The following is a 72,089-nucleotide window of genomic DNA, read 5'->3' as shown; positions in this document are numbered from 1 at the left end:
ATTATCATGCTTTCCATACTGTGCATATAAACCTGAAAACAGAGATTTCTAGAACAATGTATTTTCATTGGCTTTTAATCTTCTGTTCTCTTCACATGGTGATAATGAGAATGACAATTGACATGATTTCTGATTCCAGTCAAGTTACTTTAAGCAAGTTTTTTCTACATCTCAAATGGCTGTCAAGTCAAGATTCAGAATTCCTTTCAGGAATGAAGCACTTACCATCACCTGACATACAACTTTAGCTCAGTTCAGTCGCTCTGTTGTATCCAACTCTTTGAGACCCCATAGACTGTACCACACCAGGATTCCCCGTCCATCACCAACTCCCTGAGCTTGCCTGAAGGACATACAACTTATCTGTTTCTATTATCTGTTTTCCCGCCATGAAATATAAGTCTTGTGAAAGCAGTTTTATTCCATGCCATGTTCCCAGCCACAAAAACACTGACTGGCACATAGTAAAAGATTAAGAGATGTTTTCTAAATGACTGTTGAATTATTTTCTTGTTCCACGCATATTGTCTGCAGTCTATCTTTGTACATCACACCAGCTTAGGCATATTATGATCATTTCACCTCTCATATTGAATGTTGTAATGTTAATCTGTTTATTAGTATGGCTTCCCTTCTAGACTGTGATCTTCTTGAGGATAGACACTGCACTTTATTTTTCTTTTGGGGGGGGCTTACCTGGTGGCTCACCTGCAAAGCAGGAGACCTGGGTTTCATCCCTGGGTTAAGAAGATCTCCTGGAAAAGGGAATGAGCCCTTCAAGTTTTCTTGCTTGCAGAATCCCATGGATAGAGGAGCCTGGTGGGCTAGAGTCCATGGGGTTGCAAAGAATCAGACATGATTGAGTGACTAACACATAGCTTTCACTTTCTTAATTTTTCTTTTATCCCCAGAATGGGGATATCTAGTGCACAGGGAGTTCTGAGTAAATATTTCTTGAACAGAAATATAGATAAATATTTTTCATTTTCAGAGTGTTCAACTTTAATGAATTATCACAATGAAAGTTAATGTAGAAATATAAATTACACCCCATTCAATGTTTAGATTTTGGAAACTCTAAAAATAATGTTTGTGCCTTAATAATTTTATGTCAATATCTACTTTGTAAATGGTAGATTAAAGATCACAGCAGTCATCTACCACAACCAAAACCTCTTTTAACTTTTATACTTATTTTGAGGAAAGAACAGGAAAAAAAAAATAGAAAGAATAGAATAGAAAAAATATGATGATCTCATTTAGAATTTAAATAAAAATAATATGCATATATTTTTATGGACTGTTTCTTACAAAAACATATTTCTTGTCTATGGGAGTGTAGCTTAAGCCAGTGAATTTCAAATTTAGATGTAGTTGTCTTTTATAAGAAAAAAGTTCCTATACCTTTACATTAAGTGTCATGTAAAAATAATATAAGGAATCTTTCAATCATGATCAGACAGGATTAATATATACATATATTTTCACCAAATCTGAGTGGTTAGAGGCAAGTTCTTTATTTAGTTTCCTGGATCACACATTTATGTATTCTTAGCCTGCTTTATCATCAAAGTGAAGGGATTATAACATGGTGCTTGAATATTTTTAGCCCCAAGTGGTATGCTTTACAGTGCCTTTTTAACAGAAGTATATTCATTTCAAAGTACTACTTACACTTTGTATTTAATATTTTCCTTAATGAAAGAGAAGACATATTATTTTGGTTTTACATTTTTCTAAATAAAAGCAGAGATTTCTATTCAGAAAATCTATTAAATATACTTCTGATTTTTTTAGCAATGAGAGCTTTTAAAATTTACTCTATTAGCACTTTCAAATGTACAATACAGTATTGTTAACTATAGTCACCATGCTCTACATTGCATCTCAGATGTTACTCATCCTATAACAAAAAGTTTGTTCCTTTTGGTCAAAAAAAAAAAATCCACAAAACTAACTATATGAGGGAATGGATGTGTTAACTAACCTACTTGTGGTAATTATTTTACACATAAAATAATCATTTTACATATATATGTGTATACACACACACACAAGTATATAGAATCATGCATATTCATTGGAAGGACTGATGCTGAAGCTGAAGGTCCAATACTTTGGCCACCTGTTGTGAAGAAAAGACATTGATGCTGGGAAAGATTGAAGTCAGGAGAAGGGGACTACAGAGGATGAGATGGTTGAATGGCATCACTGACTCAGTGGACATGAGTTTGAGAAAGCTCTGGCAGATGGTGAAGGACAGGGAAGTCTGATGTGCTGCACTCTCCGGGGTCACAAAGAGTCGAACATGACTGAGATTTTGAACAACAATAAAATCACTACCTTGTATACCTTAAACTTACCAGTGTTATATGTTAATTATTTTTTAATACATTAGGAAGAAAAATAAATGTATTCATACACACATATTTGGAAATTTAAATAAAAAGCTCTATATTTACTTATTTTAAATGTGACATTGGTCTCCTTGCTCTTCCTCAAGAATTAGCAACACTTTCCTTCCTTTTGTCTTTTACGCCTTCTCTTTTCTTTGCCTGTAATAATCTTCCTTCAGATGTCTGCATAACTTGCTTTCATTCTTTCTTTAGGTCTCTACTCCATTAGTGGGACTTCCCTACTGACCACCTATGAAACCCTCATCTTTTGTCTCGATATTTATACATCAATGACATAATCTCCATCTCTTTGGTTATTAGTTGTTTTCTCTCTCCATTAGAATGTTAAGTTCTATAAGCTTGTCTCCTTTACTAGGCCTCCCCACTGGCCAGAGGAACATCATAATTACTATTGAGTAAATAAATGAAATCTTCTCTCTTTTCCTTACTATTTAGGTTAACCTAATAAATCTTCAGAGAGAACACTATGAAATAAATAAACAAAAGAGAAAAAAATGAAACAAGAGAAATAATAGATAGATGCCTTTTTTCCCTCTCATTATGGGTTCTAACATAGAAGAGAGAAGTGGTACTAGATATTTAAAAATGACATTTTGATAATTAAAAACATGGACTCAATAAACACAACTGACTACACATCATTGTACTCCTCATTGGAGGATGGGAGGAAAGATGGGCAAGTTTTTAAAATGTCCATAGAGTTTATTTACTGATCTGTACAGCTTATCAGATTTAGCAGAATACTGGTGGATGTTCAGTACCTACTGTTAGAGAAGGTCATTGAGAGGGTGTGAGTGACCTCAATTCACCCTGAGGCCTGCAACCTGGCAATCAGAGGCTCCTCACTCCCGTCTATATCACTGGAATGTATATTCTGTATATTCCTTTCCTTTCCTCATGCCAGAAGCTGCCTCAAGGACATAGCCTTGACATAGTAATGTGATGTTGAGATCACCTGGACAGTATAAGTGACTGAAACTGGTTAAGGTCTCTCTCTAAGATTTTAAGATTTGGCAGGCTGGTGTAAAGATCTATTCATCTTGCAGCCTCCTAAGACAAGTCTCCTAAATAAGTTCCCTTGTTATTAACTGTCTACCTACCAACCTGGTCTGCCTCTTTCTTCAGTCTCTCCTTGCCCTGTATGTATGGGGGATGGTTTATGAGCCAACAGTTGGTGAGCCAGTCAGGAAGACAAAGGAATAGGCCAAGGGGAGGAAACATCCTTGGAGAAAATCCCGAGTTGTCCATAGATCTCTGTATAGGGAGGGGTAGCCTATATGTCAGATGCTTGAAGACTGCTTTGTAAGTATAGGGTGCCCCCCACCCAAATGCTGGTTGCTTGATGCACTTATTTGAAGAACTGTATATAGCTCATTGTGGGAAAGAATAGAGATGAATGGTTGCTATAGTGAGCTGGCCTCTACAGTGGGCAGCTCAGCTGGATATCATGCCCAACTAGAGGCTCAAACTCAAGACAGAAAGCTGGAAAAACAGCTGATAGTATCGAAGGACATGCTGTTGTATTCCACTCTGTTAGCTTTGGGGCAAGTAGAAAAAATGAGAGAGCAGAGTAATAAGCTGGAGACCTTAGAGTGCCGTTTGTAAAGGAAAGAGGGCACAAGCTACCTTGAATAAGTTTTCCAGTGCTTGTGACAAAACCAGTTAAGACTGATTAAGATGATTAGAGATGGCATCCCTGGGATGTGATGAAAATGAAGAGGAGGATGTTGTAGTGATTGGCTAGGAAATGGACAGAGTGGCCATACCTTTCAACCCCTATTACAAAGAGAAAATTTAAATAGCAATCACCTTAGACCTCTAAGCATATAGAAATATATCGCAGAAACTCCTAGGAGAAGACTTGCATTATTACTCTGTCTCTTGAAGTTATAAATATTTTCATATATTTGAAATGGAAACACCCCAGGAAATAACCAAAACACTGTACATGGAGACTTAAAAAAAGCTAAGCAAAACAAAACCAGGAAAAAAGACACCTTTAAAAATACAGACCGACATAAAAACTCTCCTGCCCTAAACCATAGACTCTGTAAGATTACTGATCACGGGCAAATACAAATTTTATAAGTCCTCTCCATAAATATTAGTAAAGAGATTTAGCTATGTGAATGGGTATCCTAACTTGTTCCATCTACCAGAAACAATTTGGTTTCAACTGTTCTTTATAAACTAATGGAGTTTTCTATTGATATGCTTGATTCATGGCTAAATTTTTAGAATAAAAGCTATGGGGTCCCTGCTTGTTTCTGTAAATTTATATATATATCTATGTACATATGTTCTGTATATTTGATGTTTTTCTATCCATGGAGGATATTGTCAAACAAATTTATAAAGCAGCTCTATTTAATTGAACTGAAGAAAGATAATATTAAATATCAAAATGTACTTAAATAAAACCAAAATTTAGCTTCTTTTATATGCTAAAAAGATAAAGTTTTATTGGACTGTTCTTATGGAAGTATGAAAGGATTTTCTTTACCTTTTAAGTAATCTGCCTAGAAGGAGTCTGTTTTATCAAAATAATTTTCTATGCTAAGTGTTATTTTTATCAAATCTTTGATTACTTAAGAAAACTGAGTCTTCTTTATTAAAAGAGCTAAGTTTTTATGAGTATGTAGCTTTCTGTATTTGCCTTTGAAGTCTTGGACTGTCACTTGGTTAAATGCATAACTAAGTTTCTTGAACAGTAGCTTTTTTCAATTGTTTTAAACCTTTTTGATATTTTTGACAAGATTTCTAAAAATCAAATCCTAAATATAATCTTTTTGACCTTGACAGTTACTTGAGACTTTCCAGAGTGACTCTGGAAAATCTCAAAAGATGTATTTCTCCTCATGAAAGGAAGGTGTTTGAACTAATTTGGCTTATTTTGACATGTTAAATTTTATGGGTGGCATTGTGATCCTAAATTTTCATTAGGATATATTTATATGAAATTCCTATATTTTTAAAATGTCCTGATACACTGTCTACAATCATAACTTCAGTTTTAAATTATGGAGCATATACTGGCATTTGTTTCTTATCAATATGCATTGAGATCATTTAGTGATTATATCATATCCAAAGCAGTAAGCATTTCAAAACCATATTCTTATAATTATTGAATAGATACTGGATTGTCAACATCAGAGAAGAGAGTTTGTCAAAAACTCTTTGTTAAAAATTTTCACTCCCAGAAGGTTGTGGGGCAGAATATGTGAAATCACATTATTCTAAGTTGAACACTAAAATAATCAATTACAGAGCAATCTAAAAGAAGTTGCATTGTCAAAATGTTTTAGTTTGTATGAATATGATGGCTTATTTACAACAAGCAACTGAACACTTTAGAAAAAACTAAAATTTACAGTGGAAAAATCAGTTTTGTTCCATGTAAACTTGGAATATGCTTTTCTAATTGGGATTTGTCAAACAGAAACAAAGTACTGTAACATGAAAATAATAAAGCAAAGAGAAATTTAGAGATAAATTGTGGATCAAATAATTTAAAGAAATAAGATACTTCATAAAAACAACTTTTTATACTGTTGCCATGTTTCTTTGAAAAAGCATCTTACATAAAATATGGCTTCAGTTCAGTTCAGTTCAGTCACTCAGTCATGTCCAACTCTTCGCAACCCCATGACTCATAGCTCGCCAGGCCTCCCTGTCCATCACCAACTCCTGGAGTTCACCCAAACTCATGTGCATTGAGTCGGTGATGCCATCCAGCCATCTCATCCTCTGTCGCCCTCTTCTCTTCCTGCCCCCAATCCCTCCCAGCATCAGGGTCTTTTCCAATGAGTCAAATCTTCATATGAGGTGGCCAAAGTATGGCTTAGGAGGCTAGAAGTCTAAGTTGTTGCCAGTTCTAGTGAGGCCTTTTCCCTTGGCTTGAAGATGACTGCATTCTTGCTGTGCCTTCTCATGGTCTTTCCTTTTTGGGCATGCATGTCACTGTCCTAATCTCAGCTTCTTATATGGAATTAAGGCCCACCATGAAAATCGCATTTTCATTTTATCACTTCTTTATTTATTTTTTATTTTTTTTAATTTTATTTTATTTTTAAACTTTACATTATTGTATTAGTTTTGCCAAATATCAAAATGAATCCGCTTTATCACTTCTTTAATGTTCTCATCTCCAAATACAGTTAACATGCTGAGGTACCAGAAGTTGGTACTTCAACATACAAATTTTGGTTGGTAACACAATTCAGCCTATAACATGAACTTTAAATGTAGCTATTAGAAAAAAAAAGGCCTCACAATTAATTCATAAGTATTTTTAGCTGAGAACATAGGTAATCCAATACTTTTTTACCCTTTCTTTCTTGGTAATATAATTTCTGATTTTAACTTGGTATATGACCTTCAGAATAAAGACTAGATTTTAAAGACCAAAAATCTTTGTTTGACCACCTCAGGTATACATTTATGACTTTATTTTTAGCATTGAGGTTCAAATTTTTGTGCAAAAACTTGGAAGTGTCCTTCATTTTTTCTACTGTCTTCCTTATTATCTGTAGCAGATATTATTATCTGTAGCACTGATTACATAGCTAGAGTGTTAGCATTTGTTTTGGATGATGGAGTGATTTGGAGAAGAGAGTCTATGGATATTGAAGATACAACATAATACTTCAGGTTCACCTTGCCCTAAAAAAGATCACCTCTAGTAATTTTTTTAAAAAACTATTTTTCCAGCTTTATTGAGATATAATTATCACATATCATTGCATAAATTTAAGATTTAAAATGTGATGATTTAATGTATACTATTGTGAAATGACTACATTTCACAATAAGGTTAGTTATCATACCTATCAGCTGATATATTTACACTTTTTTGTGTATGTTAAGAACTTTTAAGATCTACTCTCTTAGCAATTGTAACTATAGTGATTATATGGTAGATTATAATCCCAGAACTCATTCATTTTATAGTTGGAATTTTGTATTCCTTTGACCTCCTTCATTCATTTTTTCCCCACCCTAGCCTCCACTCTTGGCAATTACCAATCTACTCTCTGTTTCTATAATATCAACTTTTTAATATTCCATATATAAACGAAATCATACAGTATTTCTCTTTCTCTGACTTACTTCACTTAGCATAATGCCCTCAGGGAAATGCCAAGTGGACGTGTTGTCACAAGATGCAGGATGCTTTTCTTTACAGCTGAATAATATTTCATTTCTCACACCTTTTGTTTTCTGCAGGTTATCATTTGAAAATGCCTTTACCCACTCTTTCTAAGGCTCACAAGAGAAACTTCCCCCTCACTATTTAAGATCAGAGAATCCATACACTGAGATAATATAAGTAGTTAGGGAAGAAAGTCCCAGGCCTCTTTCTTCTAAGACTTGTTACAAAAAGACATTAAAAAATTGAGCTACAAAGAGCCTACCTGACTCTTCTCTTAAGTGGTCTCTTAAGTGGTAAAGTGAAATGTTCCCTTGATATCTGTAATTTTCTTGAAGAGATCTCTAGTCTTCCCCATTCTGTTGTTTTCCTCTGTTTCTTTGCATTGATGGCTGAGGAAGGCTTTCTTATCTCTTCTTGCTATTCTTTGGAATTCTGCATTCAGATGTTTATATCTTTCCTTTTATTTGCTTTTTGCTTCTCTTCTTTTCACAGCTATTTGTAAGGCCTCCCCAGTCAGCCATTTTGCTTTTTTGCATTTCTTTTCCACGGGGATGATCTTGATCCCTGTCTCATGTACAATGTCACCAACCTCTGTCCATAGTTCATCAGGCTCTCTGTCTATCAGATCTAGTCCCTTAAATCTATTTCTCACTTCCACTGTATAATCATAAAGGATTTGATTTAGGTCATACCTGAATGGTCTAGTGGTTTTCCCTACTTTCTTCTATTTAAGTATGAATTTGGCAATAAGGAGCTCATGATCTGAGCCTTGAAAGAAAATTTATGACCAACCTAGATAGCATGTTGAAAAGTAGAGACATTACTTTGTCAACAAATGTCCGTCTAGTCAAGGCTATGGTTTTTCCTGTGGTCATGTATGGATGTGAGAGTTGGACTGTGAACAAAGCTGAACACCGAAGAATTGATGCTTTTGAACTGTGGTGTTGGAGAAAACTCTTGAGAGTCCCTTGGACTGCAAGGAGATCCAACCAGTCCATTCTGAAGGAGATTAGCCCTGGGATTTCTTTGGAAGGAATGATGCTAAAGCTGAAACTTCAGTACTTTGGCCACCTCATGCGAAGAGTTGACTCATTGGAAAAGACTCTGATGCTGGGAGGGACTGGGGGCAAGAGGAGAAGGGGACGACAGAGGATGAGATGGATTGATGGCATCACTGACTCGATGGATGTGAGTCTGGGTGAACTCTGGGTGTTGGTGATGGACAGGGAGGCCTGGCGTGCTGCGATTCATGGGGTCGCAAAGAGTCTGACACGACTAAACGACTGAAGTGGTAAAGTGAAAGTGAAAGTGAAGTCACTCAGTCGTGTCCGATGCTTTGCAACCCCGTGGACCATAGCCTACCAGGCTCCTCCATCCATGGGATTCTCCAAGCAAGAATACTGGGGTGGGTTGCCATTTCATTCTCCAGGGGATCTTTCCGACCCAATGATTGAACCCACTGATCGAACTGGGTTTCCCGCATTGGAGGCAGACACCAGGGAAGCCAGTTCTTAAGTGGGAGACCTCCTCTAGCAAGATATTAGAAAATAGGTGTTTTGTCTCCACTGGCCAGGTGTGGGAAAGGAGAATAAATTTTAATCTATAAACCTAAAAAGATTGATGATAATAATAAGGAGAATTGGTAAGGTTGTGGAGAAATCAGAATCCTTATACACTATCGGTGGGAATGTAAATGGTGCAGCTGTTGTGGAAAACAGTATGGAGATTGCACAAAATACTAAAACTAGAACTATCATATGATCATGCAATCCCACACCTGAGAGCCACTGGCTGGCATCTGTGGTTAAGTGCTGCTGAGAGCAGAAATGCGGGTTCTCCATGGTTAAGAACACTGGTTACCATAAGCCTCAGCCCCTCTCCATCTCTATTTGATCCCCAGTGGTTTAGCGCACAGTTTCCACCAGTGATTTCTATGAGGAGGGCCCAGTGGGCCTCCTAGGAAGCATCCCACAATGCTGAAGGGCATAGATGTCTACCTTGGGCTTTCTTTTCCCACTAGAGAGGCCAGAGTACTATGGGGGTCTATTGCAGTGCTATGATGACCTGGGAGAGGGGTACAATGGTCCAAGAGTAGTGGCTTAGCTCCTCTTACCCATCACATCTCTTTCAGATTCCACTTCTCAGTCTTTATGGTTGGAGGTGGGGGCGCATCAGCCTCAGACTGGGGTTGTGGGATTTTCAAAATGGTTTCTTCTCTCTGGGTATTTGCTAGTTGGTCTATTTGTAGGAGGACAGAAGTGGGAGCTATCTTGTCATCTTAACATCAACTCACCCATTTCCAGTTTTTCTGAGAATAAAAGAAAATAAAGGAAGTCTTATTTAGTAAACCAAATAAACAATTACAAGGAATTTTACTGTTATCTCTAAATATTTTTCTAACTAATGCTTAATCAACTCAATAAATCAAAGTAAAATGATTGTGAATTTAAAGGTATTAAGGATTATGAGTGAATATGGAAGGCAGAATAATTATAATACATAAAGTCAGAATACTTATAGCTGGTTCTAGAAAATTACAATAGAAAACAAATTTCTGGCAAAATGTTTTGAGAAAAAAGAAAAAATATATAGATAAATGATATTAGAAATGAAACAGGAAACACTGAGAAAACATTAAGCTTTGTAAGATGCAAATGACAGGTCAATTATGAAAAATAAAATCAGTCATCACTGGGCATTACTAAAAGGTCAGGTTCTCTTAGCTTCAACTGACATCACCTACTGGGGAAGAGTGAAGGTGAAATTCAGACTCCCCACTCAGCCTTTGCTGCTTTTTATCCCTCAGTGGGAGAGAACTACTGTGTACAATATCCTCAAGTGTCTTTATCAAGATGATCCCTTGTCAGATACTTAATGCCTAGGGTATACTTTTGTCCCCTCTTTGCAAGTGTTCAGTGAGGAGTTAAGAATCTGGCAACAAGGTCATTTACCAATCTGGTTTTGGCTTACAAATTAAATACATTTACTTATGTCTTTAGGTTAGTTATAAAAAAGTAAAAAGAAAGTCAGTGTCACATCTGTTTCAGAATCCACTTCTGAATGCTATTCAGTTATGTTAACTTATTTGGGAGTTTCCATTGGATTCATCCTTTCATATCTGCAAGATTGAATTAGAGTCCAATCTATTTCACAGGAGAGACTCTGGGTAAATCCTCCAAAAGATATTGTTCAGTGTCCAGGTTTTCTGAATTTTTGTGTTCTATGCAATTTATTGTTTTACAAATCACTCACAGAATCTCCCCACTCTGTCTTTATATACAATGTTTTTCATTTGAGATTGCTTTCAGGATAGAAACCAATTTTTACAAATCTTGAAGTGCAGAATTATATACTCTCAGAATTTTGAAAATTCTTAGATAATAGTTATAGCAAAGAATGATACCAGGATCTGAAATTAACCATGAGGATTGTGCCTGTTTCAAAGGGAGATTAATTTTAAGAAGCAATTAAGCTGAGGGTGTTTCTGGCTTGAAAAAATGAAATAAAGTGGGTGATAAAAAAGGTTAGAGAGTGATGATAATGAAAGTACATAGCACAGGGGAAGATGGCTACTAAAATAAAGACCACTGTGTTCACATTGGGATTTGGGTGATGTAGGAGAATAGAAAGCTTTGTAGGTTCATAATTTTTCTTGGCCAAGAAAATTTTTTATCAAAGCACTTATGCAGTTTAAATTTCATTAGAAACTTTTACATACTAATGCAAAATATAGACAATTGGATGTTTGTAATTTTACAATATTCCCTTTTTATCTTTAGGTACTTATCAAATGACTATTTTGTCCATATTGAAAGTTTCCCAAATGGCTATTGAATTATCAATTATCCTTGGTGAAATTGTGCTATTTTTAAAGATAAGCATAAGAATTAAAGCTATAGATTGAGTACACATAAGAAGCAGTGATCTGATATGGAGTGAATGTAACTTACAAGACAGACATATGAGTGTCTGAAAATTGTTGAATGACTAATATTTGTGTATCTTATTTCTCAGGCCTCTAACTTAATGGCTGAATCTCTCTGTTTCAGACCTAACAGATTTCCAGTTCCTGGCAGACCATATTCTTAGAGAAGAGGTCACTTCCAGACTGGATTTTTAGGGACAAAGCAAGATGAGAGAGGGGAGATTTCTCCCAAGGCTTTGAGAGTTGAACCAAGGAAATTTTGTCTTTTTTTTTTTTTTTTTCTATTTTAACATTATTTATCGTTTTATTTTAGCCACAATATCTGTCCTTGTCTTTTTTTGTCTTTTTTTTTTTTTTAATTTTTTTTAATTTTATTTTATTTTTAAACTTTATAATATTGTATTAGTTTTGAAGAACAATACTCTTGAAAAATCCATCAGCCTTTACATTCAGGTCAAGAGATGACCATATGGGTTCTGCATCCATCCTCATCTTTATGGTTTCCCTCTTAATGATTCACAGCAGAATATGTAAAAATGGATAGTCAAGTTGTTATTAAACAGGCTAATTTCTGCCCAGGAGAAAAGTTTTTATATCTGATCAGATAGTTAAGGATTCATAAAAGTGCTGCTCATTCCTCAGGAAATATTTGAGAGCTTTAAAAGCCAAAAAAAAAAAAAAAATCGGAATCAGACACAGTGTAACCTCTATCTCACTATAACTCCTGGGAGGTGCGGGAGGTGGGGGTGGGGGGGGCTTGGGAAGAAGGCTAAAATGTCCTCCTAGGAGTACAGTGTTTCCCAGCTGGGGATTTTGAAGTATAGCAGTGACGATGATCTTGACTGGATCTCGGTGTGACTTCCAGGGTTGTCATCTGTTTGTTTCTTGCAGAAAACCACATAGCAAAGCTGATTACTCAAATCAGCAAATTAAATTCATTAAAGTTACTTTAGTAAGAGAGAACACCATTTTCACAGTATTATTACTTCCTAGAAGAAATTGATTTGTCATAGAAAATATTGACACATCTCTGACTCTGCTATCAATTGTTTAAGAGGCTTCAAGGTGAGAAACTGATTAGAACTAGGCCAAAGCAACAACATAATAGTGTAGGATTGATAGACACTAAGAAGTGAAGGTCATGAAGTTAATTTTGATAAGTAAATCATTATTTCATAAGTAAGCTGTATGCTTAGCTTAGCTTTCTATTTTTATGATACAGGAAAGGTTGTCCAGTTATATAAATTTGTTTGCTGACAATAAAGTTATTTATTGTTTTCTAACCTTAACTATCTGGGCAAAAATTTCCTGAAAGAAATATTTGTGCAGCATCATCTTTTAGCATATGAAATAGCTCAGCTGGAATTCTATCACCTTCACTAGCTTTGTTTGTAGTGATGCTTCTTAAGTCCCACTTGACTTTGGACTCCAGGATGTCTGGCTCTAGGTGAGTGATCACACCTCCGTGGTTATCTGTGTCATTAAGATCTGTTTTGTTATGGAAGCTAGTGATTTTAATTCTCAATATTCAGTATAATTCATGAAAATAAATACTGACATCTGCTTACATGTCATCTTTTATAAAATAAAAACAATTATAAGTTGAAAGATAATCCTGACCTGTCTAAAGGTATTTGCAACAAATAAAACATAAATAATTACTAGAAGATGTATATAAGTAACTTCTACATATTGAGGAGTCGGAGGAGGAGAGGGAGCACTGGGGAGGAGGGAACTGGAGGAGCAGGAGAGAGAGAAGGAAGGGGAGGGGGAGAGGAAAAAAAAAAAAAAAAGAATTATAAACAAAATATATTTTATAGAAGGAACCATCTAGTTGGTCACCAATCTATAAAGATTCATTCAACTTCTCTAGTAATCTGAGAAAGACAACTAAGACAATTAAATGCCAATTAAGAACTATAAAATTGTCATAAATTAAAATTTTACAAAGCTTTAATATAATGAAGTGTTAAAACTGTTGAAAAATATATGTGCTAGTTGCTTATTCATGTGCAACTCTTTGTGACCCCATGCACTGTAGCCAACCAGACTCTTCTGTCCATGGGATTTCCCAGGTAAGAATACTAGAGTGGGTTGCCATTCCTTTCTCCAGAGGATCTTCCCTACCCAGGGATTGAACCCAATTCTCCTTCATTTCAGGCAGATTCTTTACCATCTGAGCCATTAGGGGAGACCAAAAGGTGAAGTGCCTAGCAGCTAAAGGTATGCATTGGCGAGGAATCAAACCAGGGTCTCACACGTAGAAGGTGAGAATTCTATCATTGAGCCACCATTAAAGAGCATATTAACTTTCAGATCCAATAGTGAAACCTGCCGGGGTCCAGCCCCGGCTGATCCAGGGTATTCGAAGGAGAGACGGCATAGGCGAGGGTCAGGAAACAACTGCTTAATTACACTTTAATTAAGGATACAAAGAGTAATAGAATGAGGATAGCTCAGTAGGAAAATTCAGTGGAGAAAAGAGGCTGAGTAGCTTGGTTTACGCGGGAGACCAATAAAACTTCAAAACAAGAAGTTTGCACCACTTACGTAGGCCGCAGGTGTCCTTCCGTTCTCCCTAAGGAGAGGAGACACTGAGGCCTCCCCGGTCGGATCTTAGAAGCCCAGGCATAATTAGCAAGCATGGTGGGTTCCGCGCTCCAGATGGAGACTCAGCCAGAATTTGAAAGAGAGAGCGACATGGGGAGACCAAGTTTCAGTGAACAAGGCCCGCACTTTATTTTCCAAAGTAGTTTTTATACCTTAAGTTGTGCATAGAGGATAATGGGAGAAGGAGTGGAGTCATGCAAGGACAGCAGTTCCTGGTCCTAATCGAAGCCAGGCTTTCAAACTTATCATATGCAAAAGTTCAGGTGAATTACATCATCTTCTGGCCCGGACGCCTGTTAACATTTTAAGAAACTTATTTTTCTCTAAAGGTGATTATTCCAAAGTCAGGCACCAGCCTCCCAAAAAGCATTGGACAAAGCTGCATTTTACATTTCTATACACTCATTATATCAGTCAATACACTGCCAAGGACAAAGTAGGTAAGGAGTATGGAGACTTAGCAGCAAACATTGGCCCAACAAGTGAAAAACCCTTCACCAATACAATTTCTAATCAATCTTTTAACTACTCAAAGGAATCTGTGTTTAGACAGTTTAGAACATCTCCTGCCTCTCACAGTTGGGAGGCTCTGAACAATCACATGTGGCCGGAAAAACCTATTCAGGCAGGCTAGAGGATTTCCAAAGGAGTTTGTAGGTTAAACACTGTCACCCAAGAATTAACTGGAGCTGTAAGCTAATTCTTTTTTCAGAGAGAGGTAGTGGGGGACAGCCCCCCGTAAAGTCAGAGGTGTAGGTTAAAGCACAAAGCAGAAAGTAGGCAGACTCTGGTTTTGGGGGTAGATGCTCAAGAATTTCCAGGGGGACTCCTGAGGCTTGATCCCGCCTTTGCGTATGCCGAGCCTCCTTCCTCATGACCTTTGTCATGGGCGGAGTTCCTCACGCTGGCTCCCGGCAGTGATAGAATTCCAGTTGAGCTATTATAGATCCTCACTCAATATGCAATATGCCGGCTCCCAGCAGAAACCATAAATTAGCTTTATCAATTTGGATAGCATAAGATTACTTTTTAATAAAACTGAATCTAAATACCTCCATTATGAAGCAATACTACTTTCAAGTAGGTATACTTATATCACCTGAGTATATGCATATACTACAAGATAACCAGATAAATCAGTAAACAATTCATTCTAGTGGTGAAAATTTAAATAAACTAAATGACCATCAATAGGGTAATGAAAAAGCCAAGTGTACAATATTCTGAAATTTGTCTATAACACAGCACTTATAAATTACAAATGGACTTGATCCCCACATGCCTACTTGTATGACTGCCGTGTAAAAAATAAATAAATAAATAGAAGGATATTTAGAAAATTTTGCAGTTCAGGTAAATTTAAAAAAGCCAAATAATAACATATTTGGATATATACCATATATTGTAGTGAAATACAAACATTGACAATGCATGTAAACCTGAACTTTAGGATCAAGGTTTCCCTGATGGAAAGAAGGAAATGCATTTTAAGTAAAAATCTGACACATTTCATAGATATAAAAATATGGTTAAATGCTAACAGCTGTTACATCGGGATGCTAAGGATATGGCTGCTAATACATTTTTCACTATACTGTTTTGTTTACTTTCAAAATTTTAAGATTTAAAAATAAAGGTCATTGATTTGGAATTCAAGAAATAAATAAAATTATCTTACACTCATATATATGCAAAGATGTATGTGTAGAGATGTTATTGCCACTTTTTAAGAAAGAGCTATATGAAACAACTTGAACACTTATCATTGAGGAAAGCAAGCACATATATTTTATGTGTGCAGACATACATACACATCGTATATTTTATGTACTCAAATAATCCACAGATATTAAAAAATGATATGATAACTCTATAGGTAAATTAAGGAAAATTGAACAAACTGCCATATTGTGGAATGTGTTGTCCTCTTTAAGTAAATTTAATAGATATTTTTGATCATATACTTATTGAAACATCAGAATAAGAGGCTCTAATATGAGAATGTGTGTATGTTTTTAAGCATTTAGAAAGAGTACACAAAACTGTTTCCAGTTCTGGATAGCACGTGGAATTGGGAATAGAGAGAAGCAGCTATGTATTATTCTTGCAATGGGAATAAATAAAAAGTTGAGAGTAGAAACAAGAACAGTAAAGGCGGAGTATACATTTAGCAGTTATTAGTAGAGGTTTCTCTCTTTCTCCTAATTCTCACTTAAAAGGACATTTTTAAAGTTGAGAAGGATTTCATGTACCCTACTCATAAATTAATAATCCATTAAGAAGAGAATCTATCCTGAATTTGCATATAAAAAGAATGACACAGAAATATAAGTGAGGGTTTTTTTATAGATCATGTTGTCATGTCAAAATGCTGTGCATGGGCTTGCAAATGCATTGAGTCCAGAGTAAAGGAACCAAATAATTTCCAGGAATGCAATGTGGTCATTTTTACAAAAACTACTTAAATTACCACATCTTAAAATAAAGAAGCCATTTGGTTGTTATTATTTTTAACTTGGACTTGCAGCTGTAAAGTTTTTATCAAGGAATATATTTTGTTTTTTAAACCAAGACCTTTAGAGAAGAGTGTTCAGTAATTAGCTCATGGTGGTTTCAGATGCTGGATTGATTCCCAGGTCTTAGTCTTCTCTCCTGTGGGAAATTTTGATCATAAAATTCAAAGCCTGACCTTGGTTCTGATTTTATAAGGAATATTATATTCAGTTCGACCTTCACAATCTAGAATGAAAAAAGATGAAAGGATTAGCTGAAATTGAGCACTATGCCTACAGTCCAAAGAAGAAAGAAAAAAGCTAAACTTACAGAGTCATAAATTAAACATGAAACAATGTGTGCTAATAGAATAATCTTAGTCACCAGAATTCCTGCATTATCTGAAGGTGTAGGTGTTTGGTTAGTTGAATGATAATAATGGCTTTAAAAGACAGTGAATACCACAGGTTAAAAGATTTTTTTCTTAATTTTATAAGTCATCATTGTATGAAGTGAAGTGAAGTAAAGTGAAGTCGCTCAGTCGTGTCTGACCCTTTGTGACCCCATGGACTGTAGCCTACGAGGCTCCTCCGTCCATGGGTTTCCAGGCAAGAGTACTGGAGTGGGTTACTATTTCCTTCTCCAGGGGAATCTTCATGACCCAAGGATCAAACTCGGGTCTCCCACGTTGTAGGCAGACGCTTTACCCTCTGAGCCACAAGGAAAGTCTCATTATTGTATAAATACCTGCAAATAAATTGTTTATTTAAATGGTAATTACCATTTTCAAGGTTTTAAATCCTGTTTAACTTATTTTTGTACATATGTGCAAGTACTATAAACACTATATTGTCTTTATTACAATTTTTGTAGTTGTTGCAAAAGTATCTGTATACATGTATATATTAAAAAACTGTTCTAAGAAAAATTTACTGATTCTGTTTTTCAAGAAAGCATTCTTAGTATCACTTGCCTGCCCTTTGACTCATTAAGAATGTTACTTTATTCTTATTAACAGACTGCCAAACTCACTCTCATTCACAGTTATAGAAAAATTTAAACGCAGTTTTTTAAAATATATGATGTTAATTGGTGTTTTATAAGAAGTATAAGTCTGAAAAAAAAAAAAAAAGCATGGTTTTGCAGCATTTGCAAAGCATCTTTTTAATTTACCAAGACAAAAGACAGTTTCTCACGTTCTAAAGGAACAGCTTTTGTCATCTTTGGGTTTCAAGTTCAAGACTGCTGCTGTTTTTTTCTGCCCCTTTTAGTATTGATCAGTTGTTTCAAGTCTTACTGTATTTACTGTCAAAGTGCTTCCTTTTAGAAGAGGTAGAAGGGTATTATCCTGATACCACATCCTACCTCTCTTGCAGGTCTGCTGCTGCTGCTGCTGCTGTTGCTAAGTCGCTTCAGTCATGTCCAACTCTGTGAGACCCCATAGACGGCAGCCCACCAGGCTCCCCCGTCCCTGGGATTCTCCAGGCAAGAACACTGGAGTGGGTTGCCATTTCCTTCTCCAAAGCATGAAAGTGAAATGTGAAAGTGAAGTCACTCAGTCGTGCCCGACTCTTAGCAACCCCATGAACTGCAGCCTACCAGGCTCCTCTATCCATGGGATTTTCCAGGCAAGAGTACTGGAGTGGGGTGCCATTGCCTTGTAGGTCTAGCTCTGTCCAAATTCATGGCTACATGATTCCAACACCAGTTTCTGAAACACAAAAATCTGCTTTACCTCATTATTACCAAACCCACTAGTTTTCCATTTAAACTGTATTCCTCACTATCAAAATGTTTTGGGATTTGGAGTAGACACAGCTTGATCATGGGAAGAGCACTGTAATCACAGGATGACAGAGCTGTAAGAATTACACAACTCATTTTCTAGTATTTGGATGTAGATGAAGCTAGAATCATAAAAGTCAAGTGTCTGGAATCCAAACTGTCACAATCAATTTTGCCATGAATGGCAAATGACTTTGATTTATTAGATACCATGCTTTTCAGATTCAGAAATCCCAGGAGATCAGCCCTGGGATTTCTTTGGAAGGAATAACACTAAAGCTGAAACTACAGTGCTTTGGCCACCTCATGCGAAGAGTTGACTCATTGGACAAGACTCTGATGCTGGGAGGGATTGGGGGCAGGAGGAGAAGGGGACGACAGAGGATGAGATGGCTGGATGGCATCACTGACTCGATGGACGTGAGTCTGGTTGAACTCCTGGAGTTGGTGATGGACAGGGAGGCCTGGCTGTGCTGCAATTCATGGGGTCGCAAAGAGTCGGACATGACTGAGAGACTGATCTGATCTGATCTGATGCTTTTCAGTTTTTAAAAATTCTTTATCATGACAGGATTACTTAGTAATCCTGTAATAAACTATAAATAAGCTGAAAATAAGCTGTATTTTGTTAATCAGCCCTAGATACTTTTCCTTACCTATTCGAAAATAGTGGAAATGAACTCGTGTTTTCTTGCCTCAAGGTCTGTTGTAGTTCGCACTTGAAAAAGAAATTGAAGAAAATTTCTTCCAACCCTCAACCCCCATCTAGGGTTCTCTTTGTTGTTCAGTTACAAAGTTGTATCTGACTCTTTATGAGGCCATGGACTGCAACATGCCAGGCTTCCCTGTCCTTCACTATTTCCTGGAATTTGTGCATACTCAAGTTCACTGAGTCAGCGATGCCATCCAATGATCTTATTCTCTGTTACAACCTTCTCCTCCTGCCCTCAATCTTTCCCAGGATAAGGATCTTTTCCAATGAGTCGGCTCTTTGGATCAGGTGGCCAAAGTACTGGAGCTTCAGCTTCAGCATCAGTGCTTCCAATGATTATTCAGGACTGATTTCCTTTCGGATTGACTGGTTGGATCTAACTGCTGTCCAAGGGACTCTCAAGAGTCTTCTCCAACACCACAGTTCAAGAGCATCAATTCTTTGGTGCTCAGTCTTCTTTATGGTCCAACTCTCACATCCATACATCACTACTGGAAAAACCACAGCTTTGGCTATACAGACCCTTGTCACAAAGTGATGTCTCTGCTCTTTAAGACACTGTATAGTTTTGTCATACCTTTTTGCCAAGGAAGGGTTCTCTTAGTGAAAGTCTATGGCTATTTGTTAAACCAACAAATATTAAATGAGTATTTACTAAGTTCTCAATCTGATTTTTAAGGACTGGGGACAGAGCAGTGAGAATAACACTAGACAAATAAGTTTCCAGATTAATGAAAAATAAAAATTCAAGTTAAATTATCATGAACAAGTAAGAAAGTTTTTACATATAATGCACACATCTTTTATTTAGTATCAAAATGTTAGTGATAATCATTACAGTATTTCTTGAGAGGTGTTGTTTTTACTATGTTTCATGCTCTGGACTATATTATTTATACATGTTACTTGTGCAATGTTCATAATAATGTTATGATAATTCTAATTTTACAGTGGAGATAAAAGTGAAAGTTTGAGGCCTTTGAAAGTCAATGTTGGGACCAAAATTTCAATTCAAGTTATGCCTGAACTCAGGAAGAGTCACAGTTAATCACTGAGCTATTTATTATATGTGTATATAAACAAAATCAAATTGAACAAAGAAAAAAAATCTTGTTAGTGCAATAAAACAAAACTTCCTCCAAAGAGTTTTTAATATGTATAAATAAAAAGTAAGATGCTCTCCAAAGAAAGAAAGAATACAAATGAGACCTTCAAGTCCAAGATGCAAAAGTGGCATTAGGTGAGGTCGGTTTTTAGAGATTTTTTTCTAAGACTGCAAAGTCTATGTGAGAAAAGATCTATAGAATCCACTTTTTCAGTACCCTGAGGACCCACAGAGAGTCAAGTTTTGTACATGGAAGCTCCAAAACCTAACAAAATCCTTGTTTGACCCAGATACCAAAGTGTGATCCAAACACAGAGCAAAGGAGTGACCTGACATTAAGGAGGTCTGTCAGTTTTCATTCCAATCCCAAAGAAAGGCAATGCCAAAGAATGCTCAAACTACCACACAATTGCACTCATCTCACACGCTAATAAAGTAATGCTCAAAATTCTCCAAGCCAGGCTTCAGCAATACGTGAACCGTGAAATTCCTGATGTTCAAGCTGGTTTTAGGAAAGGCAGAGGAACCAGAGATCAAATTGCCAACATCCGCTGGATAATCGAAGAAGCAAGAGAGTTCCAGAAAAACATCTATTTCTGCTTTATTGACTATGCCAAAGCCTTTGATGGTGTGGATCACAATAAACTGTGGAAAATTCTTCAAGAGATGGGAATACCAGACCACCTGATCTGCCACTTGAGAAATCTGTATGCAGGTCAGGAAGCAACAGTTAGAATTGGACATGGAGCAACAGACTGGTTGCAAATAGGAAAAGGATACGTCAAGGCTGTATATTGTCACCCTGCTTCTTTAACTTATATGCAGAGTACATCATGAGAAACGCTGGACTGGAAGAAACACAAGCTGGAATCAAGATTGCCGGGAGAAATATCAATCACCTCAGATATGCAGATGACACCACCCTTATGGCAGAAAGTGAAGAGGAACTGAAAAACCTCTTGATGAAAGTGAAAGAGGGAGAGTGAAAAAGTTGGCTTAAAGCTCAACATTTAGAAAACGAAGATCATGGCATCCAGTCCCGTCACTTCATGGGAAATAGATGGGGAAACAGTGGAAACAGTGTCAGACTTTATTTTCTTGGGCTCCAAAATCACTGCAGATGGTGACTGCAGCCATGAAATTAAAAGAGGCTTACTCCTTGGAAGGAAAGTTATGACCAACCTAGATAGCATATTCAAAAGCAGAGACATTACTTTGCCAACAAAGGTTCGTCTAGTCAAGGCTATGGTTTTTCCTGTGGTCATGTATGGATGTGAGCGTTGGACTGTGAAGAAGGCTGAGCGCCGAAGAATTGATACTTTTGAAGTGTGGTGTTGGAGAAGACTCTTGAGAGTCCCTTGGACTGCAAGGAGATCCAACTAGTCCATTCTGAAGGAGATGAGCCCTGGGCTTTCTTTGGAAGGAATGATGCTAAAGCTGAAACTCCAGTACTTTGGCCACCTCATGCGAAGAGTTGACTCATTGGAAAAGACTCTGATGCTGGGAGGGATTGGGGGCAGGAGGAGAAGGGGACGACAGAGGATGAGATGGCTGGATGGTATCACTGACTTGATGGACGCGAGTCTGGGTGAACTCTGGGAGTTGGTGATGGACAGGGAGGCCTGGCGTGCTGCGATTCATGGGGTCGCAAAGAGTCGGACACGACTGAGCGACTGAACTGAACTGAACATTTGGAAAATGGGTCTACCAGGAACATCTTGTGTTACCCAAAGATACTGGGCTCTCCTTATGTGTAGTTGACAGAATAAGACTTCTGAAAATATCACCTTCCCCTGATACTGGGGCAGAAGTTTCCTTAAGAACTGATACTGTGTTTCTCACCAACTTGGTAGTTAATCTAAATTTTATTCAAAAAATGAAAGAAATTGATATTTTCAGTTCTGAATGTGGGAGTAAAATTTATCCTTTTAATTATGGAGGGTCCATCATCAAATGATAAGCTATAATTCTTTTATAGTAAGTATTTTCATCCCTACTAATTGGAGACAATTAATTTTTAAACAATAGCCATGACCCTGCTGGAGAATTCATATGTAGAAATGAATGTTATATTTCATAATTTGTAGTGACTGAGGAATATCAATGAACTATGATAAGAGGAATTTTGGAACATTACTATACAATGGTTTGCAAGGCATGATGGGCATAGGGTGCTCAGCAGAACCCAGGTACAGGAATGAATAAATAGGAAATGTAGTCTTTTTATAGCTTTCTGGCAAGATTTAGTTTGTGATTCTTGTAGGTTGTCAAGAAAATGAGGGCAAGAAAGATGCATTTCTAAGTTTTCTCTAACAGACTGAATTTAACAGATACGCATTACTATATATAAAATAGATAAACAGTAAGGGCCTACTGTATAGCACTGCTGCTGCTGCTGCTAACTCACTTCAGTTGTGTCCAACTCCGTGCGACCCCATAGACGGTAGCACAGGGAACTATATTCAATATCTCATAATAATTTATAATGGCAATGAATCTGAAAAAGAATATATATGTATCTATCTCTCTCTCTGTATATATATAAAATCTGAATCACTTTGCTGTATACACGAGATTAATACAACATTGTGACTCCACTATTCTTCAATAAAAATAAATAAAATATAAAAATAAAAAAGCTAAAAATATAATAAACCTAATTCTTACAAGAAATGGAAGAACATATAATGTCCAATACTGCCAATGTTCTGAAAAAAAAAAAAAAAAAAAATCTCTTTTCCTTCCAAAGGAAATTGCACCAAGATAGGGGTTTACATGTAGGGTTAGAAAGACCATGGGCTGATAGAGGAAATAAAAATCCCAGAACTGGTGATGTTTTAGAGGGATAAAATACCTTTCTTAGATTATAGATATTTAAATGTTAATTAAGGTATTCAGCTACCACTCTGGAATATTGGAAAATATCCAGAAAGCAATGTGTTTTCTGTTGTGTTAGGGAAGGAGTGTGGGTGGGTAGAGAGAAATGATCCTCCGATAGGATGTATTTAGAAGTATAACTTCAAATTTGTAATCTACCTACAAGTACTCAAGACAAACATTCAGGGACAGTGACTAGATATTAAATACTTTAAAATTTTTTGACACATTGTAAATTTGGAAGGACTACAGGTGAATTTTGTAAAGTTTTACCAGAAGCAGGAGAAAATGTGATTACATTTATTATTGAGGTTAGAAAGTTATGGAGGACAATGGACCTGGGATTTTTAGAACCAGCAATATAAATTCCGCTTAGAATATGGGTGTCTTCCGATAATATTGAGCACAATAATCATTTTCAAGCTCCACCTTACTTAAGTGTTGTCTTCTTGTTTTCCAGTTACAATTGATCCTGGTACCTTGCACGTATGCTAAGTTGCTTCAGTCATTTCCTACTCTTTGTGACCCCATGGACTGTCCCAGCCCAGCCTCCTCTGTCCATGTGATTCTCCAGGCAAGAATACTGGAGTAGGTAGCCAAAAAAATAGTTAAGTCTTTTAAAATTTGAGGCAAAAAACCCAACTTTGATAAGGAGCTTTGACCCATAGCAAAGTAAACATGTCAAAGTTAGCAACTTTGAGTGTAGAGGAGCTTGTGTGTAATGTTTTCTCCTTATGTTAGGGAAAATAGTGACCCACATTCATCAAGACAGCCCACTTTTAAAAATTTATTTGGCTTGTCAGGTCTTAGTTGCGGCACACAGGCTATTTGTTGCGTCATGTGGGATCTTTTGTTGTGGTGCACGGACTCTCTAGTTGTGGTGAGTAGGTTCAGTAGTTGCAGCCTTTGGGCCCTCTAGTTATGTATGGCACATGGGCTCTAGAGTGCACAGCTTTCAGTAGTTGTGATGCATGGGCTTAGTTGCTCCATGGCATCTGGGATCTTAGCTCTCTGACCAGAGATTGAACCCAAGTTCCCTGTATTACAAGATAGGTTCTTAATCACTGGACCACCAGAGAAGTCCCAACAGAAGTGACTTTTAAGAAAGGGTTAAATGTGGTAGTTAGGCAGCAGGAGATACATTATGTTTAAGAAATGGAGATAGGCTCACTCTTAAGCTTTTAAGCTCTGTCAGACATGTTATTCCTTATGCCACAGACAGCAAGACTTCAGGAAATAGAGAGAAAAATCTAAAATATTTCCTGCAGTTAGAGGAAGTAGATCAAAGTATGTAAACAGTAATCATCGCATCTCTCTGCTTCTAGGTTCTAAACTAGCCAAGATCCTTCTACTTAACCAGACTTCTGGATGGGAAAAAGAATCCCAACACTGACTGCTATTGAATTTCCTACCTCCATGTTTAGATGGGATCTAGAACAGACAATATTTCACTTAGAGAAGTGAAATAAATGTCACATTACACCTACCTGTTGTGGGTGACAAAATTCATACTAGCTGAACCAGTTAAATTGATCTGAACAAGGATTGTGTGCTTGATTTATTTCATAACTAATATATATGGCAATGCAATGAAATATTTATGTTGGCAATAGGAATGTTATTTTATAAATATTTAAGAATATGCTATAAAATTACAAACCAAAAGAAATTAAAGACAAATTTAAGAATAACAACAAAATTGAGAAAATGTTAATAATGCAAATTATTTTAAACACAATTTAAGTGCTAATCTTGCAATAAGAATGCATGCTGAATGAATTTTGGATAAAATGAATAATTTCACACATTGATGCTGGAAGCTTATTTGGATATTGGCCAATAATTCATGAACCTTAAAATACTTGACCAGCAAATTAATTTTGAAGAATAATAAAGAAAATAGCCAGAAATGCAGACAGAAGTTGTCTATGAAGACGGCCATTTATAATGGCAAATTTTGGTAAAATAGCTAAATGTCCATAATAGAATTATTAGGTGAATCATGAATACAATCTGTTATCACAGTGCAAGTAAAGACATTTTTGAAGAATTTTCCATTATGTATTGAATTAACAAGTATAAAGATAATATATGTATCATATAAGTGATATTATATGATATTTGTTTTTCTCTTTCTGACTTACTTCACTCTATATGGTAGTCCCTAGGTCCATCCATGACTCTGCAATGATTCAATTTCATCCCCTTTTATGTCGGAGTAATATTCCAGGAAGGTTTTTAAATGTCATATATTTCATGTTAGAAAATCCTTCATAAAGGGAACACTTTATCTTTCTTGATCTTCTCACAAAAAAAGAAGAGAAACATAAACTGAGGATAATAGTAACTTGCTTAGGGGCCTCAAAATTGTGAATGTACATGGTGATACTTTGTGCATACTTGATTTATACACAGTTATTCCAGTCATATTTTTATAATACATCTGTGTTTAAGAGTATGTTCTTTCATTCATTCATTCATTCATCAACACTTTATTGAGTGAATACTGCCTGCCAATGTTGTTTTAGGAAATTGGATACAGTGTTCAACTGGACAGTCTTAAAATTAAATACTAAGTTTGAAGATATATTTACCTAGCCTACCAATAAATATATGACATGAGATAGCATGATAGTATTAAGGGACAGAGATGGGCAGGAGCAAATTCAGATAGTGTTGTCAACGATATCCTCTCTGAGAATGTTTCATGAACATTTTGAACAAGTAGCACTGAATGGGAAAACAAAAAAAGGATCTATCAAATGTAGCGCACTCTGTTAAATTATTTTCATATGTTATCCTCTTTATCATAAAACCAAGTTAGACTGTTTTATTACTACTTATGCCTATCTTCCAGGAAGTTAAGTAAGCTTACTTGCTCGGATAACAGTCCAGAATACATAGAAAAAAAGACACAGGAGAGGAGATTCAGGCAGAAAGTTGACCTAATGTTGAAATAAAAGGACAAATTAAAATATTTTGTTGGGAGAAACTGGATTTCATAAAGAAATGTCCTAATTTGAAAGAAAAGTAAACAATAAGACTTGAAAAGACCAAAAGTTTCAGATGAAATGCTATTTTTTTGTTGTTTTACAGAAAACAACAAAATTCTGTAAAGCAATTATTCAATTAAAAATAAATAAAATTAAAAAAATAAATACCTTAAATACTTTCAAAACAATCCAGTTGAAATTTCTAAAGGCAGTAGAATAAAGAATGCTAGAGCTCAGAGAAATGTGAGAAAGTAGAAATATAATCCTCTGAAGCATAAGTTTGAGTAATGTCATTTAGGAAGAGAGACAGACTACTATTATCCATTAGGAATGCTAAAATATATTGAGAAGGAATAGCTGGAAAAAAATAAGATAAAATGGGAGGTTGTAGAATCTTGTGGAGAAAAGTAAAGAATTTTAAAGGAAGGAATAAAATAAAATATTACAAAGAAGCTGATGAAATAGCTAATTAGGTCCTTCAGAATTAAAAACAGAGAATGATTAGAAACTTGGCATTCAAAGATATGGTTGGAGCAGAAGCTGACTATGAGGGGCTCAAAATGATTGGTTAGTAAAAACACTCACATAGAAAATATAATCAATTCTTTTAATGAGATTTGATGTACATGAATCCTGTGTCCTGAAACAGATCGACTTTGATCTCTCCTGAATAGAAATGGATATTTAGCCACTTACGGGCCATCTTCTTCTAGGGCTGCAGAATCCTCCATGTCACTTCCCCCGTAGGATTTTTTTTTTTTTTTTTTTCAATGGCAGACCTTTTATTTGTCTGCCAGTGCAGGAGACATGGGTTCAATCCCTGGTCTGGGAAGATTCCACATGCCTTGGAGAAACTAAGCCCACGTGCCACAACTTCTGAGCCTGTGCTCTAGAGCCTGAGCCTCAACAAGAGAAGCCACCGCAATGAAAAGCCTTGCACTGCAACTAGAGAGTAACGCCCACTTGCCACAGCTAGAGAAAGCCCTGGTGCAGTAATGAAGGCCCAGTACAGCTAAAAATAGATATAATAAATAAATACAATTTAAGGAAAAATCACATTAAAAAAAAAAAAAAAAAAAAAAAACAACAACTATGTGTCTACCAAGGCATTTAGGATCAACTAGGCAACCATTCAAGGAAGAGTGTGCCTTGAGTATTTAACCACATCACTTGGAATTACACCCAGAATGTATTCCTGCATACAAAAACCAGGGACATTTTCTTGTCTCCTTCTATACTTGTGATTCCTAAAAATTCAGTTACAAATTTAGTGTGAGTCCTTACATTTCCAAAATTGTCCTTCCTAGATATGTTACTACATAAGTCTTCATCTGTGTTAGCTAGTGCTTAGATTAAGGGAATTGTAGGATGTAGAACTTGTTCCAAGCCTCTTTTGAAAATTCCTTTGTTGAATTCAGGACTCCACTACAAATTGCATGCTGGGCAGAACATTATTGGTAGTACTGGTAAGCCTGCTGATTAAAATGGGCAATGACCTTATATCCTATGTTTTAGAAAGACTGATTGTAGATAGGAAAACTGATGTATAATTTTATATTAATAGATATACAGTAAAATATAGCATAAATTGCTTAGTTTTATAATACATTTGAACTCTTAAGATAATTTTTAAAGTCTCTTGCTTTGTAAAAATTCTCCTTACGTGGGGACTTTGTCATTCTCTAGACTTGCTCTTGCATGAAGAATATTTTGCAGTTTCTTTAGCTGCTGCAAAAAGCCTGTCTTAGAGTACAGGATATCTATTTCAGCAGGTTTCTCAATAAAAGAAGAATGACATGCACATGGATCCAGAGCTCAGCCTGTTCCATCAGACTGATAATACCCTCCCAGTTTCTCAGTCTGAAGTATGTCCTCCTGCTGGTCCTCATTATTATCACCTTCAGTGATGCCTTTTCAAGCCTGTTGTCATACAGTGTGCAGTATCTCAGCGCTGTCAGGAGCATCATTATCGTCTCTGTCAATGAGTACACAAGCATCTGACCCCAGAACCTCTCAAAGCTCACTCCCTGCGAGGGATTTTGAGAAAAAGAAAAAAAATGTGTGTGTGTCTGTATCTATACAAATATTTTTTCTCTCTAAAACTATATTTCTCTATTTCTTTATTTAGGGATAAATATATAAAAATATACATCTAATATATGGAATGATGTTATTTAATGAAAGAAAATATTTTCTGTTATAATTTTTTAAAGAATGTAAAAACAATTGAGAACAGCATTCTGAAAGTATGCACAATTTCATTTAAGAATTTTTTATTCTTTATAGACACTATGCTATTTACTAAAACAGAAAAAAAAACTATAGAAATATAAACAATTTTATTTACTTTAGAATTTAAGTATGATATAAAAGGAAAGGTATATCACTGGTTTTCTGAAATAACAAAATACTATAGACTTAAAAGATATAAAAGTCTAATGCCTTTGAAGCAGCATCTGCATAAAGAGAAGACAAACTATGATTGTGTATAATTAAATGTATAGATACAGAAGTAATTGAAAGCTAAAAAAGTAGACAAGTTGCTGAAATTTTTAATTGCCATAAAAATGTATTCTTCATGAGTCTGTTCAGCACTGAACTCCAAGACATATTTTGGGTTGAATGCTGCTGCTGCTGCTAAGTCACTTCAGTCGTGTCCGACTCTATGTGACCCCATAGACGGCAGCCCAACAGGCTCCCCAGTCCCTGGGATTCTCCAGGCAAGAACACTGGAGTGGGTTGCCATTTCCTTCTCCAAAGCATGCAAGTGAAAAGTGAAAGTGAAGTCGCTCAGTCGTGTCCGACTCTTAGCGACCCCATGGACTGCAGCCTACCAGGCTCCTCTGTCTCAGTCTAATTTTCATAATACAAAAGCAATGGGTCTGTATGTATATATAAAAACATTTATATTTATACACATATATGTATATATATATATATATATACTTCTAATAAAGTAATATATAAATAATTTTGTTATGGATTGAAAAAATATTGAATTGATGTCATCTCTACCTATGGAAATTTCTTTGAAATAAATGAGAAGCACTTAAAAAACAAGGGGAATCCAAATCTCTAAGGAAAAAATTATTTTTAAAAAATACCTTACTTTTGTACATTGTATATAGAGCTAGATATAAATATAAGCTTTAAGTATGTTACAAAGCTGTCTCCCAGAGTTATGGCTATGTGATACATTACTTATTTATAAAATGACATATTTCTTGCTTTCTATTTAAGGAAATAATGGTTATTTCTATTCTTCATAATCAAGGTATATCAAATAGTTTTAAAAATAGTGTGTTTAGTGCATTGCTCTATAAAAAATTAAAATATATTAGTTATTATTAGTAAAATATGTTCATTGTGTTCATTGTTGTTGTTTTAGATGTTAAGTTGTGTCCAACTCTTTGGACCTCATGGACTGTAGCCTTCCAAGTTTCTCTGTCCATGGGATTTCCCAGGCAAGAATACTAGAGTGGGTTGCCATTTCCTTCTCCAGGGGATCCTCCTGACCCAAGGATCCAGCTAGCATCTCCTGCATTAGCAGGCAGATTCTTTACTATTGAGCCACCTGGGAAGCCCCTGTGTTCATTACTTGAATGTAACGTCATAATATATGATTAAAATATTAATATTTACAGTATCATGTTAATAGCAATACTAATGTCAGGAATGGAAGTAATTCACAAGTAAGGGGAGATTTTGTGAATGATCGAGAACCCTCTGCTATTATATTAAGTCCACTGGTTTAATTTTTCTGAGAAAACAGGAAGTATGTGGACATGTTAAATTTTCTATTATATATAAAGATTTTATAGGAGAACTTTGACTTCCTTCATAGCTCAATTGGTAAAGAATCTGCTTATAATGCAGGAGACCCTGGTTCAATTCCTGTATTGGGAAGATCCCCTGGAGAAGGGAAAGGCTACCCACTCTAGTATTCTGGCCTGGAGAATTCCATGGACTGTATAATCCATGGGGTTGCAAAAAGTTGGACATGACTGAGCAACTTTCACTTCACTTCACTTTATATAGCAGAACTTTAGAGTGAATCATTTATTATTATTATTGTTTAGTCTCTAAGTTGTATCTGATTCTCTGTGGCCTTATGGACTGTAGCCTGCCAAGCTCCTCTGTCCCTGAGATTTTCCAGACAAGAGTATTGGAGTGGGTTGCCATTTCCTCATCCAGGGATCTTCCTGACTCAAGGATAGAACCACAGATATCTCTAAAAAATATTTTCAATAAATAAATTTCTGTTCAGTTCAGTCACTCAGTCATGTCTGACTCTTTGCAACCCAATGGACTCCAGCATGCTAGGCTTCCCTGTCCATCACCAACTCCTGGACCTTACTCAAACTCATGTCCATTGAGTCAGTGATGCCATCCATCCAACCATCTCATCCTCTGTCATCCCCTTCTCCTCCTGATTTCGATCTTTCCCAGTATCAGGGTCTTTTCCAATGAGTCAGTTCTTTGCATCAGGTGGCCAAAGTATTGGAGTTTCAGCTTCAGCATCAGTCCTTCCAGTGAATATTCCCTGGGAAAGGGAATGCCAAACCACTTCAGTATTCTGCCTTGAGAACCCCATGAACAGTATGAAACAAACTTGGTCTTGACTAATTGAGCAAATGTCACAGTTGTGCTAACCTGCAAATTCCTAGTATACAAAAGGGAATCAATCACATGTGACACACAAAGTAAGGCTAAAAATGTATCCCTGGTTTTAGCTGAATTCTCAATCAAACTTAGCTGTTAAGCAAAGACTATTACAAAACAAAAATAAAATGATGTTATAAGAAAAAATATAGATAAATTAAGGTTACCAATAATTAGAGTATTCTTAAACCCACTCTAGTATTCTTGCCTGGGAAATCTCATGGACAGAGAAGGCTGGTAGGCTACAGTCTGTGGAATCACAAAAGAATCTGCCATGACTTAAGTGACTAAACAGCAACAAATTCTCACACATAAAATAAATATATATACATACATACAACCTGTATGTAATTTAACATGATTGCTTTTGTCAAAGCAGATACCAGACTTCCCTGAGTGCTAGACCTTGGACTCTTTCTTTGTCAGGGCAGTACTGCCCTGGGGCTGTCTATCCCTTCTCCCTAATGCAATAATCCCTGCTGGCTTGTTTTTGTGGTTCATGTTTAGGGGTGATGGAGAATGCAGGGACAGTGCCAAGCAACAAAAAATGGCCTTTTATAATATTTTAATAACTTATTTTAAGCTTTTTCTCCCCACAATACATTCCTGAACTTCCTAAGAATGAGAAATAAAAACAAAAAAAAATAATTTCAAAGAGATGCATATTTTTTAAGTTTTTATTGAATTGTATAAAGTAAATTAAATGCTGTAAAACTATGAGAAGAGAGGCTAAGTGGTTTAACTTTTCACTGGAGATAAATGTGTCCAATGAAATAGATCTGCAGTAATAAGAAATTAAAGATGTATTTAGCTGGAGAATGGAAAATGCTAGCTTTAAGGGAAATAAAGTTTAGAATAAACCTATATTGGGCTGCAGCCTTTAGGCCTATAAAGCCTGCAATTGCCCAGTTTCAACTGAAGAAAAGAGCCCAGAGTCAGCAAGAGAGACTTCAAAGCCTTAATGGATAGAGAGACTTCATACATCTGAAGCAAAATCCTGGATTGACACTTCACTGACACCCTGCCATGTGCTGCCTGCAGGATGTGGCAGCAGTCTTTGCTCCTGGGGGAAGGAGAGATTGCCAGTTATAGCGGTAATTGACATCAGGTTGGCTCATTCATTACCAAGGAAAAAAGCAGAAGGGCATGCCCCTTACAGCCCCTTTGATAATAATTACCAGCTGGGGCCTGAGGCAAGTATGTAGAAAGGTCAATCATGTGAGTAGGAGAAGTACGCACTGATAGAGTAAGGGATATATAGAGAGCAATAGAGCTGCCCCTGATATAGACATGTAAATTTTCTAAACTGTGCTAGCAGAGTATATACTGATAGAGATTCTATAGGAGAACATGAAACAAAATGTGTAATGTATTTTAAGCAGTGAAGAAATTTTCCTATTTTATTTTCCTTAATGGCTACTGTATAGCCAAAGGCATTATTGTCCATGATCAATATGAGAATAAACTGTCTAGCTCATGTGATAATTCTAGCATATTTATCAGTGTTTCATTTTAAGTAAACTATCCAAAAATGGAAAAGTCAAACAATTACAAGTCAAAGTTGATTTTATAGTGGACAGTTATCATTTTATCTACTCATCATTCATTTCTTCTTTTTCTGGAAGGAATATCTTATTTTGCTTTAGAAAGTTACCTTCCCCCAGTATGTTATATAACATTAAAAAATATATATTTGTGTAATTTATGGGCTTTCTTGGAACTAAAGCCTGCTCGCTGCTGCTGCTGCTGCTGCTAAGTCGCTTCAGTCGTGTCCGACTCTGTGCGACGGCACAGACGGCAGCCCACCAGGCTCCTCTGTCCCTGGGATTCTCCAGGCAAGAATACTGGAGTGGGTTGCCATTTCCTTCTCCAAGCCTGCTTGAGACCCAACTAAAAAGCAAATGCATAGCACAATTCTTGAGAGTTGTTGAGTTATCAAATGAATTCCTGACCTCCTTAGGACTACTATGTGAAATTCAATTTATGACCTGATGCTATGCAGCTGAGAACTAGGAATAACATACTTCTAAAATACCACCTGTCCCCCGCCCACCCCCCCCCACCCCATTCTGGAATCCTTTTCAGAAGGAAGCAATTCATTTTTTGCTTGGAGTTCATGTGAATACATTGATTCAAAGAAAGGAAATCAAAATTTAATTCTGACAACTTGTCTCTGCCCCTTATCCCCTTACTATTTTGTTTACATACAGTTTTAAGAATTTTTTTAATCTAAAACATATGTGAAACTTTTTTTGCTTTTATTTATGTAAATATATTAATTTTTTTTGTATAGTTTCTAGTTATTCTGACTTTGATTAAAAAGGTGTTTTCTATTTCATTATGACCAGGTGTCCCTTTTGGTTAGGAGTTAAGTTACAGGCTTCAAGTAATAGAAACTCTAAAGTGCCAATGATACAAAAGATAGAAAGCTACCTCTCTCTCATGTAAATGTATTTTGGAAGTTACCAATTCAATGTTGGCAAGGAGGCTCCAAATTCTCTATCTTGCTATTCTATATCTTCAACAACTGTATTTCTCTTTCTAATCTATTACTATGTTAGTAATATAGTAAGTATAGCATGGAAATAAGGGTCTACCTATTCATTAATAGATATTTCCTGGAAGAGACAATACTATGTTTCCACTCAAATCCTATTGGAATGAATTTAATTATTTGACAGATTTAGCCGCAAGAGAGCCAGCAAAAAGTTGTCTGTATTTAGGTGGCCATAAAAGTGCTTAGCTAAAATTTAGTGGCTCTATCAACAAGTAAGGGGGAGAGAATTGATAATAGTGAATATATCCAAAATATTATTCTAAGTTTTTTATTTTATTGTTGTGAACATTCTTCACAATTATGATTTTTAATTTAATACAAATATTTTTATTTATACTGTGAATCACTTTGGCATGGCTACTTGTGCTATTACTATTTACTAAATGTATCATGTATTTCTTCACTAAAATGAAATGTCACCTATACCATATATAGCATTCCTGTATATATTTATCTGTTGGAATCCATTTAATGGTCCCAGTTCTTCTATTTTTTGAAAATTTTTTTTCCAATTCTCTATATCAATACAAAATTTCCATTATTATTTTTAATTTTATATCTTACAGTGTTATTTTCTAAATTAATAGACAGTGAATTTATTTTTTGGGTGTATAGTTTTTTGAGTTTAAAATATGTATAGACTTATATACCTACAACAATCAAAGTACACAGCAACAGTTCATTACCCCCAAAATCGCCCTTATGTTTTCCATTAATAGTCATGACTGAATCTCACTCAAACACTTGGCAACTACAAAACTTGCTTTCTGAAATTTCAGTTTTGTTTTTGAGAATACTATGTAAATGGACTCACATAAAAGGTAATCTTTGAAACTAATTGCTTTCATTCAGCTTAATAGATTTAAATTCATCCTCTGTTAATGCTTTCTTTTCAGTATTTTTATTTTATTAGTGAGATAATGATCAACCTAGACAGCATATTAAAAAGCAGAAACGTTACTTTGCCAACAAAGGTCCATCTAGTCAAAGCTATGGTTTTTCCAGCAGTCATGTATGAATGTGAGATTTGGACTATAAAGAAAGCTGAGTGCCTAAGAATTAATGCTTTTGCACTGTCGTGTTGGAAAAGACTCTTGAGAGTCCCTTGGACTGCAAGGAGATCCAACCAGTACATCCTAAAGGAAATCAGTCCTGAGTGTTCATTGGAAGGACTGATGCTGAAGCTGAAACTCCAATACTTTGGCCACCCGATGTGAAGAACTAACTAATTTGAAAAGACCCTGAATCTGGGAAAGATTGAAGTCAGAAGAAGGGGATGATAGAGGATGAGATATTTGGATTGCATCACCAACTCAATGGACATGAGTTTGAGTAAACTCCTGGTAGGATTGGCATGCTGCAGTCCATGAGGTCGCAAAGAGTCGGACACGACTGAGCAACTGAACTGAACTAAGACAATGAGTACTTATATTAGTCAGGGTTCTCCAAAGAAATAGAATCAATAGCACATATACATATATGTACACACACCTACCACACACATACAAAATCTTGTTGAATGATCTTATAATCCCTCAAGGGAAAGGTGATGTTTTACTGAGTCCATCAATTCAAATGTTATTCTCTCACCTGGAAACACTTTCACAGATGCATCCAAAAATAATGTTTACCTAAATACCTGGGTACTCACCATGACACAATATGATTGATACATAAAAATAACCTCCACAATGGTATTCTTTTGGATACTAAACCACAATTTGTTCACCTGTTTATTCAATGAACAATATTTCAGTTGTGGTGATTATAAATAGAGCCCCTAAATTTTCCTATAAAATTTAATAAATAGCTAAAAGTTTTTAAGGGTGAAAATTTAGGAATTGGACATCTGAGTTATAGAGCAAATTTTTTTGATACTGTCAAATGATATCAATAACCTCAGATATGCAGGTGACACCACCGTTATGGCAGAAAGTGAAAGGAACTAAAAAGCCTCTTGATGAAAGTGAAAGAGGAGAGTGAAAATGTTGGCTTAAAGCTCAACTTTCATAAAATGAGGATCATGGCATCTGGTCCCACCACTTCATGGGAAATAGATGGGGAAACAGTGGTAGCAGGGTCAGACTTTATTTTTGGGTTCTAAAATCACTGCAGATGGTGACTGCAGCCATGAAATTAAAAGACGCTTACTCCTTGGAAGGAAAGTTATGACCAACTTAGATAGCATATTGAAAAGCAGAGACATTACTTTGCCAACATAGATCTGTCTAGTCAAGGCTATGGTTTTTCCAGTGGTCATGTATGGATGTAAGAGCTGGACTGTGAAGAAAGCTGAGAGCAAAAGAACTGATACTTTTGAACTGTGGTGTTGGAGAAGACTCTCGTGAGTCCCTTGGACTGCAAGGAGATCCAACCAGTCCACCCTAAAGGAAACCAGTCCTGGGTGTTCATTGGAAGGACTGATGCTGAAGCTGAAACCAGTACTTTGGCCACCTCATGCAAAGAGTTGATTCATTGGAAAAGACCCTGATGCTGGGAGGGATTGGGGGCAGGAGGAGAAGGGGACAGTGGAGGATGAGATGGCTGGATGGCATAACTGACTCGATGTACATGAGTTTGGGTGAACTCCGGGTGTTGGTGATGGACAGGGAGGCCTGGCCTGCTGTGATTCATGGGGTTGCAAAGAGTCAGACATGACTGAGCAACTAAACTGAACTGTCAAATGATTTCCAGAGTGATTGCAACATTTTACACTCACATGAAAAATGTTTGAGGATTTCAGATTCTTTGCACTTTTACTAACATCTGCATATTGTCAGTATTTTTATTTTAGCCATTGTACTAGTTATGGATTTAAAGTGAATTATAATCCCTAAAATATATACATTGAAGCCTTAAATCCAAGCTGCCTGTTTTGGAGATAAGGCCTTTATGGGAGAATTAGATTAAACAAGGTCATAAATATGGGGTCTTTATCTAGATAGAACTGATGTCCTTAAAAGAAAGTGATACCAGAATTTTCTTTCTCCATAAGTTCCAAGGAAATTCCATGTGAGAAATACAATGAGAATATGGCCATCTGTGAGGCATAAAGGGAGCTCTTCAGGTCAGTTCAGATTAGTTCTGTCACTCAGTCATATCCGACTATTTGCATCCCCATGGACTGGAGCATGCCAGGCCTCCCTGTCCATTACCAACTCCCAGAGTTTACTCAAACTCATGTCCATTGAGTTTGGTGATGCCATCCAACCATCTCATCCTCTGTCATCCCCTTCTCCTCCTGCCCTCAATCTTTCCCAGCAGCATGGTTTTTACAAATGAGTCAGCTCTTCGCATCAGGTGGCCAAAAGATTGGAGTTTCAGCTTCAACATCAATCCTTCCAATGAACACTCAGGACTGATCTCCTTTAGGATGGACTGGTTGGATCTCCTTGTAGTCCAAGGCTCTATAGCATCTTCTCCAACAATACACTTCAAAAGCATCAATTCTTCAGTGCTCAGCTTTCTTTACAGTTCAACTCTCACATCCATACATGACTACTGGAGAAACCATAGCTTTGACTAGATGGACCTTTGTTGGCAAATTAATGTCTCTGCTTTTTAATATGCTGTCTAGGTTGGTCATAACTTTCCTTCCATGAAGTAAGTGTCTTTTAATTTCATGGCTGCAGTCAGCATCTGCAGTGATTTTACAGCCCCAAACAATAAAGTCAGTCACTGTTTCCCCATCTATTTGCCACGAAATGATGGGACCGGATGCCATAATCTTGGTTTTCTGAAAGTTGAACTTTAAGCAAACCTTTTCACTTTCCTCTTTCACTTTCATCAAGAGGCTCTTTAGTTCTCCTTCACTTTCTGCCATAAGGGTGGTGTCATCTGCATATCTTAAGTTATTGATATTTCTCCCAGTAATCTTTATTCCAGTTTGTGCTTCATCCAGCCCAGCATTTCTCATGATGTACTCTGCATATAAGTTAAATAAGCAGGGTGACAGTATAAAACCTTGACATATTCCTTTTCCTATTTGGAACAAGTCTGTTGTTCCATGTCCAGTTCTAACTGTTGCTTCCTGACCTGCATACAGGTTTCTCAAGAGGCAGGTCAGGTGGTCTGGTATTCCCATCTCTTTCAGAATATTCCAGTTTATTGTGATACACAGAGTCAAAGGCTTTGGCTTAGTCAATAAAGAAGAAATATGTTTTTCTGGAATTCTGGAATTTTTGGAATTCTCTTGCTTTTTCAATGATCCAGAGGATGTTGTTTCCTCTGCCTTTTCTAAAACTAGCTTGAACATCTGGAGGTTCACGGTTCATGTATTGCTGAAGACCTGCTTGGAGCGTAACTTTACTAGTAATGTGTGAGATGACTGCAATTGCGCAGTAGTTTGAGCTTCCTTTGGCATTGCCTTTCTTTTGGATTGGAATGAACACTGATGTTTTCCAGTTCTGTGGCCACTGCTGAGTTTTCCAAATTTTCTGGCATATTGAGTGCAGCACTTTCACAGCATCATCTTTCAGGATTTGAAATAGCTCAACTGGAAGTCTATCACCACACTAGTTTTGTTCGTAGTGATGCTTACTAAGGTCCACTTGACTTCACATTCCAGGATGTCTGGCTCTAGGTGAGTGATCATACCATTGTGATTACCTGGTTCGTGAAGATCTTTTTTGTACAGTTAGCAGAAACCAAATTGGCCAAATACCTTGAGTTAGTGCTACTATCTTCCAGAATTATGAGACTCTAAAATTATGTTGTTTAAGCCATCTAGTCTTTGGTATTTTGTATGGTAACCCATCTAACTAACACAGCTGCATCTAGGGAGATATCACCAAAATTTTAGTTGATTTTCCTAATGGCTAATGATATGAACAACTACTCATGTGCTTATTTTCCTTCAAGACAACCTCTTTAATAAAGCAACTTTGAATCATTCCCAGTGATGAGAGCCAATGAATGATTTATTATGCTCCCTTTACCTGCTATAGGGATATTTAAAATATTTTGTTGATAGGGAGCTATGGCAAAACTGATAATTCTGGAAAAATTAAAAAAAAAAACACATACTTTGCATGAGTATGAAATAAATGTTAGCTGGGTTAATTAACAGAGCTGGTAACATCATTTTTTAACTGTAGTATATTTGCACAATCCTGGCTGATATTGTTATTTACCCAGCCAAAAAAAAAAATGTAAAACATTATTTTCACTCCATCTCATGTTATATGCTCTAACATTTATTTGTTCTCTTTTGCAGTAAAATGTCTTCAAATACTTCTATGTACTAGCTATTTCTAGTTTAATATCCTTTAATTCCATGTGGGGTGGGGGAAAAGCAAGAAAGATCCAACTATATGTCAAAATCCATTTTAAATATGAAAACCACTTAAATAAAAAGTTATTTTAAAAGAAAATAGATGGAGAAAGACATAGTTTGCTCACACTAATCAAAAGAGAGTTTTAGTACCTATATCAATTTCAAATAAAATAGGAAAATATGTATTAAAAGGAGATATTGTCTAATGAAAAAGGTCAATATAAAGACATAAAAAATTTAAATATGTATGGACTTATATGTCAAAATATTTGAGGGAAAACTGATAAACATAAAAAGACAGGCAAATCTACTATTATAGTAAGAGAGTTAAACTCTTTTCTTTCAGTAATTGATGGATCAAACAGGAAGAAAATCAATAAGAAAATGATTGACCTGAATAAAACTTTCGATCAACTTGCCTTAATTGACATTTACAGAAAGCTCCATTCTAGGATAGTAGAATACATATGTTACTCAAGCTGAAATAGGAATGGAAAATTTACCAGGTTACTCCGTATTCTTGGTCATAAAACATACCTTGACAATCTAAATCTACAAAATTAAAAGAAAATGGAATTAAGGTAGAAATCAATAACCAAAAGGTATTTGGAAAATTCCCACATATTTTGAGATTAAACTATACACTTCTAAATAAGACATGGGTCAGTGAATAAATCTCAAAATAAATTTTAAAATGTTTTGATATAAATATGAAAATACAACTGATAAAACTTAAGGTGATAGAGCAAAATGCCCATATTAGACAATAAGTAAGATATAAAATGTAAGTTTCACATTGGGCTTCCCTGGTGCCTCAGGGGTAAAGAATCAGCTTGCCAATGTAGGAAATGTGGGTTTGATCCCTAGGTCAAGAAGATCCCCTGGAGAAAGAGAGGGCAACCCACTCCACTATTCTAGTTGGTTATTTGAAATAAAATTAATAAGCTCTACCCAACCACACCAAGAAAAAATAGTAGCTAAGTATTAATAGCGGAAGTGACAGAGTTTATCATTACCGAGCCTATGGACATCAAAAGGATAAGAGAGGAATACCACAACTGAAATAATTTAGATGAAATGAATCAATTAAAAAAAATGAACTACAGAAACCTACACAAGTAAGCTGGAATCAAGATTGCTGGGAGAAATATCAACAACTTCAGATATGAAGATGATACTACTTTGATGGCAGAAAGAGAAGAGGATCTAAAGAGCCTCTTGATGAGGTTGAAAGAGAAGAGTGAGAAAGCTGGCTTAAAACTCAACATTCAAATATTAAGACCATGGCATCCAGTCCCATCACGTCAGGGGATTTTATTTTCTTCGGCTCCTAAATCACTGCAGACAGTGATTGCAGCTAGGAGATTAAAAGATGTTTGGTCTTTGGAGGGAAAACTATAACAAACCTAGACAGTGTATTAAAAAGCAGAGATACTACTTTGCCAACAAAGGTCTGAAAGGTCAAGGCTATGATTTTTCCAGTAGTAACATATGAATGTGAGTGTTGGACCATAAAGAAAGCTGCTACTGCTGCTGCTAAGTTGCTTCAGTCATGTCTGACTCTGTGTGACCCCATAAATGGCAGTCCACCAGGCTCCTCTGTCCCTGGGGTTCTCCAGGCAAGAATACTGGAGTGAGTTGCCATTTCCTTCTCCAATGCATGAGAGTGAAAAGTGAAAGTGAAGTCGATCAGTCGTGTCCGACTCTTAGCGACCCCATGGACTGTAGCCTACCAGGATCCTCCATCCATGGGATTTTCAAGGCAAGAATGCTGGAGTGGGTTGCCATTTCCTTCTCCAATAAAGAAAGCTGAATGCCCCAAAATTTTTGCTTTTGAACTGTGGTGCTGAATACTCTTGAGAGCTCCTTGGACAGCAAGAAAATCACCCCTAAGTATACATTGGAAGGACTGATGTTGAAGCTGAAACTCTAATACTTTGGCCTCCTGATGCGAAGAGCTGACCCATTTGAAAAGACCCTGATGCTGCGAAAGATAGAGGGCAGCAAGAGAAAGGGGCAACAGAGGTTCAGATAATTGGATAACATCACTGATTTAATGGACATGAGTTTGAGCAAATTCTGGGAGATGGTGAATGACAGGGAAGACTGGCTGGCGTTCTGCAGTTCACGGGGTCACAAAGAGTAGGATAGAATTTAGCAACTGGAAGACAACAATATAATGAAATATTATTTACTGATTTTTTTCTTTTTAAGTGAGCTATCAAGCCATGGAAAGACATAGAGAAAACTTAAATGCATATTGCTAATGAAAAAAGTCTTCTGTGTTGTTGGAAGAGGGTGTTTGCCATGACCAATGTATTTTCTTGGCTTAACTCTGTTAGCCTTTGCCCTGCTTTATTTTGTACCTCAAGGCCAAATTTGCCTGTTACTCCAGGTATATCTTGACTTCATAATTTTGCATTCCAGTCCCCTATTATGAAAAGGACATCTTTTTTGGGTGTTAGTTCAAGATGTTCTTGTAGGTCTTCATAGAACAGTCAACCACAGCTTCTTCAGCATTACTGATTGGGGCATAGACTTGGATTACTGTGATATTGAATGGTTTGCCTTGTAAACAAATGGAGATCATTCTGTCATTTTTGAGATTGCACCCGAGCACTGCATTCTCGTGCTAGTAAAATAATGCTCAAAATTCTCCAAGCCAGGCTTCAACAATATGTGAACCGTGAACTTCCTGATGTTCAAACTGGTTTTAGAAAAGGCAGAGGAACCAGAGATCAAATTGCCAACATATGCTGGATCATGGAAAAAGCAAGAGAGTTCCAGAAAAGCATCTATTTCTTCTTTATTGACTATGCCAAAGCCTTTGACTGTGTGGATCACATTAAACTGTGGAAAATTCTTAAAAGAGCTGGGAATACCAGACCACCTGACCTGCCTCTTGAGAAACCTGTATGCAAGTCAGGAAGCAACAGTTAGAACTGGGTATGGAACAACAGACTGGTTCCAAATAGGAAAAGGATTACGTCAAGGCTGTATATTGTCACCCTGCTTATTTAACTTCTATGCAGAGTACATCATGAGAAATGCTGGGCTGGAAGAATCACAAGCTGGAATCAAGATTGCTGGGAGAAATATCAATCACCTCAGATAGGCAGATGACACCACCCTCATGGCAGAAAGTGAAGAGCAACTAAAAAGCCTCTTGATGAAAGTGAAAGTGGAGAGTGAAAAAGTTGGCTTAAAGCTCGACATTCAGAAAATGAAGATCATGGCATCCGGTCCCATTACTTCATGGGAAATAGATGGGGAAACAGTGGAAACAGTGTCAGACTTTGTTTTGGGGGGCTCCAAAATCACTGCAGATGGTGACTGCAGCCATGAAATTAAAAGACGCTTACTCTTTGGAAGGAAAGTTATGACCAACCTAGATGCATATTGAAAAGCAGAGACATTACTTTGCCAACAAAGGTCCATCTAGTCAAGGCTATTGTTTTTCCAGTGGTCATGTATGGATGTGAGAGTTGGACTGTGAAGAAAGCTGAGCGCCGAAGGATGATGCTTTTGAACTGTGGTGTTGGAGAAGACTCTTGAGAGTCCCTTGGGCTGCAAGGAGATCCAACCAGTCCATTCTGAAGGAGATCAGCCCTGGGATTTCTTTGGAAGGGATGATGCTAAAGCTGAAACTCCAGTACTTTGGCCACCTCATGCGACGAGTTGACTCACTGGAAAAGACCCTGATGCTGGGAGGGATTGGGGGCAGGAGGAGAAGGGGGCGACAGAGGATGAGATGGCTGGATGGCATCACTGACTCAGTGGTTGTAAGTCTGAGTGAACTCTGGGTGTTGGTGATGGACACGGAGGCCTGGCATGCTGTGGTTAATGGGGTCGCGAAGATTCAGACACGACTGAGTGACTGAACTGAACTGAACTACATTTCAGACTCTTTTGTTGACTATGATAGCTACTCCATTTCTTCTAAGGGATTCTTGCACACAGTAGTAGATTACAATGGTCATCTGAATTAAATTCATCCATACCACTCCATTTTAGTTCACTGTTTCTTGAAAGTTGATTTTCACTCTGGCCATCTCTTGCTTGACCACTTCTAATTTACCTTGATTCATGAACCTAACATTCCAATTCCTAACATTCCTATGCAATATTGCTCTTTACAGTATTGGACTTTATTTCCATCACCAGTCACATCCACAAATGGGCATTGGTTTTGCTTTGGACCAGTCTCTTCATTCTTTCGGGAGTTATTTCTCCATTCTTCTCCAGTAACATATTGGGTACCTACTGACCTGGGGAGTTCATCTTTCATTGTTATGTCTTTTTGACTTTTATACTGTTCATGGGGTTCTCAAGGAAAAATGCTGAAGTGGTTTGCAATTCTCTTCTCCAGTGGACCACAGTTTGTCAAAGCAAAATTACAAAATGAAGCAAGGCAAAGGCTAACGGAGTTTTTCGAAGAGAATACACTGGTCATAGCAAACACACTCTTCCAACAACACAAGAAAAGACTCTACACATGAACATCACCAGATGGTCAATACTTAAATCAGACTGATTATATTCTTTGTAGCCAAAAATGGAGAAGCCCCATACAATCAGCAAAAGCAAGACCTGGAGATGACTGTGGCTCAGATCATGAACTCCTTATTGCCAAATTCAGACTTACATTGAAGAAAGTAGGGGAAAACACTAGGCCATTCAGATATGATGTACATCAAATCACTTATGATTATTTGGGGGATGTGGCAAATAGATTCAATGGATTAGATCAGATAGGCAGATTGCCTGAAGAATGATGGATGTAGGTTCATGACATTGTACAGGAGACAGTGATCAAAACCATCCACAAGAAAAGGAAATGCAGAAAAGGCAAAATGTTTGTCTGAGGAAGCCTCACAAATAGCTGAGAAAAGAAGAGAAGTTAAAGGCAAAGAAGAAAAGGAAGGATATACCCATTTGAATGCAGAGTTCCAAAGAATAGCAAAGAAAGATAAGAAATGCTTCCTCAGTGATCAGTACAAAGAAATAGAGGAAAACAATAGAACGGGAAAGACTAGAGATCTCTTCATGAAAATTAGAGACACCCAGGTAATATTTCAAAAAGATGGGCACAATAAAGGACAAAAATGGTATGGACTTAACAGAAACAGAAGATATTAAGAAGAGGTAGCAAGAATACACAGAAGAATTGTACAAAAAAGATCATCATGACCCAGATAACCATGATGGTGTGATCACCCACTTACAGCCAGACATCCTGGAATGCAAAGTCAACTGGGACTTAAGAAGGATCCCTATGAACAAAGCTAGTGGAGGTGATGGAATTCCAGTTGAGCTATTTCAAATCCTAAATGATGATGCTGTGAAAGGGCTGGAATCAATATGCCAGCAAATTTGGAACACTCAGCCATGGCCACAGGACTGGAAAAGGTAAATTTTCATTCCAGTTCAAAAGAAGGGCAATGCCAAAGAATGTTTCAACTACTGCACAATTGCATTCATCTCACATGCTAGTAAAGAAATGCTCAAAATTCTCCAAGCCAGGCTTCAACAGTACATGAACCAAGAACTTCTAGATGTTCAAGTTGGATTTAGAAAAGGCAGAGGAACCAGAGATCAAATTGCCAACATCCTTTGGATCATCAAAAAAGCCAGAGAATTTCAGAAAAACATCCACTTCTGCTTAGTTGAAAGATTGAAGGCAGGAGGAGAACTGGACAACAGAGGATGAGCTGGTTGGATGGCATCACCAATTCAATGGATATGACTTTGAGAAAACTCTAGGAATTGGTGATGAACAGGGAAGCCTGGCTAACTGGAGTCCATGGGGTTGCAAAGAGTCAGACAAGACTGAGTGACTGAACTAACTGAACTGAAATTTTAAAGTCAGTTTGACAGTCTACAAGCTATGTAATTATAATTATATGACATTTGCTAAAGGCAAAATTATAGAAACAGGAAAAATATTAGTGGTTGCTAGGAGTTAAGAGAAGACAGCAGGAAAAATATATGAATCACAGGAGATTTTCAATTTCAGAAAAATTAACTTCAGGTCAGTTGCTCAGTCGTGTCTGACTCTTTGTGACCCCATGAATCACAGAACGCCAGGCCTCCCTGTCCATCACCAACTCCCAGAGTTCACTCAAACTCATATCCATTGAGTCGGTGATGCCATCCAGCCATCTCATCCTCTGCCATCCCCTTTTCCTCCTGCCCCCAATCCCTCCCAGCGTCAGAGTCTTTTCCAATGAGTCAACTCTTCACATGAGGTGGCCAAAGTACTGGAGTTTCAGCTTTAGCATCATTCCTTCCAAAGAACACCTAGGGCTGATCTCCTTTAGAATGGACTGGTTGGATCTCCTTGCAGTCCAAGAGACTCTCAAGAGTCTTCTCCAACACCACAGTTCAAAAGCATCAATTCTTCAGCGCTCAGCTTTCTTCACAGTCCAACTCTCACATCCACACATGACCACAGGAAAAACCATAGCCTTGACTAGACAGACCTTTGTTGGCAAAGTAATATCTCTGCCTTTCAATATGCTATCTAGGTTGGTCATAACTTTCCTTCCAAGGAGTAAGCGTCTTTTCATTTCATGGCTGCAGTCACCATCTGCAGTGATTTTGGAGTATGATACTGTAGTTGTGGATACATGGAATTATATACTTGTCTAAATGTATACAACTTTACAATACACAGTGAACTTTAAAGCATGCAAATTTAAAAAAAATGTTTAAGGAGTCAGAGGATCCCAGAATAGAATGCAGGATGTGATAAAAATATAATTTTTTTACAAATGAATGTAACCACTTAATTTAGGAATGGAAGACAAGAGGTTGCCTAACTTTGGAGATGAGTAGAGTCTGTTAGACTAAAAATAAAAAGCAAATAAATGTCACCATCCCTCTAAGGGGGAAAAAAATAATCCCTAAACAAGCAAATTAAAAAACAAGAACTGTATATAAGAATGAGAACCAGTCACAGGTAAATAAAAATTATAGACACATGACAACCAAATATAACATTGTATCTTGAATGAGTGGAGAAGGAAATGGCAACCCACTCCAGTACTCTTGCCTGGAAAATCCCCTGGACAGAGGAGCCTGGTAGGCTACAGTCCATGGGATCGCAGAGTCGGACACGACTGAGCAATTTCACTGGTTCACTGGTTCAAGTTGATGAATCCCAGTTTTAAACCAGTAAGTTGAGTTCAGTTCAGTCTCTCAGTCATGTCTGACTCTTTGTGACCCCCTGGACTGCAGCAGATTAGGTTTCCCTGTCCATCACCAGCTCTAGAAGCTTGGTCAAACTCATGTCCATCCAGTCAGTGATGCCATCCAACCATCTCTTCCTCTGTCGTCCCCTTCTCCTACTGCCTTCACTCTTTCCCAGCATCAGGGTCTTTTCCAATGAGTCGGTCATTCACATCAGGTGGCCAAAGTATTGGAGTTTCAGCTTCAGCATCAGTCCTTCCAATGAATACTCAGGACTGATTTCCTTTAGGATGGGCTGGTTGGATCTCCTTGCAATCCCAGGGATTCTCAAGCGTCTTCTCCAACACCACAGTTCAAAAGCATCAGTTCTTTGGTGCTCAGCTTTCTTTAAAGTTCAACTCTCACATTCATACATGACTACTGGAAAAACTATAGCTTTGACTAGATGGACCTATGTTGGCAAAGTAAAGTATCTTAACCAGTAAGGGGAAATATATTAAATTGAATACCGCTGTGGCTCAGATGGTACAGAATCTGCCTGCAATGTAGGAGCCCCAGGGTCGATACCTGGATTGGGAAGATCCCTTGGAGTAAGGAATGCTATCCTTTCCAGTATTCTTGCCTGGTGAATTCCATGGAAAGAGGAATTTGGTGGACTACAGTCCTGGGTGTAACAAAGAGTTGGACACAATTGTGTGACTAACTCTTTTCCTTTTCACCACAGCTTTCATAAAATCTCTGAAGATGGCTAAGTTGCAAACACACACGATTCTGGGAATATCAGGCATGATATTAACTACTTTCATTTATCTTTACTAGTGATTCTTTTTGACCGCATCAGCAAATAAAATGGCCAAAACATCAGATGGAATATTTTTCATTTTATTTTTTTGTCATAGAGGAATATTCATTTATATTATCAATGAGTCTGTTGGTGTCATTGCACTTTATTTTTCCTTTAGAAGTAGTGTATGCCTAAAGTTGAAGTAAAAGAGATTTTAGATTCATTGACTTTTATTTTTATTAAATTTTTTTCTTATTTCTGTTTAAGATTAAATACAAACTATACATAATATTGGAGAAGGCAATGGCACCCCACTCCATTGCCTGGAAAATCCCATGGATGGAGGAGCCTGGAAGGCTGCAGTCCATGGGGTCGCTGAGGGTTTGACACGACTGAGAGACTTCACTTTCACTTTTCGTTTTCATGCATTGGAGAAGGAAATGGCAACCCACTCCAGTGTTCTTGCCTGGAGAATCCCAGGGATGGGGAAGCCTGGTGGGCTGCTGTCTGTGGGGTCGCACAGAGTTGGACACGACTGAAGTGACTTAGTAGTAGTAGTATTCCAAAATATGCTAATGTGCACTTACTACTTTAATATATCAGCTGATAATTTTAACTGCAATAGTATGAAGCACCCATTTTAAAAATATTAATTTGTCAACAGGTTTATATATGCCATTCTCTGCTTTATCCCAGCTAACTCACTAGTTTCATTTTATACAATGAAATTCAGTAACTTTCAGTGCAGCTTGCTTTATTTTTCATCATCAAAAAATTAAAGTCCAAGGAAGTAGCATTTGAAAACAAGGTTTGTTTGTTTTTTTTAAGTCCTAAGAGGTTTCAGAAATAATTGGTGAAAAACCTGATACATTAAATTTGTAAGCTGTTAAAGGTAACTACATGATGCAAAGCTGCAACAATAATTTCATTCTAAGAATGATATAGGATGTGTGGAATTTTAATGTGTTTCATTTTGGAAGATCTATTGATAAAATTTTCTTCCTTGGAAAGTGTTTCATTTTATTGGTGAGACTAACATGAATTTACTTAACACAAAATAAACATTTAGCATATATTTTGGAGATTAGCTGAAGCTGATTTCATGCTACTTTTGAGTAATTTTACAAAAGGAATTTATTGTGCAATATTTTTGACAAAGCACAAAATTTGAGCATAAACGTAACTATTTCAGCCTCATATTTTTCCTCCAATGGTGTGTCTATTTTATATTTAATAAGATGAAATTCATGTGTTATTACTAAAAAAAATCAGATTACAACAATTATTTCAAAATGAGTACCATATTCGTCAAGGCAGTTATTTTGGAAAGGTATGATAAACTTATTTCACCAGTTACAGCATTGTAATTATATGCAAAATAGTTTTTCAAATTTACCTTTTTAACTACAAGATAGATTACAGATTTAGAAACAATAATTATTAGTTTTAAAAACAAACAAGTATTAGATGCTTTTGAAAAAATAATACTTTTAAAGATTATGCTTTTACATCATAAAGATATATAAGTTCTCTTTACAATTGATTTCAGAAGAATGGCTAAAACTTCTGGACGAATTTTAGAAGCACCCCTGAATGAACTGTTACTTACTTAAAGTAAGTACTTTATCAGCATGTGTTTGACTTAAAAGCCTAGGTGCTTTCACTTTCATTCATTCTTTGAGTTTTCTTTATTGTTCTGAAAATGAATTTTGTTTCTTTCAAAAATAAAAAGAGTGGAATGTGAAATATCCTCACTGTAATCTATTAGCCAAATATGCCATTTCTACAAGAACTGACAATAGATACTCTGTTGAATGTCATTGTATATGGAAAAACTGCTCAAAAGATTCAGTCTCACTCTGGGCAGTAGAATCAATGATTTCTTGGTTATGAAGGAATAGCCACTAGAAATATTGTTTGGTACTAATAAAACTTTTCCTCACGTTTCCTTGAGATATGCAAGGAAAAATGATTGAATATTTGGCATATTTCCATAAATTAAAAGACATTTTTATAATCAGCAAATTATTTAACTTTCAGAGAACAGGTATTAAAACTAAATATATTTTGTACCAGTGTAGCTGCCCCTTCTTAATGAGTTTTAAAATTAATAGATGCCCCAAACCTTGTAACCTACTGTTTCTTTTAAAAATATTGAGTCACTAGAAAAGATATTGAACATCACTAGCTGAAATGAAATATTTAAGTTTCACATCATCAATCAGACATGTGGTGTATTTATGTTGAATAAAAATGTTTGTACAAATATCAATGCCTATCCTTGGTAGTACTTTCCCACCAGGTCTGATATAACATTTATCACATTTATTGTTCACACTATTTCAACAACTCCTTAACTGCTGGCTGCTGACATTTCTGAGTTTGGATCCTGTTTTCATTTTATTGTGTATTTCATCATCTATAAAAACAATTTAAAATGTAACTAATGCACAAGGGAGACTGAAAGTTAAAACATTTGTGTCATTAGTGTAATACTTGGCGCATTGTAGTTTCTCTCTCTCTTTTGAAACTCCACCATTGTTCAATTTCTTTATTATTATTATTTATTTATTTATTTTGGCCATGTGGTATACCAATCTTGCTTCCTGACCAGGGATCAAACCTATGTTCCCTTCATTGGAAGCACAGGAAATAACCACTGGACCACTAGGGAAATCCCTGTAGTTTCTCAATGATTACTTGTTACTGTTTTTTTTTTTTTTTTTCTTCTTCTTTTATTCAGAACTCGAGGGTGCTTAGGAGGTGCTTGTATGTTATTATACTCCTTTTTAAATTGAACCCGAATGGGTCAGAAGTAAAGATTCCACCTGCTAATGCAGGAGACTTGGGCTCAATCCCTGGGTCTGGAAGATCCCCTGGAGAAGGAAATGGCAACCCACTCCAATATTCTTGACTGGAAAACCCCAAGGACAGAGGAACCTGATGGGCTACAGTCCACAGAGCTGCAAAGAGTCAGATATGACTGAGTACACACACACTGGGGTTGATCAACAGGGAGATATGAAGAGAGACAAAAGCTTGAAGAGAACCAAAACAAGGACACAAACTGAAAGTACAATTTTTCTTTGTTAATCATTCATGATCTGTGTAAATGTATTAAAACCAGTACTATTATCATTACTGAAACCATGACTTTGATTTTTTAGTTCAATTCAGTCGCTCAGTCGTGTCCAACTCTTTGTGACCCCATGAATCGCAGCACTCCAGGGCTCCCTGTCCATCACCAACACCCAGAGTTCACTCAGACTCACGTCCATCGAGTCAGTGATGCCATCCAGCCATCTCATCCTCTGTTGTCACGTTCTCCTCCTGCCCCCAATCCCTCCCAGCGTCAGAGTCTTTTCCAATGAGTCAACTCTTCACATGAGGTGGCCAAAGTACTGGAGTTTCAGCTTCAGCATCATTCCTTCCAAAGAAATCCCAGGGCTGATCTCCTTCAGAATGGACTGGTTGGATCTCCTTGCAGTCCAAGGGACTCTCAAGAGTCTTCTCCAACACCACAGTTCAAAAGCATCATCCTTCGGCGCTCAGACTTCTTCACAGTCCAACTCTCACATCCATACATGACCACTGGAAAAACCATAGCCTTGACTAGATGAACCTTTGTTGGCAAAGTAATGTCTCTGCTTTTGAATATGTTATCTAGGCTGGTCATCACTTTTCTTCCAAGGAGTAAGCATCTTTTAATTTCATGGCTGCAGTCACCAACTGCAGTGATTTTGGAGCCCCCCAAAATAAAGTCTGACACTGTTTCCCCATAAAGATCATTAAAATAGGTAGGAATAAATCTATGGCCACAATGTAGTGAAGGTACAATGATTTGTGGTTTTAACTTTAGAAAAAAAAAAATTTTTTTTTAATTTTATCGACTTTATTTCCTTTAAAGATAAACTATATATTTTGCTTATAGAATTAGGCTAAATTAGTATAACAAAATATCAAAAAATAAAATCCTAAGTGTTATTGCTATAAATAGGTGGTGATTTATACTAAGGACATTTTTTACTGTATCATTCTTAATGATGGACTGATTTTTAGTCAATAGTAAGTGCATGATAAGCTATTAGTATAATAAATTACTTTAATTGACTTCTTGAGACTTAATAAATTTTTCATTCCTGAGATAATACTTATATATTCATGAGGTATTTTTGTAATGGATGGATTCAGTTTAATATTTTATATAGGATCATTGCATCTATGTTAATAAGTGAGATTTATTTTTTTACTGTCCATATTGGCTCAGACAGTAAAGAATTCACTTGCAAATTGTCAGGCGAGTGTATGCTCCTTGGTTCTCTCTCGTCACAACAAAGATTTGGAGTGATGGACATTAAAGCCCTCGGCTCTCAGGTCTTGGACAGATGATGTTATAGCTCTTAGATAAATAAGTGTTACAGTTCCATGTTACAGCTCTATTTTATTTAGAAAATTGCAGAAAATCCATCCTTGAGGTGTGGGGGCATGTCGACCCAAAGACTCGAAGAGAAGAGCAACCCAGCTCGTGGGGGAGAGAGAGAGAGACACCCGGCCCTTTGGCTTCTCTTTTTAGATGTTTTTTTTTTTCCTCCTCCAGGCCTGCCCTATGTAAATTGGGCTAGCCAGGAACATTGTTTGTTCTACTTGAGGTCCTCACTGTGGTCCTTGGACCTTCCTTTGTTCTATTTTCGTGGGCTTTTCCCTTCCTTATCTTTTAGCTACTGCCATTCTGGACTCCTGTTTTCTATTCTAACTACCTAGCACAATGAAAGAGATGCTGGTTAGATCTCTGGGTTGGGAAGATCCCTGGAGAAGAGTATGGCTAACCAATCCAGTATTCTCACTTGGAGAATCTCATCAGCTATAATGCAAGGGTCACAAAGAGTCGTGCATGACTAAGTGATTAAGCATCTTGATTTTAGTATCAAAAATATGCCAACCTAATCAAATGATGGAGGGTGAAATATTCCCAACTTTTTCTGTTCTTCAGAAGAGTTTAGAAAGGCTACCGATTATATTATCTTCTTTGAATGCTTCATAAAAATATTTTAATAATATCTGAATTTGTGCTTGAATATTGTTTATTTTTTAGTAGATTTAAGCTATGTTTTTAAAAATTTCAACTGGCTTCAGGTCTATCTTTAGAATAGCATATAAAAGTGTTTGAAGTACATATATGTTTATATACATGCTACATATGTGTATGAGAATCCTCATGGTAGCCTAAATTATTTATATTTTTGAGAAAAAAATTCATCTTCATTACTTTAAACTTAGTTATATATTTTCTTATGAATTTTCTTATTAAAACTATTTAATCCATATATATTCATACCCTATTTTATTAACCAACAGCTTATGCATGCTTTATATATTTCTTTTAACATTTTATAATTGACTTTTTTCAATTTTATCTCTAATCTAGAGAATCAATACTGAAAATATAATATGTGTTAAAACTTAATCTTTGAATTTTTAATACATCTGTCTGGGGTCAAATCTGTCTCTACCACTTACTTGAGGTAAGACCCTGGATAATTTACTGACCTGTTTCTGTCTTACTGTTTTGTTTCTCATCTATATATTAAGGATAATTATATGTGATCTTCATAAGGATGATTAATGGGATTCAATAAAATAATTTTAATAAACCAGTTAATAAATTTCCTATTATATAGAAATCACTCAATAATTATTTATTAGGATTATTATTTCAACCAATAATATTTACTTTCACGAAACATTAGTGTTACCTGTTATGGGATTTATGTATGATGAGTGATGAGGTCAGTATATCTATCTAGGATTCTGAAGAGTTGAATTTTATTTATGCTCTGTAGATTACAGCTTCTTGACATTTATTTCATATCATCACACTTAGACTTCTTCTCCTAATCAAAAAATGACAGGTTTAGACTAGATCAGAGGTCAGAAAACTACTACCAATGGCTAAATGAGGCTTGTTACTGGAGTACAGTCACCCCAGTTTTTTACACATTGTGTTTGCTTTTGCACTAGGTGGCAGAGTTAAATAGTTGCCCTTAAAGCTGAAAATATTTTTCATTCCTTGGTCTAAATTCTTCACTATATTATTTTAAAAAGCTTTCCTGTGCTGATATTCTATGATTTATAATATTTATTTCTAAATGAGCCAACCTGTTTGGAAGGAAGAAGAGAAATAGAGTGTAAATAGATCTTCCTTTTCCTATATCCATGGAACCAAACTCCACGAATTCTGAGAAATCGCTATCCCCAGACCTCTATGTTTAATTACGATCAGTTATTTACAAAAGAATGATGGTCAGTAAGTGCTGGTAAATAACATATTTGTTCTGATTTTCCTCTATCCTATGCTTGCAATGGCAACCCACTCCAGTACTCTTGCCTGGAAAATTCCATGGGCAGAGGAGCCTGGTAGGCTGCAGTCCATGGCGTCACTGGGAGTCAGACACGACTGAGCAACTTCACTTTCACTTTTCACTTTCATGTATTGGAGAAGGAAATGACAACCCACTCCAATGTTCTTGCCTGGAGAATCCCAGGGACGGGGGAGCCTGGTGGGCTGTTGTCTATGGGTTCACACAGAGTCAGACACGATTGAAGTGATTTAGCAGCAGTAGCAGCAGCATGCTTATAGCACTCCTTGGATCAAACTTCTTCTCTCCTGTCACTGTGAGCTTTCTCAGCTTTACCTCTTACTTGACTAAATGTAGATCCTCAGCCAGATGAAATAATTTCTCATCTTTATGATCTGATGCCTTGTGAATCTTGGTACTAGGTTAGGCCCACAGTGGCAGCTATCCATTTTGGGGCCAAGATTATATCACACCTTAGATTTATAATTTCATTTTGAAATTACTTTCCCCCAAAACTATTTTTTCCATTGACTAAGAAATTCAAGACATCATGTATTCCACAGTCAACCTGAAATAGACCCTTGAGTCATCTCTAATTTTCCAACAAAGTTGCTCTTTCCTCAGTTAAATCTATCCTGTCTCTACTCTCGTTCTATAACATCTTACACTGATACAAGTTGCCATGTTATTTCAGTTATCTAACTTGTAAGTAGTAGTAGCATATGTTAAGTATTCAGTAAATAAAGGTTGTCCCTATAATGTTATTGTTACTCACTTGTTCAGGAACTGGCAGGTTGAGACACAACATCAGCACCATTCTAGAATTCCCAATGTTTTTGCATCAAATATTTGGCTTTCTATGACCTGAAAGATGATGCTGTGAAAGTGCTGCACTCAATATGCCAGCAAATTTGGAAAACTCAGCAGTGGCCACAGGACTGGAAAAGGTCAGTTTTCATTCCAATCCCAAAGAAAGCCAATGCCAAAGAATGCTCAAACTACCGCACAATTGCACTCATCTCACACACTAGTAAAGTAATGCTCAAAATTCTCCAAGCCAGGCTTCAGCAATATGTGAACCATGAACTTCCAGATGTTCAAGCTGGTTTTAGAAAAGGCAGAGGAACCAGAGATCAAATTGCCAATATCCGCTGGATCATCGAAAAAACAAGAAAGTTCCAGAAAAACATCTATTTCTGCTTTATTGATTATGCCAAAGTCTTTGACTGTGTGGATCACAATAAACTGTGGAAAATTCTGAAAGAGATGGGAATACCAGACCACCTGATCTGCCTCTTGAGAAATTTGTATGCAGGTCAGGAAGCAACAGTTCGAACTGGACATGGAACAACAGACTGGTTCCAAATAGGAAAAGGAGTTCGTCAAGGCTGTATATTGTTACCCTGTTTATTTAACTTCTATGCAGAGTACATCATGAGAAATGCTGGACAGGAAGAAACACAAACTGGAATCAAGATTGCCGGGAGAAATATCAATAACCTCAGATATGCAGATGACACCACCCTTATGGCAGAAAGTGAAGAGGAACTCAAAAGCCTCTTGATGAAAGTGAAAGTGGAGAGTGAAAAAGTTGGCTTAAAGCTCAACATTCAGAAAACGAAGATCATGGGGTCCAGTCCCACCACTTCATGGGAAATAGATGGGGAAACAGTGGAAACAGTGTCAGACTTTATTTTTCTGGGCTCCAAAATCACTACAGATGGTGACTGCAGCCATGAAATTAAAAGATGCTTACTCCTTGGAAGGAAAGTTATGACCAACCTAGATAGCATATTGAAAAGCAGAGACATTACTTTGCCAACAAAGGTTCGTCTAGTATTTGGATGTAGATGAAGCTAGAATCATAAAAGTCAAGTGTCTGGAATCCAAACTGTTACAATCAATTTTGCCATGAATGGCAAATGACTTTGATTTATTAGATGCCATGCTTTTCAGATTCAGAAATCCCAGGAGATCAGCCCTGGGATTTCTTTGGAAGGAATAACACTAAAGCTGAAACTCCAGTACTTTGGCCACCTCATGCGAAGAGTGGACTCATTGGAAAAGACTCTGATGCTGGGAGGGATTGGGGGCAAGAGGAGAAGGGGACGATAAAGATGAGATGGCTGTATGGCATCACTGACTTGATGGACGTGAGTCTCAGTGAACTCCGGGAGTTGGTGATGTACAGGGAGGCCTGGCGTGCTGCGATTCATGGGGTCACAAAGAGTCGGACATGACTTAGCGACTGATCTGATCTGATCTGATCTGATGAAAATTCAGCTTACATATCTAAATATAATGGAACAGAAAAATATCTCTGGTATCTAATGGATAAAAATAAAATAATTATTCAGAAATGTAGAGTCACTTTATAAACATATAACAGAATGAACTCCTGTTTCTCTTCAGATTGCATAAATCTTTTACCTTTGGCTAAACAAACAAAAAAACAAATAATTGGTGTAAATTCTTATTCTATAGTCAGAATTCAGCCACTTCATGACTACAATACTGTTTGAAACTGGGCTTAATTTGAAGAGATTATAGCAGATAGTAAGATTTATAAATAGATATCATGGAGTAAGATTCAAATTATATATATATATATATATATATACACACACACACACACACACACACATATATAAATGCATATATAAAGAAACGGGCTTCCCTGGTGGCTTAAATGGTAAAGAATTCATCTACAGTGCGGGAGATCTGGGTTTGATTCCTAGGTTGGGAAGATCCCCTGGAGGATGGCATGGCTATCCACTCCAGTATTCTTGCCTGGAGAATTCCCCTGGACAGCGGAGCCTGGCGGGCTACAGTCCATGGGGTTGCAGAGTCGAACACAACTAAGCACAGCAGAAATGATGCTGAGACATATAAGATTTCTATATATATATTTCAAATATATATATGTTTCTATATATATATATATTTTCTAGTCTATATAGTAATAGTAGGGATATTATTCAATAAATAGTGACAAACTTATTTTATTATCTAAAGTGGAAGACAAGAAAGGAAATTAAAAGCCAGCATGGAGGGTATAAGCTAAGTATAATGAAGAGTTTCTTCACAGTTAAGAATATTTAAGCATAAGAATGGGTTACCCAAGGGAGGATATCTTTTACAGTGAAAGAGATTTCCACATCAATGGAAGTTTAATTGTGTTCATGCCTAAAGGTCAGAAAATAGACTTGAGAATGTCTCAGTGTTCCAGTATAGCCCTGTGACTCTTAAGAATAAATTTTGAGTAAATATTATTATATTATTTATAGTGAAAAGATTTTATACTTTCAGAAAGGATTAGCAGCCATATTTTAACATCATCTTCACACATTCACATTTATGGTACTCCCCTGAAGAGATATTTAAATCCTTTTATAAAAGAGTTTCCCATAGATAGGCCATAAATGCAAACGTGGTTCCATATTGCCTTTATCTGGATTTGATGCTGAGCTCAGTGAGCATTCGAGTTTTTAAATGAATACATTTCAGAAGCACTGAGAAATGAACTTTAAGTGGCTTATATTGCTCATAAAGCCTGTAGCCTTTAGAGTAAAAATACCATGCATTCCTAGGAAATACTATTTGCTATTCCTTAAACTCTGTAACATAAAGTGTTAGGAAGCAGGTTTTTTATTGATGGGGGAAATACAAACATAAAATGAAGGAAGAAAGGGAGAACTCTGTGGAAATGGATTGGAATTGTAGATATCAACATGCAATTATGAATATATATGTAAAATTATTTATTTATAAATATTTTCACATATATATGTTTATATGTGCATATATAATTACCTACTAAAATGGCCTAAAAATGATGAGACACTAGTATCAATAAGAAAACAGAAGTTCTTGTGTATATTAACTCTTGTACTGGGGCAGGGAAAATACAAGATGAACCTGAAACATTTTGTTTCATCAGAAATTCAAGAATTGCTCAAAAACTGACAGGATACAAGAACTGTTATGGTAACCAATCAAAGGGATAAAAAGAATCTCAAAGAAAGGAAAACCATAGGGAGAAGGGTAATAAAATTGTATATACCCATTTTCAAGCAGGGCCTTTTCTTTTCCACAACACACAGACCATGAATATGGACCAAGAACTGATGCATGGACTCTTAATAACTGAAAAGAAGAGAAATCAGCAGAGCTTTGGCAGTTTCATGGATCTGGAGAGACAACAATTAGAAGCTTGCCAGTTTTCAGTGAACAGGATGGGGGGAGAACTAAACCTGACTTGCCAAATGCTGAAATTGTACTCTGAAGTAGTGGTAGTTTAGTCACTAAATTGTGTCCAACTCCTGCGGCCCCATGGACTATAGCCTACCAAGCCCCTCTGTTCATGGGATTTCCCAGGCAAGAATATTGGAGTGGGTTGCCATTTCCTTCTCCAGGGGATCTTCCTAAGCCAGGGATCGAACCCAGGTCTCCTGCATTGCAGGTGGTCCCCTGCATTGCTGGTGGATTCTTTACTGACTGAGCCACCAGGAAAGAACAAAGCAAAAGTTCTTTGAAAAGCAGACTGCAACTCCTGGAAGTCTCATGGATTTAGGAGACAAGAATTGATTTTAGGATCTGCCTGGAGAGGGAGCTCTTTCAGAACAGCCCAGCATCTACCTGCTCACTTTGCACTAAGATGATCAATCTTTGCCATAGAAAAGAGAATTAACCTGGAGAATAGGGAAGTCATAAACAGTTAACTGTGAGGTTAATTATGGGTACATCATTTCCTCTTCCATGAATAGTGTGTATTTCCTGTCTAAACTCATTTTCAACTGGCTTCTTATCACATTTTCTTGGATTTCTAAAAAGTAATTCTAGCTCAGTGTGTCCAATACCAAATTCATAATCCCTACCTTCACATTCCTGATTTATCTTTTGCTAGTATTGATTTTATAGACAATGTTACCACCACCCATCTAAATATACTAGACAAAAATCTAGATTTACTCTCTCTCTTACAGATCAATCATCAAGCTACCAGTGTTGTCTTCTAAATTTTTCTTGTCTTCTACACTAATGGCATCCACTCCGGTCAAGGTTACCATTTGGTTCTACACATGGACTGTAGGAACTATGGTCATAGGCCACTCCTTTTTTTTTTTTTTCTTTCCTGTATCTATCCTATCCTTCCTGCCATACATGCATGCTAAGTCACTTCAGTCATGTCCAACTCTTTGCAACCCTATTGACTGTAACCTGCTAGGCTCCTCTGTCCATCAGATTCTCCAGGCAAGAATAATGAAGTGGGTTGCCATGTCCTCCTCTAGAGTATCTTCTCAATCCAGGGACTGAACCTGTGTCTCTTGCATCTCCTGCATTGGCAGGCAGATACTTTACCACTGTGTTACCTGGGAAGCCCCCAATATGATACAGAAAAAAAAAAATTACAATTTGTGTAAATTCCAAACACAGTCACAAAATTATTTACATAAAATGCATAATGTAATTTAATTATGCTATCACAGTAGTCTTTACAGTTCCTTCTATAAACTTCTGGGTGTCCTTAAGACCATTTTAGGAGCTCAAAAAAATTAAAAATATTTTTTGTAATAATATTAAAAAGTTTTGCTGAAATGAAATCTGCACTGATGTTACAAAAGCAATTCTGCATAAAAATTATGGCACTTTGACATGAATTAAAGCAGTGGCACTAAGCTATACTCATGTTCATTATATTCTTGCCATTCTGAACTTACAGTAAAGACATACAGGTTTCACTTAACAACGTTCTTGATGAAGCAGTACAAATTATTGCTTTAATTCAATTTGATCCCATAGTACATATTTTTTCAATATTCTGTGTGACGAAATGGAACTTAGTCATACAGCACTTCTGCTGCCTGAGTATGATGGTTGTTGTTAGGAAAAGCACCTGTGTGAAAGGAGGTGGTAGTAATCGTTTCAGTTGCAAGGTGAATTAGTTGTTGTTTTTTTTTTTTTTTTCCACACCACAGGTTTATGAATTTAATAATTTTTTGCCATTCAGTCCCTATTTGCAGCATCCAATAATCCTTTGAAATACCAGACAAATCCAGCAGTGACCAACAGTATTTCCGACCTCCAGAATTTATTTATTTATTTATTTATTTCCAACCTCCAGAATTTAACAGTTCAGGTTGTCTAGCATTTTGTTTTGCAGTGGCAGTTGCACCGGTATCTCTCCAAAGCTGGCAGACTTTAAATGTATCAGTGAAAAAGTGCTTTTTGCCCTTAAAGGGGAAGGAAAAAAAAAATAACCCCTCAAAACCTGGCAGATCTGGCTATAAGGTCCTTCCCCCATCCCATCTCTCCAGGCTTGTTTTTTGCAGTAGAGCAAGAGAGAACAAAATCTAATCCCAGTTACAAGAAATGAGACAATGATGGCTATAAAAGAAGTGACCAAGAGGAACTGAGATTCTCCTTTATCTCCAACTGCCAATATATGTGGTTCATAGAAAAACAGCAAAAATAACAGTTCTACAACAGTAGGATTATGAAAATCTGTTCATCCAAGGGTGATGGAAGGCAGGGTAAATGGCACGGTTGGGGCGGGGGGTGGGGGGTGGGGAATGTATTCCCATCAGTTCCGGTAGCCGGGCTGAAGAGATGCTGAAAAAGAGCTGCAGAAAAACCAGTGATTCTTTCAGATTCACCAATGTTAGAAATCAACGTTCCAGTGTCAGGAAGATTCTGCCTTAGGTGCACCAGACAAAAGTCCCAATTTCCTCAGAAAGAAGGAAATGTGCAGAGGACCCTTGCATGGTGGGTCCTGCTTTTCATAGTAGGGAAGGTGGACAAGGAAAAGAGCTGCCACTGGGTCCTCCTAATCCCATCTATCCCTTCTTGATGGCCAACACAGTGAACTGCCACAGCCTTGCTTGGTAGGAGACTGATGCTCTGAAGGGAGCTTCTCTGCAGAGGTTGAGCTACTAAGGGCAGACTGCAGTAAACCATTTTGTGGAAGGTTCTGTTGCTTAAGGAAACCACCATGGAAAAGAGGTTACAGGTGGAAAGGCAGGTTTTGCCAGGAGTATTTACTTCCTTGGGCTTCAGTAGTGGCTCAGATGGTAAAGAATCTGCCAGTAATGCAGGAGACCTGGGTTCAATCCCTGGGTTGGGAAGATCCTCCAAAGAAAGAAATGGTTACCCTCTTCAGTAGAATTCCATGGACAGAGGAGCCTGGTGGGGTATAGTCCATGTGGTGGAAAAGAGTCAGACATGACTGAGTGACTAACACTTTCACTTTTTGCTTCATTGGTGTTCATAAAAAACAAAGGGAAGAGAACAGAGAAAAGGCAGCTAGTGATAATGTAGGAGGTGGGGTGCCTGCTTGGAAGCCCACCATAGTGAGTAGAAAAAAGATTGGAGATTAACCAGTTGACCTACAAGATGGATGAGAAAGAGACCCACAAATATTTCCAAGGTACAGAAAAGAGCCTGCAATTGACATGTTGAAGACCATGTCAGTAGGGAATGGGTGAGGCTTCCTCCCTCATGCCATAAGTGCCAGATCAGCTATATTCTAAAATCATATCACATTCACAATTTTGCTAAGCACAAAGAGGAGGAGTACTGAAAACTGATGGGAATAAATATTTCAGCCAAAATCAAACATCTCTATGTAGAGATGGATAACCAATCACTTGGGCCATTACTGACTGAAACACAGGAATGCACACTTGATAAAACTGGGAAGAGAATGAAGCAGAATAGTCTGCCACTTCATGTACAGCACTGAGAAATTCAACTAGCAATGGGTGGCTCAATCTTGCTTCCTCTTTTATACCCTGGGCTCTACTTGTCCTTTCAAACACTCTACTAGCCTTCTTAGATGGTGTTCCTCTCTCTTTCACTGAATTTGAGCATCTAGCTATGAGATGGTACAACTTCCAGAAATTGGGTTCTTGATTCTCCTAGAAAGGTACTGCCGAAAGGTTTTGACACTGTCAGCCATCTCTTCACAACTCAAACTACCAATCACACAGAGAAGAGAGAAGCATCCCCAAATCTGTCACCATGAAGGATGGGCAGCTTTGCTGCTGTGGCTCTGACTCCCTGCCCGCTGCCAGCCAGACAGGTTCCTTGGAGCACCTTGCCCTCGCCTATGTCTCCCACAACAGGTGTTCTCAAGGTGGGGCCACAACACCCAGCACACCCAGGTCCTATGGAGTTGGGGTAGCGTGTCCGTTGGGAAGTCCAGGTGCTCTTAATGAAATCATTTTCACTAGAGAGAATTTCTGGCAGGTAAACAATGCTTATTCAGACTTGAGTATTTTACAGATTGTCTTAAAATGTAAAGAAATGGATTTACTTTTTCAAGGAAAGCAAATATTTTTGTTGTGAATGGTAACACTCAAGTTTTCAACCAAATATTAAAATTTTGGAAAAGGTATCTCTGAAATCTTTACAGCTTTCCAGTAAAGTTTTTGCTGATAAGCCTGATAGTAACGTTGAAAAGTGAAAGTTGCTCAGTCGTGTCTGACTCTTGTGACCCCGTGGACTATACAGTCCATGGAATTCTCCAGGCCAGAATACTAGAGTGGGTAGTTGTTCCCTTCTCCAGGGGATCTTCCTAACCCAGGTCTCCTGCATTTTAGGCAGATTCTTCACAGCCAAGCCACCAGGGAAGCTGATACTAACATTACTTGATTTCATTTAAAAATGTATGTTAGCATTTGGCATATCTACATAACTCAGTGACACAATATTTCCTTAATGACCATAATGTAACATCACAAATGGATAGGGAGGCAGCCAAAGGGCAAGATAAATCAATGGATTGTAATATAAGGAAGTGTAAAAAGTTAATTGATATGGTTTCACATTCCTAATGCATCTAGTTTTATAGAAACTGTTACCTACCTGTTCCTGTCAGGTTCCAACAAGGGTCTTTCTGGCCCAGTGTCCTTTGAGCCAATGAAGCATTCCCATTTCAGCTCAAAAGCCATGGAAAGGTTTAGTTTTTGATCAAGAAAAGAAGAGATGTGAGTTAGCTAGCTCTACAGCAAGGGTTATATTATAACCCTTAATTATGTTAAGGATTATATTCTTTGCAGCCAAAGATGGAGAAGCTATATACAGTCAACAAAAACAAGATCAGGAGCTGACTGTGGCTAAGATCATGAACTCCTTATTGCCAAATTTAGATTTAAATTAAAGAAAATAGGGAAAACCACTAGACCATTCAGGTATGACCTAAATCAAATCCCTTATGATTACACAGTGGAAGTGAGAAATAGACTTAAGGGACTAGATCTGAGTGCCTGATGAACTATGGACGGAGGTTCGTGACATTATACAGGAGACAGGGATCAAGACCATCCCCATGGAAAAGAAATTCAAAAAAGCAAAATGGCTGTCTGGGGAGGCCATACAAATAGCTGTGAAAAGAAGAGAAGTGAAAAGCAAAGGAGAAAAGGAAAGACATAAGCATCTGAATGCAGAATTCCAAAGAATAGCAAGAAGAGATAAGAAAGCCTTCCTCAGCGATCAATGCAAAGAAATAAAGGAAAACAAGAGAATGGGAAAGACTAGGGATCTCTTCAAGAAAATCAGAGATACGAAAGGAACATTTCATGCAAAGACGGGCTCGATAAAGGACAGAAATGGTATGGACCTAACAGAAGCAGAAGATCTTAAGAAGAGGTGCAAGAATACACAGAACTGTACAAAAAAGATCTTCATGACCAAGATAATCACGATGCTATGATCACTCACCTAGAACCAGACATCCTGGAATGTGAAGTCAAGTGGGCTTTAGAAAGCATCATTATGAACAAAGCTAGTGGAGGTGATGGGATTCCAGTTGTCCTGAAAGATCATGCTGTGAAAGTGCTGCACTCAATATGGCAGCAAATCTGGAAAACTCGGCAGTGGCCGCAGGACTAGAAAAGGTCAGTTTTCATTCCAATCCCAAAGAAAGGCAATGCTAAAGAATGCTCAAACTACCGCACAATTGCACTCATCTCACATGATAGTAAAGTTATGCTCAAATTCCACAAGCCAGGCTTCAGCAGTACATGAACCATGAACTTTCAGATGTTCAAGCTGGTTTTATAAAAGGCAGAGGAACCAGAGATCAAATTGTCAACATCTGCTGGATCATTGAAAAAGCAAGAGAATTCCAGAAAAACATCTATTTCTGCTTTATTGACTATGCCAAAGCCTTTGATGGTGTGGATCACAATAAACTGTGGAAAATTCTTCAAGAGATGGGAGTACCAGACCACCTGATCTGCCTCTTGAGAAATTTGTATGCAGGTCAGGAAGCAACAGTTCGAACTGGACATGGAACAACAGACTGGTTCCAAATAGGAAAAGGTGTTCGTCAAGGCTGTATATTGTCACCCTGCTTATTTAACATATATGCAGAGTACATCATGAGAAATGCAGGGCTGGATGAAGCACAAGCTGGAATCAAGATTGCTGGGAGAAATATCAATAACCTCAGATATGCAGATGACACCACCCTTATGGCAGAAAGTGAAGAGGAACTCAAAAGCCTCTTGATGCAGGTGAAAGAGGAGAGTGAAAAACTTAGCTTAAAGTTCAACATTCAGAAAACGAAGATCATGGCATCTGGTCCCATCATTTCATGGGAAATAGATGGGGAAACAGTGGAAACAGTGTCGGACTTTATTTTTCTGGGCTCCAAAATCACTGCAGATGGTGACTGCAGTCATGAAATTAAAAGATGCTTACTCCTTGTAAGGAAAGTTATGACCAACCTAGACAGCATATTCAAAAGCACAAACATTACTTTGCCAACAAAGGTCTGTCTAGTCAAGGCTATGGTTTTTCCTGTGCTCATGTATGGATGTGAGAATTGGACTATGAAGAAGGCTGAGAGCGGAAGAATTGATGCTTTTGAACTGTGGTGTTGGAGAAGACTCTGAGAGTCCCTTGGATTGCAGGGAGATCCAACCAGTCCATTCTGAAGGAGATCAGCCCTGGGATTTCTTTGGAGGGAATGATGCTGAAGCTGAAACTCCAGTACTTTGGCCACCTCATTCGAAGAGTTGACTCATTGGAAAAGACTCCGATGCTGGGAGGGATTGGGGGCAGGAGGAGAAGGGGACGACAGACGATGAGATGGCTGGATGGCATCACTGACTCGATGGATGTGAGTCTGAGTGATCTCTGGGAGTTGGTGATGGCTGGCATGCTGCGATTCATGGGGTCGCAAAGAGTCGGACACGACTGAGTGACTGAACTGACCTGAACTTATGCTGCCTCAGCTAGTGATTTCAGTGCTGCACAGCCTCTCAGCAAGCAGCGCCCACCATCATGAATTTCATTTTTTCCCGGGAGTTTCTGTGAGCTGATGCAGCCTTTCATTCCAGGATCTTTGGTTTGAAGCTGAGGACAAATTCTCTGTACATGCACCCTATGAGCAAGTGAAACCAGACTAAGCACAAAGGAGAAAGAAAAAAAACGTTAGACTTTATAGTATTACACAAATTCTATTTTTATTTCCTGGGAGTTTTTAATAGGATTTGCCCCATGACAAAGCTACTACTGTCAAATTCTGTATGATTTCAAACATATGTATCCACTTGTTTCTGTGTGTGGCTGGCTTTTCCTCACGTACTTCAACCCATGCAATGTATCACAGTTGACTGAATGTAGAAATATGAGAATCCAGTTATCTTGTAGTAGGCAAGTCCATAAGACATTTGCAAACTGTAAAACAATGTCTCTATTCTCTAGTTTGGTTTTAGAATATTTGATGTTTATTTAGATGTTTTTGTGATAACATGAATTTATTTTTTATTTTATATAAAATAATATTTTTTAATTCCTCATTTTCATTTTTAACAGAGAAATATAAATAGATATAACACCTAAAAAAGAAAAAAAATTCTCTGTGGTTGTAATTATTTTTAAGACTATTATTAAAAACCCTGGAGAAGGAAATGGCAACCCACTCCATTATTCTTGCCTGGAAAATCCCATGGTTACAGGAGCCTGGTGGGCTACAATCCATAGGGTTGCACAGAGTCGGACATGACTGAAGCAACTCATCAACATTATTAAAAAAGCCCTGAGAACTGAGAGCTTGAGTAGTGCTGTGTATCAAAAAGAAAATAACATGATATATAATAATATTATTTTTTAAATTTATGTTTAATTGGAGGATAATTGCTTTATAATATTGTGTTGGTTTCCACTGTACAACAATGTAAATCAGCCATAACTATGTATATATATACCCCCTTCCAGATGAACCTCCCTCCCAACCCCCATCCCACCCCTCTGGGTCATCACAGAGCTGAGCCACACATGTTATATGTTAACAGCAGCTTCCCACTGCTTTTTTACACATGATAGTGTATTTATGTCAATGCTACTCTCTGTTTGTCCCACCCTCTCCTTCCCTGCTGTGTTCACAAGTCCTTTCTCTGTATCTCTGTCTCTATTCCTGCCCTGCTGTATTTGTTATACTGCAAGTTGAAGAGTCCATTCATGGGAGAGAACTTTAGTAGAGTAGGATCATGATGCTCTTTCAGTCCCTCTCTGACTGAGAAAACCTGATTTAGGAAAAAATAATAAAAATCTAAGGTGGAAATAAAACACTTGCTATTGAAAATGTAATTACTAGTATTTCACATCCTGGAGGTTTTTATCCCCTGAATTCACTGAACCTTAATTACTACCTACATTTCTCAGACTTAAGTGTGACCATCCACCAGAGACACCATGGCCTCATCCTGGACTTCTATCAGTGGGTTCATGATTATCAATCTGCTTCCACTTTGGCTCACCTTGTTCCCAGGAAGCATAGTGAACTTTTTGTAAGACAATTTTTGTTTCACCACTTCCCTAGTTAAAGCTGTAGAAAAAGAAAAAAAAAAAGTTTTGTTTTTGTTTATTTTTTTGTTTCAAAGGTAGCAAACTCATCCCCCTTTCAACATGGTAACTTAGCTATATATTATCTAGTCCTCCCAAGCCAATCAACCTTCTCTTCCTCTCCCCATCCTTGCTTACTTTGTTCCAGCCACATCTTTTTTTTCTTATAAATGCCAAGATAATTCCTCACTCAGACATGTTCCCAAAACTCTAGTTTAGCAGATATTCACAGGGCTCTGTTCTCATCTCAGCACGTGTGCACCACTATAATTGAACTCAGTACATCAGTACCTGTTACCATATGTATACTGTATATTGTATGTGTTTTTATATGTATGTGTGCATGTGTCTAGACATACATATGCATAAACACATATAGATAAACACAAGCATATATATAAATATACATTGGGGATCGTTCTCTTTTTTAGCTCTTCCATCTCACAAACTGACACTTCTGCCCATATGGAAGGAAGAGAGAAACAACATCCCTTTCATTCAGAGTCTACTGATAGCAGGAATATAAAATGATACTTTTGTTTGCATGAATAATTAACTACAGAGTAAAGTAACACAGGGCTTCCCAGTTGTCTAGTGGTAAAGAACCTGCCTGCCAATGCAGGAGACTTAAGAGATACAGGTTCCATCCCTGGGTTCAGAAGATCCCCTGGAGAAGAACATGGCAACCCACTCCAATATACCTGCCTGGAGGATCCCATGGACAGAGGAGCCTGGTGGGCTATGGTCCATAGGGTTGGAAAGAATTGGACACAACTGAAGCGACTTAGCATGCTCACAAAGTTTCGAAAACATATTCCAAAAGGTAAATATAAACTATTGCCTTATAACATCATTTACCTCAAATTCTTTATTTTGTAGTTAAAGAAACAAATGGAAATTAATGTAACTTAATTTCAAGTCACATAACAAGACAAAACTAAATTTCAAAAATTGCCCATTTAAATGACACTAAGAATAATAGGATATTAAATATAAAATAAAATAGTTTGCCCCAAATTGCCATTTCTCTTTCATGAAGTCTGCCACTTTCTATCCAATATTTTCAATGTAAATATGAAAGTAAAAAGAATATTGTTATTTTGAAATGAAGTATTAAGGAGAATAAATTTAATGGTGATTTCAAACCTTTACCACTTCAATTGTTAAAGAGAAAATGAAGACTGATTACAGTCACACACTTGGTTTGAATAATAATGTAAAAAAAAAAAGGAAAGACAATATGAAACTGTTCTAATCATCAAGAAATTTTGTCAAGGAAGCAAAACATTTAATGGACAAAATCTCAATCTATTCAAATCAAACTATACTTTGTAGTTCAAAGAATACCCCTAATCTTCTCTATTTTATATATCCTAAGCAAATCTTGGGTTTATTAATCATGATCCAGCAATCTTTTCCTTGCCTGTGAAGTTACTTAAGTGTCTGTTAGTCTTTTGGTTCAGTTTAGTTCAGTTCAGTCACTCAGTCGTGTCCGACTCTTTGCGACCCCATGAATTGCAGCACGCCAGGCCTCCCTGTCCATCACCAACTCCCGGAATTCACTCAAACTCATGTCCATCAAGTCGGTGATGCCATCCAGCCATCTCATCCTCTGTTTTCCCCTTCTCCTTTAGGCTTCCCTTAAATACATAAAAACCTAATTTGCAATTTATAATGATAATAATGAGAAAGAAAAGGTATAATTATAAACACAAAATTATCCACTTAGAGAATTGCCTTGATTCAATTACATTTTATAGATCCATTTACTTGTTTAAAATTTGCAAGAGAGTAATATCTGTACTTTTTCTGTTTATGAAGAACATAAAATTGCAGTAGTCATGATTATATTAAAAAAGCCAGATGTTTCCTTAAAAGTACATTAGTATGTTTTAATGGTTACTATAGGCATAATATTATTTTACATTTAGTTTGATAATATGGGTCATGTAAGATAAAAAGTATCTTAATGTCAAATGAAAACTGAAATAAATGTTTACTATAGTAAATATATTATTGAACTGAAAATGAAATCCAATTTTATTTTTAGAAAACAAAATGACTACCATTTTAATTAAAAAATGATGAGCTGGTTATTATTCTTGCCTAGTAAGTCTATAGATATGCTACTTGGGGTTATCACTATAATATCCTTAATTATCATCTTTGGAATCTGAACAAATTATCTGTGCTTTACCTCAGCTCATAATCAAATGGAAACATTTTCATAGTGCTAAGTTGCAAATTCAATGACAAAAAAAGCTGCAAATAAGACACTTTGTAGCAATTTCATATTTTGAGATTGCTAATCATCACCCTTGTAATCTTTCTGCTTCTGCAGTTTCAAAGGTTTATTAGAGATCTACAGGATGGGCAGATATAAAATATCTGCGTCACAGCAGCTTACAACTACTATTGATTCTCTGCAACTTTGTTACAATGAAAAAAGAGTATATAAATGTGGTGCTCTATAGGGGAAAGTTTCAGCATTCGAAAACCAGATTTATGCTGGGATTACGTGTAGTTTTCATTGATTTAAAGTAAATGAAAATCATTGTGTAAAAGATGTGAAAGAGAGTTTTAATTGAGTTTTCTGTGTAATGAAACTTAAAAGGCAAATGTCAGCTTGTCCGTTTTCCTAAGCTCACCATTATTGTTCTACTTTATTTTTTTTTAATGAACTCCCCAGGATTGTCAAAATTCTTTCCATATTTATTTCCAACGTGCATACACACAACTTTCTTTAAAAAAATTGTTTTTAATTAAAACATAGTTGATTAACAATGTTAACTTCTTCAGGACAGCAAAGTGATTCATATATATGTGTATATATGTTGTATTTTTTAAAATACTCTTTTCCATTATGGTTTATCATAGGGTACTGAATGTATTTCTCTGTGCTAAGTCTAGGACCTTGCTGTTTATTCATATATAATAACCTACATCTGCTAACCCCAACCTCCCAGTTCATCCCTCTCCCAACACCTTCTCCCTTAACAATCACAAGTCTGTTTTCTGTGCCTGCGAGAGAAAGAGAAATCTGTTTCTGATTCATAGATACATTCACTTGTGTCATATTTTAGATTTCACATGTAAGTGATACTATGTGGTATTTGTCTTTCTCATTCCGACTTTGGCTGGCACCGAAATGTTGCCCAGCTGATTCTGTAATATTGGTATATTCTCTGTGAGCATTTGATGCACTGTATTTCAAGTAGTTTGCCCTTGAATAAAACACATAAATTTAAAGGAAGTACAGGGAATTACCTGGCAGTCCAGGGGTTAAGACTCTGTTTTCATTGCAAGGGCCCAGATTCAATCCCTGATCAGGGAACCAAGTTTCTACAAGCTGCACAGTGTGGTCAAAAATAAAGAAAAAAAGAAAGAAACTATAGTTGTTTGGGTTGGTAGGTATAGGAGAATAGAGATATAGGGCTCAGTAAACTCAGACACAGAAACTAATGATTGCATTAAACAGGATATGTATCAAAGAGCACAGTTACACAACCATCTTAAGAAAGAGAGATACCATTTCAGTGAAGAAATCAGGACATGTTTCATAGTATATTGAAACCAAGCGGGACCATGTAGGGGCTTCCCAGGGACAGATTCTTCCCCACCCCTCTCCCTTGCCTCTTGTTTGTAAAAAATCTTTAGCCTTCTAGACCTTTCCTAATTTCTGAAGAACAAATTAAGTGAAAAAAAAAATGAAAGAAAGCAGTCAAGCAAGGCAAAATCATAATAATTTAGTCATAAAACATAGTCAAGGACTGTTAATTCCTACTCGAGGGCTATAGATAATTTCCTGAGCCATATCCTTGAGTTTTGCAGGCACTAAAGCCCTCGCCAGGTAGAATAAGTTAACTGCATGCTGACCATCAGCAGGTAGGCCCCAGATCAGCAGAAGGTTGATGATTGAGATTCCCAAAACATCACTTTGTTACTTTAGCATCAACCAATCAAATGAGAGTCCTTTGGACAGCAAGGAGATCAAACCAGTCAATCCTAAAGGATATCGATCCTGAATATTCACTGGAAGGACTGATGCTGAAGCTCCAATACTTTGGCCACCAGATGTGAGAAACCATTCAGTGGAAGACTCTGATGTTGAGAAAGATTGAAGGCAAGAGGAAAAGGGGGCTGCAGAAGATGAGATGGTTAGATAGCACCACTGACTCAATGGACATGAGTTTGAGCAAACTCTGGGAGATGGTGAAGAATAGGGAAGCCTGTCATGTTGCAGTCCATGGGGTGGCAAAGAGTTGGACATGACTTACTGACCGAGCACAGAACAATAACCAATCAGAGGATTCTACACAAGCTGACCACACACTCTGTGACACTCTCTCTCACACTGTCTTTAAAAATTCTTCCCTGAAAGCCATCAGGCAGTTCTGAGCATGCACTTCTTCTTACTTGGGCTTACGATAAAACTGTACTTGTCTTTGCTACAACCTGGTGTCAGCAGACTGTGTGTCCGGCAAATTGACCCACCTTTGGTTCCATAACAATATAACTTCAGCGTTAAATGACAGTGATGCAGTACTTAAAATTATAAGATCTCTTATTCTGAATATCTGAAAGGATCTTATTAGCAGATTTCTTATCAGCAAAATTAGAATTCCAAGGGTTGACATAAGTTTTAGAATTATAGAAGCTAGCTATAGAGGAAATGTCAGAAGAAGTAGTCTGAAAGAAAACATAGTGATAGAGAATCTTTCCTGGAGGAAACCTTTTAGAAAATGAATGATTTGTATACATCAAGAAAGTCAATGAGGGCCTATAGGCTTCTAATCTTGTCAGGATAATAGTTGTAGCATTTTTTGTTTTGTTTTAATGTTTAAATCAGCTTATTAAATTTACTTTTGATATGTTTTTAATTTCTTTTAATAGAGAGGTAGGATAGCAAAATAGGAGCACATACTCTGAAGCTAGATTTCCTGAGTTTATAATTCAATATGTGGATAATTCTTAATCTCTGTTGTTTGTGGGAATAATAATAAAAAAAAATGTCCACCTGATAAAATGGTTCAGGAGATTCAATGAATTGATACATGAAAAGATCTTAGGGCAAAACTGTTCACATTATAAGTATCACATAAATGTTTCTTTAAGTATCATTATCAGTATTTAGTAGTCCGAGTGTGCAGTATAAGCTAATATATAAGTATCAGTGCCACATTGACAAAATCCAAAATGGAAGAATCTGATGATCTCCAGGTAAATTAATTAAAGAATCATCCCTGCAACCACTGTAGAAAGAGCACCTCCAAAGACAAAAATGATAAACCTACTGTGGGGCAATTATTTTATTCATCTCTTTAGGTAGAACATTTTGGTGACAAGAATGAAATATTTCTCATTATCATATGATGATAAATTTTAGAAAGCTTGCAATCAAGACAATAGCCCCCAAATCAATAAAAATAGCATTATTTTATTGCTAACCTAAGCCTATTAGTCCTGAGATTTTTGTGAAAGTTGTTTCCACTAAACATAATAGTAAAACTTTTGTGTGCTTATAAAGTACAAAACTTCTTGTCAGTGCTTTACATTAATGTTCACAATTGAATGTCACAACAACCTTAGGGAGATTATATCCTTAGCATTCCTAATTTAAAGATGAGGGAAAAGCACATTAAAATTAAAAAAAATAAAATAAAAGCTTCCCCATAATCACACAGCTAGAAATTACAAAGCTTGTTCCAGTAATGGCAGAGTCGCTTATATCAAATTAACCCTCCTGCAGGAAACATTACCAACTGGTGGGCAAATATAAAATATCATAGTTAAAGGTACTGAAGTATGAACAGAGGCTTACAGATATGTGAAGGAATTTTACTCCTGAATGGAAGGGCTTAATTTGGGTGAGATCTTCATTTATACAGCTTTGTCTTAAGGTCATTTCTTAGGCTCATTGAGCAGAACACAATAGAAAGTTACAATCTTACTGGCCTGAGGAATAAGTGACATTAAGAGAGACTGGAAAATGAAAGGAATGTTGGGATATGAGAGAGCCATAAATTTATAAGCCAAAAATATGCATATAAATTCCCACAGATTTTTTTATTGACCTCAGAACTGAAGTTAAGATTCCAAAGATGAGAGGGAGAAAACTTCACTTGGAAAGCTAAAATACCTGAGCAGATGTCTCAGCTGCTTCTTGATGCAGTTTGGAGTTGACTTGACAACATAGAGAAATGTGCCAAATACCTTGAGCTTTCCTTTATTGTTCCAGGAGGGCTGCACTGCATTATGACTGAGGCATTATCCTTAGCACTAAATACTATTTTTTGAAATTTTAAAATATAGTTGATATACACTGTTGTGTTTCAGGTGT

At 36.9% G+C, this 72,089-nt stretch overlaps 1 pseudogene; it reads right to left on the bottom strand.

The window, feature by feature from the left end:
• Nucleotides 1–59,004: 59,004 nt before the first annotated feature.
• On the bottom strand, nucleotides 59,005–60,854 carry LOC129644493 (etoposide-induced protein 2.4-like; annotated as a pseudogene).
• Between the last annotated feature and the right edge of the window lie 11,235 nt (nucleotides 60,855–72,089).

Source organism: Bubalus kerabau, chromosome 2 (assembly GCF_029407905.1).
Source record: "Bubalus kerabau isolate K-KA32 ecotype Philippines breed swamp buffalo chromosome 2, PCC_UOA_SB_1v2, whole genome shotgun sequence".
Lineage (NCBI taxonomy): Eukaryota > Metazoa > Chordata > Mammalia > Artiodactyla > Bovidae > Bubalus > Bubalus kerabau.
This window is presented reverse-complemented; position numbering and strand designations above follow the sequence as displayed.